Here is a 72,089-nt window from a genome sequence, read left to right as displayed (position 1 = left end):
ATTTCATAATTGTGGTTGCTGATACATGGAAATACCAGGCCAACCCGGCTGCTGATACATGGAAATACCAGGCCAGCATAATAAGGGCTGCTGATATATAGAAATACCAGGCCAGCATAATTGATCATTGTGGTTGCTGATACATGGAAATACCAGGCCAACCACATTTCATCATTGTGGTTGCTGATATATGGAAGTACCAGGCCAACCACATTTTTCCATTTTCGTCGCAAACACCATTAAGTCTCACATTTTGCTGTTTATTCGCTGGATGATCGAATTCACTTGTACTTTCTACAAAAGCACTAAAATAGTATTAGTAACTAAAATATTGTATCATAGCTAATATAAATATGGGTATAAAATGTACATATACATTCTTATCAACACCCCCACACTTATATTTTGCTAGTCCTCGAGCAAAACAAAGAATATATCCGCTAAACAACTGGATAAAGATTGTTGTCCGCTAGACAGTAAGACGGAACCACTAAACAGTGGTGTAGAGAAGTCTGCTAAACATCTAGATGGATCCACTAAACAATGGATAGAGATGTCTGCTAAACAGCTAGACAGAAAGACCCGCTAAACAGTTGATCATATCATGCGATTTTTTTTAATAGACACGCTAAACAGCTGGTCATGACAAATACCGTATAAAAGACCCGCTACACAGCTGGTCATAATTTTTTTTTATTCTAAGAAAAGTGAAAACCTGCAAAAATATGGATAATTACCCACTCCCCCACACTTAAACATTACATTGTCCTCAATGTAATTGAGTCATCCAACGTAGAAATTAAGATGGGAAATACAAAAATAAACAATAAAAATAAGAGATAGAGTAGAGGGAACAAATCTGATGGGTTGACTCCCATGAAGCGAAATGTATTTGTTACTCTACTTTCCAATAGCATGTAGTCTCAAATAAGGTGAGGTTGCTACCCCAAAGTAGACATCCAATCATATATATAGAGTCTAAAAAGTTGAGGATCATCCCAACTAATCCGGTCAGCTGAAGATATGTCCATGTGAACACTAAAAACCTCCAAAACGGTATGTAAATTCATTCTCAATCAAAAACTGTAAGTGATATTCAAATAATGCATAGATGGGATAAGTAAATCATTCCCATACGCAACAAATTCAGATTGTTTGACAGTTTTTATTGGCGGAACACGCTCTAAATCAGGTTCTAAATCAGCTGAAATAATTTCCGCGAAACAAGAGATCAATGGATCAATAATATCATGACTCATAGACCCATTATCATTTAAAACGGTTTCATTATTAATGTCATCAAGACGAAAAAATTCAGAACTTAAATGGCTTAAGAGTCAAGGTCGGATCTTTCTCGACTGATGGAACAAGTCGAGACTCAGACAAAACTAGAGGTTCTAATTTGGGGTTCCATTTATTAGTGTCTAACAACGGTGCGGAGTCTAACAAAGCATTGACTTCACAAATAACACTATCATCATCAAAACCAAACCCAAAATGAGATAAGCAAACCTCTAATGGATCTTCCAAGTGGCTCTTGCAAAAGCTTGCCGAGTACATAGTTGCTTTTCGCCCGCAGCACTTCGGACTAAGGTACCTAACAAAAAATCAACCGAACTGCATAAAAACACTAAAAGAAATTTAAAAGAAAAATAAAATAAATTATGTACAAAAAAATAAAATAAACTATACAATGATATCAACAAAAGAGTATTTTGCAACCACTCCTCGGCAGCGGCGCCAAAAACTTGGTAAGCTCGAAAACCTACAATAATATTACTGCAAGTGCACAACGTCTAACTTGTGAACAATGGCAAGTACAGGTCTTTCCCACGAGGAGTGTGAAATACTCTACCAACTAATACCAAAAATTAAGTAATCAACAAGATAATGTTTTAAGGATTTTTAGAAATTCGGAACAAAATGAAATGATAAATAATTTAAAGATAAACAAAATGAGTGTGGGTTATTAGGGTTTTCGGTTTCCACCAATTAATTATGCAAATTCTACTATTCGTTAAAAATAAATTCCATGCATTTTCAAATATTGTTTCTCCGCTATAGTTTTCTTCACTTCATGTATAGCGATTCTAAAGCATTACCTATCAATCCTAAAGCATATCACGTCAAGAGATTTAACCAAAGCACGCCATATCAATTGAAAAGCATAAATAATCAATGAAATCACATGAACAATAAAATACCAAGCTATATGAAGAAAAACTACTAGTCATTCAAATCATTATTCAACATATAAATATAGAGTTTACACAATTTATTGGTTTCTACCTAAACCCTAACATAACACTAGCTAGAAATGGCTTTCTCAAAAGCCATAAATATTAAAATTAAACTCTAGCTAATGAAAAATGAAGAATCGAAAACAAAACTTCAAAACCATTCCTTCGTTGAGGCACTGTGGCCGGGTGCCCCCACCTCTCAAATATTCGACATCCTTCTTATACACCTTCCCTTTATTTTATTTCATTAAACAAAGTATCAAAATAAATTATTCTATGAAATACTTGCACACAAGTTGTTGTCTTCATCAGTATCTTTCCCCAAATAGTATTGCCACCTCGTTCTTCCAATGAAATAATAAACTCTCCTTATTTCCAAAATCTCCCAAATGAAGAAAGAATTATTTTATTTCCAAAATAATCTCACGTGTAAATATTCCTCAATAAATTCTTCACATGGCAAATAAATTATCTTTCCCGGTGGAATATATTTGTAATAAAGTAAGAAAGATAAAATACTTCTCATTTTCAGTTTGCATGTGCCAACCCCATTTTGATTTCAATTCCTTTGTTGCGTTTGTGCCTCGCCTATGAAACAATTTTATGCTGCTGATATATATGGAGATATCAGGTCAGCTACATTTTGTCATTTTTTCATTGTGGTTGCTGATATATGGAAATACCAGGCCAACCTCATGTCATCATTGTGGTTGCTGATATATTGAAATACCAGGCCAACCCCATTTCATAATTGTGGTTGCTGATACATGGAAATACCAGGCCAACCCGGCTGCTGATACATGGAAATACCAGGCCAGCATAATAAGAGATGCTGATATATAGAAATACCAGGCCAGCATAATTGATCATTGTGGTTGCTGATACATGGAAATACCAGGCCAACCACATTTCATCATTGTGGTTGCTGATATATGGAAGTACCATGCCAACCACATTTTCCCATTTTCGTCGCAAACACCATTAAGTCTCACATTTTGCTGTTTATTCGCTGGATGATCGAATTTACTTGTACTTTCTACAAAAGCACTAAAATAGTATTAGTAACTAAAATATTGTATCATAGCTAATATAAATATGGGTATAAAATGTAGCATATACATGCTTATCACTACGCCAGGCGCCACTTGCACCACCGTGCCACTGGCTTGCACGAGCCTTGCCAGCCATGTCGCAATGCCGCTGGCACACACTAAAGGCGCCACTGCACCATTAGCAGATGCCGGCAGAAGGTATCCATAATCAACGCCTACCCTTCCTCATGAGATGCAATCTCGGCCATCCAAGTTTGCCACCGAACTGACAAACTTGTAGCAACTTTTAGGCGACCAGCCGCCTAAATCTAGTGGCCATGGACACGCCAGGCGCCACTTGCACTACCGTGCCACTGGCATGCACGAGCCATGCCATCCATGATGCAACGCTTCTGGCATGCACCACAGGTGCCATTGTGCCATTATCAGGCGCCAACATAAGGTAGCCATAATCAACGGCTACCCATCCTCCTGAGATGCAACCTCAGCCATCCAAGTTCGCACCAAGCTGGCAGGCTCGTGGCAAGTTTCAGGCGACTATCCAAGACAAGCCTAATAGTATCACATGCTATTTTCCTAAGACGGGGCTCTCTATTTTAACTTTTCACACGTAGCAAAATGCTACATGTTTCTCACGAAAACACTTGAGACATCAAACATGTCACAAACTGGGGGATGCTCATCAGGGTATTGGTATGGCGGTTTACAGGGTGCGGCGTGCAATACGTCCGTTACAAAAAAGTGTCCTAAAGTGGGGCGGTTGTAATGGCAAGGAGTAATGGCGTGAGCGGATCCACCTCCCTCATTTGGAAACATAAATCCCAATATTACACGTTACTCTTCCACCACTCAATCGTTTCTACTTCCTGCGAGACCAGGGTATGTTTTATTGCGACTTGTATAAATAGGTCTCACCTATTTCCACCATACAACAAGTTTTGGTCAGGAGAACAATACAACATCCAGAAATCACCTGGTAGCTTTTCATTCAGCTATCCAGTTCTACTTTCTGATACAAGTCAGAAAACCACCACACTTCCAGAATCAATGATTCTGGTCTCAACACTTTCTTAGCTTCCCTCCCTAAGACCAACCCTTCTCCTTCACTTTGTGACCGAAGCAAGCCTGGAACGACCATTTCTTGGTTTAGGCCAGAATGGTACAGATTGATCTCTCGAATAAAAATTACTCCCGTGCAGTGCATTGTTTAGAGTCTAAACTCGTTTCTCATCCACACACACGAAATTACCAAAACCGGCAGAAACAGTTTTCACCCACAAACAATTGGCGACCACAGTGGGAGAATAATCTCTCGGTTACAATATCAATTTCCAATTCTCAATTTCATTTTTTCAACCCTGATCTCAAGATGGTAGAACTCAGGTCCGGATCAGCGACAAACCATGAGAACGCTAGCGCTGAAATCATCCCATGTATGCACCACCGTGCAAGACAGAAGAGCAAACAAAATAAGAAATACGGGGATACGTACCTGGAATATGATCGCCTGCTTTTTGATACTGCTTTGCCGCTAGCTCCAAGGCGTGGGAATAAAACTGATGATACGGGATAAAGAAGATGGGTAACACCTTTTATAGGAACGGCGCTTTTGGGAGTTCGAATGGAGGAAGGTTTCCTATTTTTGGTTACACACGGAAAGAGGCAACTAGAACTGCGCTGGCAAGGCTCCATGGTGCCAACAGGCCGCCGCCAAGCTAGCGCCAAGAGACCGCTCCTAGCCAGCACCATCTTCTTCGTGTTCCATCTAAATCCTAGCCAACGCCATCTTCTCCGCGTCCCAGCCAATACAAAACCAGCGCCATCTTCTCCGTTCGCCAACAATCCGCTCCATAGCCGGCCAAAGTAACGCCCTCCACTCCATAGCCAGCGTCATCTTCTATGATCCATGGCCGATGCCAACATCCTGCGCCATCTTCTATGCTCCACGACCGATACCAACAGCCTGCGTCGTTCCAGCGCCATCTTCTATGCTCCATGACCGATGCCAACAACCCGCGTCCTTCCAGCGCCATCTTCTCTGCTCCATGGCCGATGCCAACAGTCTGCGTCCTTCCAGCGCCATCTTCTCCGCTCCCCATCCAACACCAAAACAACGCCATCGTCTCCGCTCCTAGCCAGCTAAAGCAGCGCCATTCATCTATCCATAGCCAGCGGCGCCATTGACCTAGCCAGCCAAAGCAGCGTATTCACCTTTCCATGGCCAGCAGCGCCATTGACCTAGTCAGCCAAAGCAACGCCATCCACCTTTCTGTATCTGACCAGCGCTCGTCCCGCGGACCAAGTCGCAGTGCCACCTATGCCAATTAGTAGCCAAAGTTGCAGCGCTGACGCCAACACCCTATGGCTAAGCCGAATTTATGCAAAGCCGCCTATGCAAGAATCACAGATTCTTCATGCCTCCTGACAAAGCGGCGCGGAAAATGTCGCTTCAGACGTTACACCTCCGATCACCAGAGCCAGAGCCGATGCCGCCACCCCGAACGTTTCTTCAAGTGTGACAGCTCCAACCGTCACCAGAGACGCTGCTACTCCACCATCAGGACGAGAGACTGGAGGAGCCAGAAGAAGCCGACTTCCTCTTACCATTATTGATTTGATGTAAAGACAAAAGGTTCTCGTAAGGCTCAGACAGACATGGCTACAACTCAGAAAGGGATACCTATTTTCCTGAAGACACTAATGGAGCGGCCACCACAAGATTCACGTCAACCCCAGATGGAGCTGACAAGGTATACTTTTAACATCCGGCGCATGCACTTCAGCAGGACGCGCGTTTATAGATGAAGAGGCTTGCGTTGCTCTTGAACGCCCAGTAGAAGAAAATCAACAATCCAATTTTATCACACGTGAAGATCAGGAACGACTTCTCCAAAATCAAGGCAAAGGAAATCAGCAACTCTCCTGAGTTCACAAAGACCCTCTTCCCGTCAGGAGCTGCATGATTTCTGGGGACTTCGCCCGCAAAATCGTGCAGTCTATGATGAAACATTTATGTGAGATTCTATTCTCCAAAGTGCAGCTTCAAGACATATTTGCATCCCTCAACCACACTGCATCAGGAAAGCAGCTGTTTCCAGCCAGGGAAGCCGTTATCAAACCCCAACTTCTCCTGAAAAGCAAAATTGATAGATGGAATTGGGGACTCCTAAACACTGTTCACTTGAAGGATATCGGGTTTGACAGCACGCAGATTGACGCGGCCTCCGACTTCAACATTGTAACCATCAAGGCTCTGGGAGTTGCAGGAAAATCAAACAGAAGAAGCGTATTCTTTCCCATGAGAGAAAAACACGACTTGTCGACCAACACTATTTGTGTCGTCTTCCCATATGCCATATCGTATCAAGTCGTTTTTCGAAGTCAAGAGTCAATATCGCCCTCACTGGATTTTTCTGAGCCCCTTTGACGTCTCTCTCCAGGAGCCGCTTCAACGTTCTCTACAGAAGTCGCTCCTCTTCAAAGTTCTCCAGCAGTGGCTCCGCTTTAACGTTCGCTCCAGCAGCCGAAGCTTCATCGTTTTTCTCCATAAGCTTCAACGTCCTCTCCAAGAATCAAATCCGCTTCAACGCCTCCTTCATGCCAAGGATCGTGTCGTAGCCGCCACTTCTTCCTGCCAAAGATCGTGCCGTAGCCGCCACACTCCTTCCTTCCAAGGTTCGTGCCATTAGCCACCACACTCGTCCCTTTCAAGGATCGTGATTGTAGCCAGCCAAGGTTCATAGTCGTGGCCACCTTTTGTTTCATCCCATCAAAGACCTGGGGACTTTTGTCCGTCTTTCGACCCGTCATCATCCTGATGTCATCACTAACACCTGATGCTGCTCACTTATGGGGGAGCCTAAAATACCCAAAGCCCAATCTTGTGCGAAAGACATGCCTGGCGGAGACAGATCTAAGTAACTATCATTAAACTAAATGTTTTATATCCATTAGGCATATTCAATAAATTTTAAAATATCTTAGTGTTGAGACGTGCAAATTCCTCAACACTCACTACTGTGTTGCTAGGCATGCTTCCTCAACACATTCTTCCTCTTAGTGTTGAGACGTGTAAATTCCTCAACACTCACTACTGTGTTGCGAGGCATGCTTCCTCAACACATTCTTCCTCTTAGTGTTGAGATGTGTAAATTCCTCAACACTCACTACTGTGTGGCTAGGAATACTTCCTCAAAACAGTCTTCCTCTTAGTGTTGAGACGTGTAAAATCCTCAACACTCACTACTGTGTTGCTAGGCATGCTTCCTCGACACATCCTTCCTCTTAGTGTTGAGACGTGCAAATTCCTCAACACTGACTACTGTGTTGCTAGGCATGCTTCCTCAACACATTCTTCCTCTTAGTGTTGAGACGTGTAAAATCCTCAACACTCACTACTGTGCTGCTAGGCATGCTTCCTCAACACATCATTCCTCTTAGTGTTGAGACGTGCAAATTCCTCAACACTCACTACTGTGTTTCCAGGCATGATTCCTCAGCACATCCTTCCTCTTAGTGTTGAGACGTGTAAAATCCTCAACACTTACTACTGTGCTGCTAGGCATGCTTCCTCAGCACATCCTTCCTCTTAGTGTTGAGACGTGAAAAATCCTTAACACTCACTACTGTCTTGCTAGGCATGCTTCCTCAACACATCCTTCCTCTTAGTGTTGAGACGTGTAAATTCATAAACACTCACTACTGTGTGGCTAGGCATGCTTCCTCAGCACATCCTTCCTCTTAGTGTTGAGACATGTAAAATCCTCAACACTCACTACTGTCTTGCTAGGCATGCTTCCTCAACACATCCTTCCTCTTAGTGTTGAGACGTGCAAATTCCTTAACACTCACTACTGTGTTGCTAGGCATGCTTCCTCAACACATTCTTCCTCTTAGTGTTGAGACGTGTAAATTCATAAACACTCACTACTGACGTGCAAATTCCTCAACACTCACTACTGTGTTTCCAGGCATGCTTCCTCAACACATTCTTCCTCTTAGTGTTGAGACGTGTAAAATCCTCAACACTCACTACTGTGTTACTAGACATGCTTCCTCAACACATCCTTCCTCTTAGTGTTGAGACGTGCAAATTCCTCAACACTCACTACTGTGTTGCTAGGAATGCTTCCTCAACACATTCTTCCTCTTAGTGTTGAGACGTTAAAATCCTCAACACTCACTACTGTGTTGCTAGTCATGCTTCCTCAACACATCGTTCCTCTTAGTGTTGAGACGTGCAAATTCCTAAACACTCATTACTGTGTTGCTAGGCATGCTTCTTCAACACATTCTTCCTATTAGTGTTGAGACATGTAAAATCCTAAATACTCACTGCTGTGTTGCTAGGCATGCTTACTCAACACATCCTTCCTCTTAGTGTTGAGACGTGCAAATTCCACTACACTTATAAATGTATTGCTAGGCATGCTTCCTCAACACATTCTTCCTCTTAGTGTTGAGACGTGTAAAATCCTCAACACTCACTACTGTGTTGCTAGGCATGCTTCCCCAACACATCATTCCTCTTAGTGTTGAGACGTGCAAATTCCTCAACACTCACTACTGTGTTGCTAGGAATGTTTCCTCAACACATTCTTCCTCTTAGTGTTCAGACGTGTAAAATCCTCAACACTCACTACTGTGATGCTAGGCATGCTTCCTCAACACATCCTTCCTCTTAGTATTAAGACGTGAAAATTCCCCAACGGTCACTACTGTGTGGCTAGGCATGCTTCCTCTATACGTTCTTCCTCTTAGTGTTGAGACATGTAAAATTCTCAACAATCATTATTGTGTTGCTAGGCATGCTTCCTCATCACATCCTTCCTCTTAGTGTGGAGACGTGAAAATTCATCAACACTCACTACTGTGTTGTTAGGCATGCTTACTCAACACATTCTTCCTCTTAGTGTTGAGACGTGTAAAATCCTCAACACTCACTACTGTGTTGCTAGGCATGCTTCCTCAACACATCCTTCCTCTTAGTGTTGATACGTGCAAATTCCTCAACACTCACTATTGTGTTGCCAGGCATGCTTCCTCAACACATTCTTCCTCTTAGTGTTGAGAAGTGTAAAATCCTCAACACTCACTAGTGTGTTTCTAAGCATGCTTCCTGAACACATTCTTCCTATTAGTGTTGAGACGTGTAAAATCCTAAATACTCACTGCTGTGTTTCTAGGCATGCTTCCTCAAAACATCCTTCCTCTTAGTGTTGAGACGTGTAAATTTCTCAACACTCACTACTGTGTGGCTAGGCATGCTTCTTCAACATATTTTTCCTCTTAGTGTTGAGACGTTAAAATCCTCAACACTAACTACTGTGTTTCTAGGCATGCTTCCTCAACACATCGTTCCTCTTAGTGTTGAGACGTGCAAATTCCTAAACTCTCACTACTGTGTTGCTAGGCATGCTTCCTCAACGCATTCTTCCTATTAGTGTTGATACGTGTAACATCCTAAATACTCACTGCTGTGTTGCTAGCCATGCTTCCTCAACACATCCTTCCTCTTAGTGTTGAGACGTGAAAATTCCACTACACTCATAAATGTATTGCTAGGCATGCTTCCTCAACACATTCTTCCTCTTAGTGTTGAGACATGTAAAATCCTCAACACTCACTACTGTGTTGCTAGGCATGCTTCCCCAACACATCATTCCTCTTAGTGTTGAGACATGCAAATTCCTCAACACTCACTACTGTGTTGCTAGGAATGTTTCCTCAACACATTCTTCCTCTTAGTGTTCAGACGTGTAAAATCCTCAACACTCACTACTGTGCTGCTAGGCATGCTTCCTCAACACATCCTTCCTCTTAGTATTGAGACGTGAAAATTCCCCAACGCTCGCTACTGTGTGGCTAGGCATGCTTCCTCAACACGTTCTTCCTCTTAGTGTTGAGACATGTAAAATTATCAACAATCACTATTGTTTTGCTAGGCATGCTTCCTCAACACATCCTTCCTCTTAGTGTGGAGACGTGAAAATTCATCAACACTCACTACTGTATTGCTAGGCATGCTTACTCAACACATTCTTCCTCTTAGTGTTGAGACGTGTAAAATCCTCAACACTCAATATTGTGTTGCTAGGCATGCTTTCTCAACACATCCTTCCTCTTAGTGTTGATACGTGCAAATTCCTCAACACTCACTACTGTGTTGCTAGGCATGCTTCCTCAACACATCGTTCCTCTTAGTGTTGAGACGTGCAAATTCCTAAACACTCATTACTGTGTTGCTAGGCATGCCTCCTTAACACATTCTTCCTATTAGTGTTAAGACGTGTAAAATCCTAAATACTCACTGCTGTGTTGCTAGGCATGCTTCCTCAACACATCCTTCCTCTTAGTGTTGAGACGTGCAAATTCCACTACACTCATAAATGTATTGCTAGGCATGCTTCCTCAACACATTCTTTATCTTAGTGTTGAGACGTGTAAAATTCTCAACACTCACTACTGTGTTGCTAGGCATGCTTCCCCAACACATCATTCCTCTTAGTGTTGAGACGTGCAAATTCCTCAACACTCACTATTGTGTTGCTAGGAATGCTTCCTCAACACATTCTTCCTCTTAGTGTTCAGACGTGTAAAATCCTCAACACTCACTACTGTGCTGCTAGGCATGCTTCCTCAACACATCCTTCCTCTTAGTGTTGATACGTGCAAATTCCTCAACACTCACTATTGTGTTGCCAGGCATGCTTCCTCAACACATTCTTCCTCTTAGTGTTGAGACGTGTAAAATCCTCAACACTCACTAGTGTGTTTCTAGGCATGCTTCCTCAACACATCCTTCCTCTTAGTGTTGAGAAGTGCAAATTCCTCAACACTCACTACTGTGTTGCCAGGCATGCTTCCTCAACACATCCTTCCTCTTAGTGTTGAGACGTGCAAATTCCACTACACTCATAAATGTATTGCTAGACATGCTTCCTCAACACATCCTTCCTATTAGTGTTAATACGTGCAAATTCCTCATCACCCACTATTGTGTTGCTAGGCATGCTTCCTCAACACATTCTTCCTCTTACTATTGAGACGTGTAAATTCCTCAACACTCACTATTGTGTTTCTATGCATGCTTCCTCAACACATTCTTCTTCTTAGTGTTGAGATGTGTAAATTCCTCAACACTCACTATTGTGTTGCTAGACATGCTTCCTCAACACATTCTTCCTCTTAGTGTTGAGACGTGCAAATTCTTCAACACTCACTACTGTGTTGCTAGGCATGATTCCTCAACACATTCTTCCTCTTAGTATCGAGACGTGTGAATTCCTCAACACTCACTATTGTGTTGCTAGGCATGCTTCCTCAATACATCCTTCCTCTTAGTGTTGATACGTGGAAATTCCTCAACACTCACTACTGTGTTTCCATGCATGCTACCTGAAGACACCTTTCATACCAGTGTTGAGACGTGTAAATTCCTCAACACTCACTACTGTGTTGCTAGGCTTGCTTCTTCAACACATCCATCCTCTTAGTGTTGAGACGTGTAAAATCCTCAACACTCACTACTCTGTTGTACATCCTCCTTTTAGTGTTGAGACGTACAAATTCCTCAACACTCACAATTGTGCTGTCATGCATACTTCCTCAAGACATTATAGTGCTAACGTCCCCACCACCTCAAACACTCATCTTTGTATTCGAGGCTTGCCGCACCAACACTACATGGCGTCAGCACCCTGTGGCCAAGCCAGAAGTATGCCAACACAAGGATCATAGACTACTCATGCCTCCCGCCAAAGGTTAGTCGAATTTTTATGGCGATCTCTTAATGTCTTTCCTTTCGATTTTTATCCTCATATGTCACCATTTCATGCTTACCGCGCAGCAATGCCACTGTTACGTGCTAAGCAGGGGACTTAATGTTGATGGTGGTTTTTAGCTTAGGGTTAAAATTTTAAAACCTTGCATCTGATGTGACGTCACTCTGCGAGTAAACAAAGCCATGAGTGTTAACCTCTCCACTGACACATTTATTGAACCATTAAATATATTTACATGAAATTTATCCAGACTGGAGAATGTAGCAACAATCCCAGATTCCCTGTAAATTTCGGTGCCTTGCCTATATTACTTATTAATAGAAGATTCACGGAGTACTTTTCTGTGATATGTTCCCTGACAGAACCCTTAATATCGGTATGGAATGACGGATTTTTGTTCACTCGCAGCAGAGTATCACGGATCTCCAAGTACCAAAGTTAAGGCCATTGCACGAAATACTCAGTCAGAAAGAAAACAGAACCGTGGAGTAGGAGCAAAAACTAGGAAAGCGTGCGCCACTTGGCCACAACCCATGCTACCCAACCGACCCTTATTCCTCGTCGACCAATCAGGTCGCTTTAAAACTGCCACACTCCCAATGAGTTGTGGCTGGGCCCATACTTGCCGGCCCTATTTACCATCGACCAATCAAGTCGCATAAAACCTTCCACACGCACCAAAAGATGGCCACACCCGTTCTTGGCCGGCCCCTCCTTTTATCGACCCATCAGGTTGCTCTAAACCTGCCACAACACTGAAAGAGGTGGAAATTGGGTCAAGTGGTCACCATGCCAAATCGGCTTCCCAAAGATTGTACAAACAACTAAGAACGTTCGGTAAACAATTTTAGTATGAGCTACATGCCAAAAGTTTCGTATGGATGTCTAACATAACATACTAAAGATTCAAATCAATCGGAGCAACGATCTAAAAAAATACAACATAAAAGGCGAGCTAGGTCATGGCTGAAAACTGACAGAATCCCTCCTGAATTCTTCTTGAGTTTTACCGTCGGGCTGTTTTCACCTCCTAAACGAGCTCAAAACCTAGATATTCCCACGTAGGGAGATAAGAAATTCTTTTTCGATCAAAATAGAGGGTCGGACCGTCGAAATCCGAGTTCGTACGAGAATTATACAACACTTTTAGTGAGGGTCCCACATCTGAATTTTCTGATTACGAAATTTCATGAGTTAACACAAAACAGAAAGTAGCCATAATCAACGGCTACCCTTCCTCATGAGATGCGATATCAGCCATCCAAGTTTTCCACCGAACTGACAGACTTGTGGAACTTTTAGGAAACCAGTGGCCATGGCTACGCTAGGCGCCACTCGCACCACTGCGCCACTGGCATGCACGAGCCATGCCAGCCATGCCGCCAAACCCTAATTTTGGCCATGCCGCCAAACCCTAATTTTTGGCCACGACGCCAAATCCTTTGGCCATGCCGCCAAACCCTAATTTTGGCCACGACGCCAAATCCCAGTTTCTCCATGCTGCCAAACCCTAGTTTTGGCCACGACGCCAAAAACTAACTTTGATCATGCCACCATGTCACCGGCATGTGCCAATGCACCACTTTTCTATTGACAGGCGCCAACAGAAGGTAGCCGTAATCAACGGCTACCCTTCCTCCCGAGATGGAATCTCAGCCATCCAAGTTTGCCACCGAACTGACAGACTTGTGGCAAATTTTAGGCGACCAGCCACCTAAATTCAGTGGCCATGGCTACTCCAGGCGCCACCTACACCACCGTGCCACTGGCATGCACAAGCCATGCCGCAACGCCGCTGGCACGCACTAAAGGCGCCACTGCACCATTAGCAGGCGCCGGCAGAAGGTAGCCATAATCAACGGATACCTTTCCTCATGAGATGCAATCTCGGCCATCCAAGTTTTCCACTGAACTGGCAGACTTGTGGCAACTTTTAGGCGACCAGCCGCCTAAATCTAGTGGCCATGGCTACACTAGGCGCCACTTGCACCACCGTGCCACTGGCATGCATGAGCTATGCCAGCCACGCTGCAACGCCGCTGGCACGCACTAAAGGCACCACTGCACCATTAGCAGGCGCCGACAGAAGGTAGCCATAATCAACGGCTACCCTTCCTCATGAGATGCAATCTCGGCCATCCAAATTTGCCACCAAACTGACAGACTTGTGGAAAATTTTAGGAGAACATCCGCCTAAATATAGTGGCATGGCTACGCCAGGCGACACTTGCACTACCGTGCCACTGGCATGCACGAGCCATGCCTGCCATACTGCAATGACGCTGGCATGCACCAAAGGTGCCATTGCGCCATTATCATGCGCCAACATAAGGTATCCATAATCAACGGCTACCCTTCCTCCTGAGATGCAATCTCAGCCATCCAAGTTTGCCACCGAGCTGGTAAGCTCGTGGCAAGTTTCAGGCGACTATCCAAGACAAGCCTAATAGCATCACATGTTATTTTTCTACGACAGACCTCTCGATTTTAACTTGCCACACGTAGAAAAATGCTACATGTTTTCCACGAAAACACTCGAGACATCAAACATGTCACAAACTGGGGGATGCTCATCAGGGTATTGGCCTGGCGGTTTACAACGTGCGGCGTGCAATACGCCCGTTACAAGAAAGTGTCATAAAGTGGGGAGGTTAGTAATGGCAAGGAGTAATGGCGTGAGCGGATACACCTCCCTCATTATGGAAACATAAATCCCAACGTTACATGTTACTATTCCACCGCTCAATCGTTTCCACTTCCTACGAGACCAGGGTACGTTTTATTGCGACTTGTATAAATAGGTCTCACCTATTTCCACCAGACAACAAGTTTTGATCAGGAGAAAAATACAACATCCAGAAATCACCTGGTAGCTTTTCATTCAGCTAGCCAGTTCTACTTTCTGATACAAATCACAAAACCGCCACACTTCCAGAATCAATGATTCTGGTCTCAACACTTTCTTCGCTTCCCTCCTTAAGACCAACCCTTCTCCTTCACTTTGTGACCGAACCAAGCATGGAACGACCATTTCTTGGTTTAGGACAGGATTTTATAGATTGATCTCTTGAATCAAAAGTACTCCCGTGCAGTGCATTGTTTAGAGTCTAAACTCGTTTCTCATCCACACACACGAAATTACCAAAACCGGAAGAAAAATTTTTCACCCACAAACAGATATCTCAATTTTTCGATTCAATACTTACTCAAGTAAATATAAATCTACAAGCCTAATTAATTGAATACAAGAGAAATTAACTTGAACGGTACCAAAGACCAATGTTCAAGGATCAATCAATTTCAATCAACAACTAAAGGTTGGATTTACCAATTGATCGATTCAACGAACAACCTGTGATATTTCAATTATATAACGAAATATAATGCGGAAAAGAAATAACACAGACACCAGAAGTTTTGTTAACAAGGAAACGACAAATGCAGAAAAACCCTGGGACCTATTCCAGATTGAACATACACCGTATTAAGCCGCTACAGACACTAGCCTACTCCAAACTAACTACGGTCTGGACTGTAGTTGAACCCCAACCAATCTCACACTGATCCAAGGTACAGTTATGTTCCTACGTCTCTGATCCCAGCAGGATACTACGTACTTGATTCCCTTAGCTGATCTCACCCACAACTAAGAGTTGCTACGACCCAAAGTCGAAGACTTTAATAGAAAATCTGTATCACACAGAAAAGTCTACAGTAGATAAATTTGTCTCCCACGGAAATACCTACGAGTTTTGTTTCGTCTTTTGATAAATCAAGGTGAACATGAACCAATTTATATACCAGACTTATACTCCCGAGAACAACCAAGAAATATCAATCACCTACCAATAATCTTAATCGACTAGCAAAACAAGATATTGTGGAATCACAAACGATGAGACGAAGATATTTGTGACTACTTTTCTATCTTGCCTATCGGAGAAATTTATCTCCAGCCAATCTTACGATTGCACTCAATCACGATAGAAACAGCAAGATCAGATCACGCAACTACAGAGAAAATAGTTGAGTCTGGATTCACAATCCAATGAAGTCTTCAAGTCGTTAACCTACATGGTCTCGGTAGAAACCTAAGGTTAAAGGAGAATCGACTCTAGCTTACACAACTAGTATCACACATGAGGTGTGGGGATTAGGTTTCCCAGTTGCTAGAGTTCTCCTTTTTGTAGTCTCCAAATCAAGGTTTGCAATCTAACTTACCTTGGTAACAAAGCATTCAATATTCACCGTTAGATGAAAACCTGATTAGATTCGAGCTAATATCTTTCATCTGTTAGATCGAACTTAGCTTGTTATACACAAATGAAATGTAAATTCATTTAGTTTTGAGTAACCGTACCTAAACGTGTACACCTAGTTGGTTCAACAGTAGTTAACCAATGGTTATAGCCATATGAGCACTTTCATATCAACCTTATTCATATTCACCATAACTAGTTTAAATGACTCAAAAGAACTAGTTGGAGAGTTTTTCAATTGCTTAGATATCATAGAAGTATATAAGACACAATCGAAGCAAAAACGATTTTGATTCACTCGAATCGATTCATGAACATTATAGCCACGATTTGCAAAGATTTCATTCCTTAGTTTATATATGTTTTAGATCACAAATAAAAGGTTTTTAGAAAATAACCCACTCAAGTATGCATACCGGTACGCATACTTAAGTACCCGGATTGAGCTTTTTTTCAGTTCACAAACTCCAGCAGAAATTCACGGGATGTGAACTTCCGGCAGTACGCGTACGGGTAAGCAGACTTAGTTTCCGGACATCCTAAACCAGTAAAGTACGCATACTTTGGTTCAAGGATTTTGGACTTACACAAGTATGAGTTCACATACAATGTTTATATCATTCAAGGTTATATATTCTAAACTCTCATTTCAATCATTGAAACATTCTTAGAGGATGTTAAATAGAGGTTATTCACACACTATTTTTCATCAAAGCGATTTTCAATATATTGAAATGATCAACATGACTTTCGTCACTTTATAAAGATGAACTTGGCCAAAGCGAAATCTTCCCAACACATATTTCGAGAAATAGATAAGCGAGATAAACTCGGCTCGAAATAGCAAATGTGTATATTCAAAGTCTATATAGTAATGCGAATTTTGTCTCAATATAGGAGATAGAATAGATAGACTTTTGAGTGATAGATAAGTTCAAGTCTCTACATACCTTTTTGTCGATGAAGATCCACCAGTTCCTTGAGTATTTTTTCGTCTTTGCATGATGAACGTCGTGGAGTCTAAAGCTCAACTACACTTACTATCCTAGTCCGAGACTTAGCTATAAGTAGACTAGAAATCAATATTTATAGTTTTGATCACTAATCTTGACAAACAAGCTTGAGATAGCAACGCTTGAGAGTTCCACGAGCAGTTCTCTAACATTTCCAACTTTACCCTTGTTCTGCAAAGGGTTTAAAGCCATAAAGGCTAATGCCTTTGCATTCATGGATGCATCACTAGCTTATGAGTCTTATCCAAGCACAGAGCATGCCTTGAACTTGCACATAGGCCGTTTCAAGCCTATTCACAACTTTCTTACTTTGCTGCAATTTTCCTAAAATAGCGAAAACGTTTTTTTGAAGACCTAAATGGTGAAATTTGCCTAAATTTTGGAGACAATGTGGATGAATAGATTGACATTTCTTGATCTTTGTGCCATTTCCTATCAAAATGGACACCTCTTGAGATAAATTACGACATTCGAGTCCTTAACTTCCAAATAATCTAGCGCGCATGCTATAACTTGTTCATCTGCATCCGTGCGTCTGTCATGCTCATGCCATACTTGTATTGCATCATCCTTGTGATGCAAGTGGGTTATGCAAGCTTCCCTAACTTCCATACCGATTTAGCTTCCTCTCCTGGCTATGCCCAATTCACAATTGGTGCGTGCTTATATAGAATGACTTGATATGAAGTATGAGCATCCAAAGAATGAACAACAACTTACCTCATCAAGTATGGAAACAATCATCTCTTTCATCGTAATGCCTAGCCAGATGATATAAGTTACCAAAATGCCGCAATCACCTCGCAAAATGTGCTGCACCACAAAGGCTAAGTGCATTGCAGCTGCCTACGTGCCCTTCTTGTACCTTGAAGGGATCAAGCATAGACCGTAGCTCACCAATGTCGGGATAAACAACTAAAGCCAACTCGTGTTGCAAGGACAAACCCAAGCAAAGCCTAATTCATATAGGACAAAAGACTTTCAAAATATATGTACAAGGACATTCTTAACTTGTGATTCCTTGTGGAAAATATTCTTACTTCCTTGAGGAAAGTTCCTCGAGGAAGCTTCCTCGCATAAACTTATCCAACCAACACCTCCTCCTCATACATGTATTATTGACAATTTTACAACTTCAAATTCTGGACCTCTTTGACACTCACTAAGTATCGCTTTCTCGAGGAACATTTACTCGGTTTCCTCGATGAACATTCCCTTTGCATCATTAATGCTCCCACCAATAACTATAAAGATGAAACTTCATCTTGTTCAACGATGCATCTTTGAGCATACATCATGCAAAAAGTGTGGGTGTTACAAAAAACTTAATGATACTATGAAATGGGATACTGAAAATGTACTTCATATGTGCGCCAAAGATATTCCAAAAAACAACACAAGCTAATAAAGCATAACTATAGAGTGTGGTTAGTGTCAGCTAGATCCGTATGGGTTTTTATCACAATCACGTATTTTTGAACACACACTGGTGTTATTTGGCCACTAAGAGACTCGAAGGGAAGCTCCTCACCATATTGCAACAATTCACATGAGAAGGCACAATTGGTATTTGGGTAGTTCAGTTGGAGTTTCTAGTAGGGGCTTGTTTCACTTAGTTCTATATATTTTATTAGTACACCTTTATCACCTGGGTTTTTCATCTTACGAGAGTTCTTCAACTGGTTTCTCTTGAGGAGATAACTACGTCGATGTCTAGCATTGCAGTTCACTTGAAAAGGTTCAGTTGGTTCATGGACTGAGATTTGACGTACATAAAGGCATTAATGGGGTAACCATGGGCTAAATTTTTTCCAAACGGTGATTCAAATTACAAAGGTGTGATGTGTAATGATTACTGAAAATGAGAATTCAGTTTATTTCATATGGGACTAAGGATTGCATGAAGTCTAACGGCTTCTAAGAATTTTTGTTATACAACAAATGTCATCAATATTAGCTTGGAAATTCATGTTTGCCTGGGAAGAGATGATCACAAACAGCTAAGAGTTCATGGTGTGATGATAATGAAAATTACAACAAAGTGTCATCATGTACCTATTACGATAGAGGAGTGCCCCATATCATACATGACATAAAGGCAGCAAGAATCTTCTCCATGTCAACGTAGCAAGCCAATTTTCTAAACCGTCACCCTTGAGGACATGGATTTTATGAAGGGGATGATGGTATTGTCATCTACTTGTTATGAGAGATGAGTGCCCATATCGTGTTCAAGTCAGTAGATAATAGTTAATAGTAATTAGGAAAGTTACTCAACTTAATTAGTTGTTGATGATAGTTGTAAAGGTGCTCGGATGAATCCACCTGGTGTAGTATTGATTGTTAGATGCTAGTGTTTCAAAGCATAGTTTTACAATCTAAGGATATGTAAGGAAAGGTTATCCAAGAAAATATATCAAATTGATCGTTTTGAATGATTAAATCGTGTTTTTTACCCAATGTTGTTGTAGAAACACAACAGATATATATGCAGACTGTGTGTGAAACATGAGATAGTGAGGCTGAGCATCATCCAAGCATAACCGTCCATCATGGATTGTATGGGATAAATTCTCGTTTGTGGGTCCCTTTGATGAGCGTATAAAGCTCTAAGGGGCTTTGTGTGACTTTCTAGATTTCGTAACACTGTTGTATCTTCTACTAATATTTTTTTCCTTTTCGTTGAATTTGTTTCTCTCGGTCTTCCTCTTCTCTTTGTGAGACTACTCAACTTTCGCTATTGGATAATCTAGTATGGCGAAGTTGATTTAATTCAAAAATCTATTTCTTTCCTAAATTTTGATTAACCCTTTTTTTCCAGTTGGACTTGGATTTGTTCGGGAAATTACTTAACTAGTTAAAATATAAATTCTAGGGTTTTAGTTGCTACATTGAAGTTAAATTTGTTTAATTAACTGAAATTAAGTTTTGAAATCGTTTCTTTATCTGTATCTTGAAAGAATGAACATACATTCTCATATTAATTAATGCATCATTTCGGTTTCTTCTTGTTGTACCTTTTCTATTGGTCTAAGATATGATGAGGGCTTTCAAGAATTAAAGCCTTTGAACCTAAGGAACCGTTACTGTTGTAGTTGGTCCATAATTTAATGATTGTTCGCCTCATGTAAAGCCTTTCACTCTTTAACTCTCTATCACATACTACTCTGTTTTGCAGCTAATTAATAACAGATAAATCAAAATGATTGATTACCTAGTTGGTATAGATTAACGTTAAGTGATTTGGATTAATTTGCATACTTCAGTATCAATAGGAAATGGAGATTCTTCAAGCATCTTATACAAATTTGTTTCTTGAAAAAACAAGAGAGAACAAACGGTTTGGTACTGGTGAAATTAAACTACACAGGGAAGATAGACGGGCATGAGAGAGAAAAAAATTCTACGAATATATATTGGAGATTGAAATGACGAGGGTACCCAAGTACACCACAATCTTTTCGTTATCAATATGTAAGTCCGATATCTAGTGTGATCATATATGGACAAAGTCGAGACAATACAACAACAAGGTATACACTTAATAATAGTTACAGTATGAAACCGATATAAAATAAGATCACTATCAAGTGTCTTGGATTAACTAACTAGTGTATTTACTTTTAATTATAATAAAACAATTATAATTGCGGAAAGGAAAAGTAAATCATACAACAAGATTTTTGTTAGAGTATTGCTCGGTCGAACTCACAAGTGTTGATATCTCAAGCTTGTTGTCAAATTTAGTTGATCAAAACTATATCTTGATTTCTAATCTACATTTAGTCTCTGATTAGGATAAAAGTGTGTAGTTGAGTACCAGACATCACTGCGTTCTACCGTTTGAAGGCGAAGATCAACCGAAGCTTTTGGAGAACTTCATCAACAAAACGTAAGTGAAGACAGAACCACCTATTACTCAAGTTTTCACCTTTCTATATATGAGACAATGTCGCATGACTAAATTAGATACTACGTGCATAATATAAATTTCGAGTCAAGTTAATATTGATTAACCGTTCTCGAAATATGCTAAGCTTAAGAACATTTGTTCATACTTGATGAATTTGGTTAAGAAAAATTTATTGTTTATAACATAAAGTATGATTCAAGATTTAATCATTTGAAAGTAGCCTGGAATAGTGATATGTGTCATTGATGTTATTAAGGAATGTTTCAAATCGATTATTAGAGAGATATAGAACTACTGTAAATTTGGAAACAGGACAGTATGCATACCAGTTCGCATACTGGGGGAATTGTTATAAGTCAGGAGTCACAACACATGTACTGGGTACACGTACCGGCATAGCTATAGTTCGGTAGCGACTTTTTCGTATGCATACCCGGTATGTCAATACCATAAAAAGTCTGTTGACTCGTGAACCAGGAAGGTACGCACACCTAGTATGCAAATCGAAAAAGATCTGTGGATTCCTGGATTCGTTTTTGTCTTAATGGTATACATACCCGGTACACGTACCATGAAAAAAATAGTCACGAACATGTATACAATATACGTACCAGGTACACGTACTTACCCTGTCGAATATTTTCATATGCATCCGAATTATTTCTATGAGATAACCGGCATTTGAACAACTCTATAATAATACTATCTAGATATGATTGATCACATTTGTCAATTAAGATTAAAGTCTTAAAGTGTTATTTGAAAATGGTTAAGTTTATCATTCAATTGGCTAGTTTCGGCTAACCTTTTATGAACAAGTTATTGTACACGGTTCGGTTATGGTTTATCCTAACCAGAGTATATATTCTATTACGTCAATCTCAAGTCAAGTTTTTCATATAACGGTGATTATGTATTGCTTGATTCCAAAGCCACCATAGCTTAAATCTAAAGCAACCTTGACCTTGAAAGTCTATATAAGGAGAACCTCAAACAACTGGGATCTCCCTGACACTATTCTTGTGTGTCCTATTTGTATAATAGAGTCGTCATCTCCTTTAAACCTTTTTAAGTTTAGCTACTAAAAAGACTCCACCTAGGGATTCGTGAAGCCAGGTCCAATTATCTTTATCTTGATAGTTCGTGTATCCTGATCTTATTTTGATTGTCGAGCCTTTAGCTCCAAAAAACAAGATAGATAGAAATCACAAAGTTTCTTCGTCTCAGACTTTGTGATTCCACAAGTATTTACTTGTGAGGTGAATAATAATCTAGGATGCTCTTCGAGAGTTATAAGACCGAATTTTGAGGTTTGCTAGACTTTGTCTATTGCAATTGATTTCCTACCGCATCTTGATCTTTGATCAGAACGAAAATCACATATAGGATTATCTGTGGGAGGTAGATTGGTGTAAAGTCTCCAATTGAGGTAAAGCAACTCTTAGGTTGTGAAGGACGTCACCTAAGGGAATCAATTGCATAGAGTCTTGCGGGATTCAAGAGGCGTAAGGAGCGCGATTGTAACTGAATAGTTGTGACGATATATTCGATCTCAACTACATTCCAGTCTAAAGTATTGATAGTAGGCTAGTGTCTGTAGCGGCTTAATACAGCTTGGTGTTCAAATATGGACTAGGTCCCAGGGTGTTTCTACATTTGCAGTTTCTTCGTTAACAAAATTTCTGGTGTCTTTGTTATTTCTTTTTCCACATTATATTGTTTATATTTGTAATTGAAATTTCACAGGTTGTACGTAAATCAATTCAAGTAGATAAGTCCAACGCAATTGTTGGATACGACTTGATTGATCTTGGATATTGATCTTTGGAATCGTGCAAATACTCTCACGAAATAATCAGGTTCACATAATTGTCTCCGTTTACATTTTGATTGTGAGAGAAAGAGATATAAGCTCTTCGTATAATTCCTGATTGAGATTCATTAAGTTGTTGAGTTTAGTCCATACAAGTTGTCTAAGAAAAAGTTTGTGGTGTATTTTGGTACCCTCGCGTTTTCAATTGCCATAAGAGCAGGCAAACACGTGACCTAACAAGTCTGTGTTTGAAGTAATTTGATTATATGGACATGAGTGAAATCTCGATAAACTTACCGCCATCCTTTGATGGGAAAAATTACTTATGGTGGAAAACTGATATCCGTTCCTTTTTACAAGCCCGTAAATTTCAGACATGGAAACTTGTTGCAATAGGATACGATCCTCCGACAGTTGTTAGATATGGAAACACTGTTGTAAAATATTTAGCAGAATATAGTGAAACCGAGATAAGTGTTGCAAAGCATAATTCTGACGAGTTAAATACTATTATTCACGCCATAAGCCAAGATCTCCAGCACCATGTTATTTCGTGTAATAGGTCTAAAGATGCTTGGGATATCTTAGGAACCGTATTCGAAAGAGATACCTCTGGAAAAGAAGCTAGGCTTCAAAACCTAAATTCTGACTCTTTGTATGTTTGATGAAGATTCGTTTGATGAGTTTAATCAAAAAGTGTATGGAATTGTTAATGCATGTTATGCGTTGGGGAAGACTATTCCCCAAAAGGACATTATGATGAAAATTCTCTGATCTTTACCAGGAAGATACGAGTCTAAGAAGCATGCCATCATGGAAGGAAATAACCTTGCAACACTTTCCAGAAACACCCTAGTTAGAAAGTTAAAGATATTTGACCATACATTGCAATCCAAAGTCGGAAAGGATGTTGCGTTCAAGGCACTGAACAACACTGAAAATCTTAAAAGTGAAAGCGTTGACAACTCTGTGAACAATCTTGTTGATCCTGAATTTTCAAATGGAGATCTTGATAACTCAGTTTCATTAATCACATGACAGTTTAGAAAACTTCTTAGGAAGAGAAATAAAAGGTTCACTAGAGAAAACATCCTACGTCAGCTAAGCCAGGAAATAAATTTTGAATTTTTTGAATTTTGTTTAGCAAAAAACTTTCTGAGCCTTAATGTGTCAGTTGTCTAGCATCCTTGATATTCGTAATCGTGATCTAGGAGAAAAATAACTTAATACTCCTATTGTTTTTCAAACTTCTAAAATTCAAACTCATATGGGTATCTTGCAAGCTGTGGATGCTAGAATATCTACATGGTTTCATAGACTTTTATCCCAGGCTTCTAGGACAACTTTGGTTAAACGCATTTGTCAAGCTATCCCTTTATATCAGATGAGAGCTTTTCTTATCCCTAAATACTTTTGTAGGAAGATGCATTCCCGGATCTGCAAATTTTGGTGGGGGGAAATCCTGGATCCTAGATAAGAAATTATACTTGCTTGGTTGAGATATTCTACGCTCTCCAATTCTGGGGGAGGTTTAGGATTTAGGAAAGCCGAGCTGAATAACTTGGCTATATAGGCTAGAAATGCTTGGAAGATTATTGAAAACCCCAATTGTTTGTTGTGTATTGTCCTTAAAGCCAAATATTTTCCTAAAACTGATTTTTTAAATGTTAAATACCATAGTAGCTGCTTTTGGACTTGGAAATGTCTGCACACGATACAAGAACTTCATATACCTTTTATCTCTTGGATTGTGGGGGATGGGATATTCATTAACCCTGGTGTGATATAGTTTTGTAGGCTACACACTTCTAATCCTAGTTCAAAACTTGACTTTAGTAGACTATAAATCAAGATATAGTTTTGTTCATCTAACATTGATAACAAGCTTGAGATAGCAAAACTTGTAGGTTCACCCGAGCATTGCTCTAACAAGTTGTTTCTTTATTTAATTTCCAACCTCGGTTATGTAATTCTATTTCTCATGCGCTACATCAATGGGCTAAAAAAAAATTGTACTATGTATTGATCTGCACCTCTAATTTGGTTTCTACCAATTGTTGAGGCGGATCATTAACCTTTTTGAAGGCCGTTGCTTATATATATAAATAAAAATACTCACTAAAATTCACACGAGCTCACCTAAATCTCGTACAAACACGAGATTCTAGGCAGGAGCCTCATTTTCAACATCATGAGCATGTGTACCATTGATACCATGAATATAGGTACAAGAGAATTACCAGAATCTGGACCGTCTAAAAATCACCATCTAACACCCACAATTGCTTGTCAGATCTAACTGTAAATGGATCCCTCCTCATTCTTATAACATTTATGAGCTTATAAAACTTTCTACGTCGATGAAGAATCTACTAAGTTTTCTGCGAAGAAAACTCTTTTTGCGTTATACTCCCTCCATACTTATTATATTGGCGGAATTTTGAATTTTACTTGTCCCACTCGATAAGCGGAATCCTATTTCCAAAATAATTTTTTTTCCACAAATCCCTTTGTTTATGCTACATTGAAAATTATGTTGGGAATAAGACAAAGGATAAAGCAAGAAAAAACATAAAAAATTATAAATTACAATTAATTTTCTTAATCTAAGAAAATTGTCTCTCCGCCATTATACGTGGTAAGGAGAGAATAATATTTAAATTATTATTTTTAATAGAAGTTGGTTTCTTTGCTTCACAAAAACAAAACACAAGAGAAGGAAAAAGAAAATTACATACGAATCACTTCAAAAAGATCACTACATATTCTACGGTGTCACGAATAAACTCCCACGTACGAAATTGAACAGAGAAGTACGAAAATGTAAGCGTCAAACAAATTGAGCGGATCCGGCGACCATACAAGGACACCCAAGACCCACAGACTTTGCTTTCTAACCTGGTATAATTTTCATTCGCCGGATTGTGACATGTGAGGTAATGGTTCCCAATAGCTCGTTACACCTGTGTGTATAAAATGATCGACCAAACAAAAATAAGTCAGACTTTCTCATCTTCTATCTTTTGTTTTCTTTACATTTTCATCGCGAAATTCTCATTTTAATTACGGTAAAAACGGCCAACCTCAAGCTGACCACCCAGACTATGACCACCAAGTTAATTTCGTTAAAACCTTTGGTAAGGTTACGCTTCCTTCTCCTTCCCCCTCTGCCTCTCCTTCCTATACCTCTTCTGGTCGTCGTCCAAATCTCTCTTGTCAATAAGCATACACTGTTCATCATCACAACCGGTAGTCGTTGTCGCAGCGATAAAATTGGCTATCAACGGCTAAAGCATCCGCAATAGGCTTAATGACCAAAATGCCCTCACCAACAACAGCACACAATAATCCGCTGAGAAATACAACAAATCCTAACCAATCAAATGGTAATTCATGTGATTTCCAAAGCGCTGAGGCAGTAAGAATTAGAATTTGTGCGGAAACTGAAAACAAGACTGTAATCACTAATAGATATATTCTGACCCTCAAGCCTTTATTGATCACGATAGAACAAACTTTCCAACAAGCTGATGTAAACAATATCATGTAAATGATTCCAAATATTGCGAAAACTATAGTACTCATTAATGGGTACGTACATATTACCTTCCCAATGTTCCCATCAACACCGTTTAATTGAAATCCTCTGAATAAGATCTCAGGATAATTAATCAATCGAGTAGAAAAGAAAATAAAGAAAATTTGTAAGGCCAAAAGTGGAATACAAACTGAAAATAAAACCAAAATAGCTCTACAGAAAATATTTTTTTTAATTTTCTTTTTAGCAGAAATATTGACAAGAAAAAGAAGAATAATCAAAAACCCAGGTTGAAAAAACCCTTGAGACAGTACGATATGGGCTTTACAGAGATTAACTTGTTGGCTAAGAGAAGGAAATTTATACAAAAAAGAAAGAAAATAAGGTGGGATTAAATAAGGAAGACGTAATATATCATTGATAGCCCAAAAGGAAATGAAAGAAACGAAAAGGATTCTAACTGTATAGAGAGAATTGAAATCCTTAAGATGCTGAGATTGATGACTTTTTAAACGAAAATGGAGAATGAAAAAGATTGAAAAAAATGAGAGAAGAAGGATCGACGAAATGAAAGTAAGGGTTGTTAAATCTGCTATTGAAAATAGTAATATGATATTGCTTACTAATGATTGCGATAATGTTGATGATGCTAATGGTGATGAAACTGGTATTGATGATTCTTCGACCATGGCACGTCTGATGAGACTGGGTAGACGTTAATGGTGATGATGGTGTAGATGTTTCAGACATTGAGGTTGAGAGAAAGATGGGGAAGATAGGTTAGAGAGAGAAAGAGAGAGATCGGAGAGATAGGGGGTTTGAGGGCGATACGCCCCTTCTCAAGAAGGGGCTGTAACCAGGCTGGTGCTATACGAGTATGACGATAAGAAAAACAAAACAGAGAGGCCGGGGTGGAAGAATTGAGAAAAGGTTCCTACTAACTCGGGTTTGAACGGTTAAAATCTACTCAATAAAAAATTCTGCTGTTTTCGTTTTTGTATTCCCACGTAGTTTACAACTTAACATAGTGCGCGGGACGTTGAAGATTTTGCTGTTCATTTGGGCCAAGTTCAATAATCTGACGGTGCGCACTGTTTAAGGTATATATTTGCTTCAACCGGTCAAAATTTTTGGATTGGCTTCTATGTAAGTGGTACTAAATTGATTGGGAGGCTGCTTAACAGAACCACTTTTTATTTTATTTTATTATTTGCTAGGAAAAATTAGATTTTATTGAACTTTAGGAGATTACGTTGTAAAATTGAGAAAATCAAGGACATTTCCCATTCATTCTTTCGAGTTCTGGACCTCCTGCTGAATAATATGATTTCTACATAAAAATTCAAATTTACGAATTGAATACCAGAGATAATTATTTTATAATCATCTAGGACTAATTTATTGTATCAAAATAGTTGATTACTATTGAAATTAAAATAATCAATCACTGACTTAGCGTTACTAACAAAACACATTTTCTCCAAGCTTTTATCCTTTGCCAATGTTACCGCATCCAATAAGGCCAGACTTTCAGCTTCCTCAGCGTCTCTCACTATCCCAGCTTTGAGTTTGTATTCAATGAAGGAACATGCAGTATTATTCATAACCAATCCAATTCCTGACAGGTTAGTATTCTTGTCAAATGCAGCATCACTGAAAACAAAAACACAATTATTTGGCAAAGAACTTATAACTGTAGAGAGATTTTTCTCTTCAACAGAATCAAGATTATTTGATTCTTGAGAAACAACATTGCACAAATAGGTCTCAATGTCATTGACTAGTTTAATATCTAATCTTGCATTAACATGATGATTTAAAGATTTCCCCTGAAAGACATAGGAGCATCTGTCCTACCATATGCTTCAGGAAATTGAAAAAACAGCACCAGCCTTATCCTTCAAGTTATTATCAGAAATCCATTTGATAACTCAGTCTTGAAGACTGATGGAGAAATCACTATCCTGCTCAATAAGGTCTGCATAAGGGGTTTGGGACTAGACTGACTTAGCAAACAAACAATGAAGAATAATATGCTAAGGGGTTTCAAGAGAACCAGAATTACACATACTGCAGGAGGAATCATTCCCATTAACAAACTTAGAGAGAACTGATTTGGCAGGCGAATGTTCTCATGACACACTTCCATATAAATATCTGAACTTTAGGAAGAATGTGGTCTCTGTAGGGACTTATAGAAAGTCTTACTGGGTATTATTCATGTAATCAATCTGGCCAGAAATGATTTTTTAAGCAGACTTAATAGAGAATAGGCCATTCTTAGAGTGTGTCCTTACAAGTCTGTCATTCTCTGAGAGAGGTATCCTAGTTTCAAGGATATTCTTAGCATTTTGAGGTGTGAAAAAAGATCTAACAAGATCTGGAATCCATGTTTTAGTATCTATTAGAGCATTGATCGGTCGAACTCACAAGTGTTGCTATCTCAAGCTTGTTGCCGAATGTAGTTGTCAAAACTATATCTTGATTTCTAATTTATAATTAGTTAAGTCTCAGACTAGGATAAAAATGTAGTTGAGAAACATTGGGTCACAACAATCATCATTGCGTTCTACCATTTGAATGCGAAGATCAACCAGAGATTTTGGAGAACGTCATCAACAAAAGGTAAGTGAAGACTGAACCACCTATTTCTCAAGTTATATTCACTTTTCTATCATTGAGACGCCGTCGCATAACTAATTAGACTATCATGCATATACAAGAATTTCGAGTCAAGTTTATCTTGGTAATTAGTTCTCGAAATATAATGCCTAAGCTTAATGGATATTTGTTCATACTTGATGAATTTTGGTTAAGGAAAATTTATTGTTCGCAATCAAAATCATGATTCAGGTTTTATCATTAAAAAATAGCATGGAACAGTGACATGTATCATTAATGTTATTCGGGAATATTTCGAATCGATTTAGAGAGAGATATACAGAACTACTATAGATTCATATACAAGACAGTGTTTTTAGTCTTACAAACTGGGAAAACTGTTATAAGTTTGAACCCGTATTACATGTACCCGTACATGTAGCAGATTAGCTATATGTCAACTTGTAGATTTTTTGTATGCATATCCTTATGCACATCCTGTAAAAAATATGTTTAGCTCGTGAACATGATCGGTATGCATACCCGTATGCAAACCGTAAAGGAAATGTTGTCACGAAACCGGTTTGGTATCTATACTGGTAGACGTACCAAAAAAGTTCTGTGTTCCCAAAATCGGTTGTATATCCATACCGATACGCATACCAAAATAGTTTTGTGGGTTCCGGAACCGTTCATAGTCTTAAGGTACACATACCTAAATAGTTATGTGGATTCGAGAACATGGTTTGGCTTAATAGTTTACAAACCGGTACACGTACTATGACTGACCTGACTCACGAACGGCTAAGGTATTTGTACTTTGTACATCTACTAACCATGTCGATTATCTTCAAGTGCAATAAAATTATTTCTACGAGATAATTAACATTTGATTAATTTTTCAAAAACACTAGACTTATTTCATTCACATGATTGTGACTCAAGGTTAATGTCTTAAGTGTTTATGAAAATGAATATTAAGCTTATAAGTTCAAATCGGCTAGTTTCAGCTAACCACCTTGAACATAGTCTTTATATACGGTTCGGTTACGTATTCACCTAACCAGAGTGTATATCTTGTTTATGTAAATCAATTCAAAGATTCATCTAACTGTGGATATTGATTGCCTGGTTCCAAAGCTATCTTGGCTTAAACCTAAAGCAACCTATACTTTGAATGTATATAAAAGGGGAACTTCAAGCAACTGGGATTTTTGAATCCCGACACTACTTTATGGTGTGTCCTAGTTGTAACTAGAGTCGTCCTCTTCCTAACCCTTTTAGGGTTTAGCGACTAAAAAGAATTCATAGGGATTCGTGAAACGAGGTCCAGTTATATTTTCTTGATAACTCGAGTATCCCGATCTTGATCGATTGTTGAGCTACACACTTGATCAAGATAGATAAAAATCATCAAAGTTCTATTCGTTTCAAACTTTGTTGATTCCACAAGTTTTATACTTATGAGGTGGATAATAACCTAGGTTGCGCTTCAGGTTGCATAAGTCCAGATTTTAAGGTTATCTATACTTTGTCTGTTGCTATCGATTTCTGAAAATGCGGAGGTACAACAACCACACCCAACTATTTCGATCGGAAATCTGTATGGACAAAACTCCAATATAATTCAGAGAGCACCAAGTTACTGAGTCTCAATCAGGATATATATTAAGGAGCTTTTATATCTTTCTCAATACGATCAGTAAATCAAAAAGATAAAAATCCGTGAACCTGATTGTTATGAGAATAACTTGGATGGTACGAAAGACCAATGTCCGAGTGTCCAACAAACAATGTTGGATTTATCAATTGTGATTGAACCACGCACAACCTGTGATATTTCAATTATATAACGAAAATATAATACGGAAAAAAAATAACACAGACACCAAAAATTTTGTTAACGTGGAAACGACAAATGCAGAAAAACCCCGGGACCTAGTCCAGATTTAAACACCACAATGTATTAAGCCTCTACAGACTCTAGCATACTACAAGTTAACTTCGGAATCAAATGTAGTTGAGCCCTAACCAAGTCTCACACCGATATTAAGGTATAGTCGCATTCCTTACGCCTCTTGAATCCCAACATGAATCTGCGCACGTGATTTCCTTAGATGATCTCACCCACAGCTAAAAGTTGTTATGACACAAAGTCGAAGACTTATAAACAAATATGTCTCCCACAAATATGTTTATTTTGGTTTTGTTTCCGTCTTTAGATAAATCAAGGTGAACAGTAAAATCAATTAATAATCCGGTCTTATACTCCCGAAGAGCAGCCTAGAAATATTAGTCACCTCATAATAACCTAACTGATTAACAGAAGAAGTTATTGCGGAATCACAAAGGTCTGAGACGAAGAACTGATTAATTTTTATATCTTACCTATCAGAGATGGATCTCGAGCAAATCTTAGAGAAGATAAAACTCAATATGATAGAAAAAGTAAGATCAGAAAATGCAACTACAGAGAAAATAGTTGGATCTGGCTTCACAAATCCCAAATGAAGTCTTCAAGTCGTTAACCTAATAATGATTTTGGAAAACCTAGGTTAAAGGAGAATCGACTCTAGTTTGCAACTAGCACACATAAAAGTGTCGGTATTATGTTTCCCAGATGCTAGAGTTCTCCCTTATATAGTCGTTCAAACCAGGGTTGCTTACAATCAAAGATAAGATAGATTGGTAATAAAGCATTCAATATTCACCTTTAGATGAAATCCTGATATAAGATTCAAGCTAAGTCTGCTTAGAAACTAAGCATTCAATCTCCATCGTTAGATGATATTAGCTTGATACACAAATGAGATATACCTATATTTAGATATGGATGAACCGTACCTAAACGTGTATAACCGTTGGCTCAATAATAGTTAACCGAAGTTAGTCATATGAACACTTATAGTTTAGCCATATTCATCTAACACTTCTAGATCAAATACGATGATCAATCAATCATGATAGATAAAAAAAAATGAATCTAAATTCGCTTCAATAGAGTTGTTCAAATGTTCACTATCTCATACAAATATATCCATGAACAATTTGAAACATATTCGGTTTGGTTTGTAGTTGTACAAAGTACTATACAAGAACCAATTCATGAACATAATGCTATGGTTTTCAAAACAAGTTCACATACATTATTTCATTAAAGTTCCAGGGAATTTAGTTCGCAAACGAACCCGAGTTCATGAATATGAAAAAATACTTACCGATTTTAGAACCTTACCACTGTGTTCGCAAACACATTACACGAACCACAGTTCCGGACTTTGGCTTAGTCGTCTCGTTCGTAAACAGAGTACGCGAACAACTGTTCCGGACTGAGCCTTGTCTAGACGTTCGCAAACAGAGTACGCGAACAACATCTCTATACCTTTTCACAGGTAAACACATTCGCAAACAAAGTTCGTAAACAAGAGTTTCGGACCTAAACTAGAGCTACACGGTTAGCATACAAAGTATACAACCTGTGTTATATCCAGACATTGGTAGTAGTTCCAAACTCTCATTTAATCATTGAAACATCCTTAGAAGACAACAATGGTAATCTTACACATACCACTTGTTTCAAGTAATTTTCAAGTGATTAATCGATCAATACGAAACTTCTCAAGTCAGCATCAAATGATTGTCTCACACAAATCATGTAAGATATTCAAGGTAATTTTCACATGATCATCTTGACTTAATATTTAGTTTCCAACAAATAAATTCCTCCAACTAAACTCCTCAAGTAGATGATGAACTTTAGCTAAAGTTAAAAGCTTTCAACACATATTTCGAGAAATATATAAACGAGATAAACTCGGCTCGAAATTTTAAATTTGTATAATGTAAAAGTCTATATAGATATACGACTTAGTCTCATTTAGAAGATAGAATATAATAGACTTCTGAGTGATAGATAAGTTTTAATCTCCACATACCTTTTGTTGATGAAGTTTCTCCAAGATCTTCAGTAGATCTTGAAAAAGCGGGGGTATAACAACCGCACCCAATAATTCGTTCGGCAATCTGTATGGGATAAACTCCAATATAATTATGAGAGCAGAAACTTAAAAGTGAGACTCAATCAAGAAATATATCAAAGAGCGTTATCTTCATTTCTCAACAAAATCAGCAAATCAAACAGATAGAAATCCGTGAGCCTGATTGATATGAGAAATAACTTGGACGGTACCAAAGACCAATTCCCAAGTGTCAATCAAGTTATATCCTACAAACAAGGTCGGGTTTATCAACTGATTGAACTACGCACAACCTGTGATATTTCAATTATATACACAAATATAATACGGAAAAGAAATAACACAGACACCAGAAATTTTGTTAACGAGGAAACCGCAAATTCAGAATAACCCCGGGACCTAGTACAGCTTTGAACACCACACTGCATTAAGACGCTACATACACTAGCCTACTACAAGTTTAACTTCGGACTGGAATGTAGTTGAGCCCTAACCAAGTCTCACACCGATTAAGGTACAGTCGCATTCCTTACGCCTCTAAAACCATACCAGATTCTGCGCACTTGATTCCCTTAGCTGATCTCACCCACAACTAAGAGTTACTACGACCAAAAGTCAAAGACTTATAAACAAATCTGTCTCCCACAGATATGTATGTTCTTTATTCGGCTTTTGTTCCGTCTTTTGATAAAAATAAAGGATAACATGAACCAATTGATAACACAGTCTAATACTCCTTAAGAGCAGCCTAGAAATATCAATCACCTCGCGATAACCCAACTGATTAACAGAAAAGTTATTGCGGAATCACAAGAGTCTGAGACGAAGAACTGTTGTGATTACTTTTTATATATTACCTATCGGAGATAAATCTCGAGTGAATCTTAGAGAAGATAAAACTCAATACAATAGAACAAATAAGATCAGAATACACAACTACAGAGAAAATAGTCGGATCTGGCTTCACGAATCCCAAATGAAGTCTTCAAGTCGTTAACCTAATATGGTTTTGGAAAAACCTAGGTTAAAGGAGAATCGACTCTAGTTTGCAACTAGGAAACAGGAAAGTGTCGGGATTAGGTTTTCTAGTTGCTAGAGTTCTCCCTTATATAGTCTTTCAAATCAAGGTTGCTTACAATCAAAGCTAAGATAGCTTAGTAACAAAGCATTTAGTATTCACCATTAGATGAAATCCTGATTTAAGATTCAAGCTAAGTCTGCTTAGAAATTAAGCAATTACTCTCCACCGTTAGATGGTATTAGCTTGTTACACACAAATGAAATATACTTATATTAAGATATGGGTAACCGTACCTAAACGTATATATTGGGTTGGCTCAATAAAAGTTAACTGAAGTTAGCCATATGGACACTTTTTGTCTTAACCATATTCATCTAACACTTCTAGATCAAATATGATGATCAATCGATCATGAAAGATAATCAAATGATTCTAATTGTGTTTCAAATAGAGTTGTTCAATTTTTCACTATCTCATAGAAATATATATGAATAAATTGAAACAAAATCGGATTGATTCATAACCGTACAAGTACTTATACAAGAATCAACTCATGAACATTAAGCCACGGTTTGCAAAGTTAATTTGCATTCCTTAAATCATAAATGTTTTAGTTCATGAGTATGAGAATCATACATAACCGATTTTAGAACTTAACCACTGAGTTCGCAAACTGGGTACGCGAATAGCAACTCCGTACCTTAGCCTAGTCAATCCTTTCACAAACCCGGTTCGCGAACAACTGTCCCAGACCAAAATCAGGTAGTTACCATACTAGGTACGCAAACAATAGTTCCAGACCTTCTCAGGTAAATCCGTTCGTATACTAGGTACACAAACAAGAGTTCCGGACCTGAATCATTACAAAACAGTCCGCATACTAGGTATGCATACCGTGTTGCATCCATACATGGGTAATTGTTCTAAACTCTCATTTCAATGATTGAAACATCCTTATAAGACGACAATGGTAATCTCACACATACCATTAGCTTCAAATAATTTTCAAGTGATCGAATGATCAATACGAAACTTCTCAAGCCAACATCAAATGACTGTCTCACAAAAATCATATAAGATGTTCAAGGTAATTTTCACATAATAATCTTTTGACTGAACATTTATTTTACAACAAATAAATTGTTTCCAACTAAGCTCGTCAAGAATATGATGAACATAGTTAAAACAAAAAGCTTCCAACACATATTTTGAGAAATAGATAAGCAAGATAAACTCAGCTCGAAATATCAAATGTGTATAATGTAAAAGTCTATATAGTTATACGACTTAGTCTCATTAGAAGATATAATATAATATACTTATGAGTGATAGATAAGTTTTAGTCTCCACAAACCTTTTGTTGATGAAGTTTCTCCAAGCTCCTCAGAAGAGCTTCGTCTTGAACACCGCGAAGTCTAAAGCTCAACTACACATTCTATACTAATCCGAGACATAGCTATAAGTAGACTAGAAATCAAGTATATAGTTTTGATAAGCTAAACTTGAAAAACAAGCTTGAGATAGCAACGGTTGCGAGTTCGACCGAGCAGTGCTCTACATATGGATTACAAAATAAATAAACTTTGCAGCTTCTCATCCATCATGCTTGATTTCCTTGGCTCTTCAACATTCCTTGAATTCCTCGTTATCCAAGTACTCCAGCGATTCTGAACGTGTTCAACTCATCATCATTGTGGTTGAAGATACCTAGCCATAACAATAAGAAAACATATGTTCTGAATCATTGTTATATAGTGTCGTAGTATTATTATACAGAATCAAAGTCCAATTGCATCATAACTTTGAAATAATACTATGGTGATATGTAGCACTCCCCCTTAGTCAATACTTCAGTCTTACAATGAAAACCACTCTCCCTTACATAATGATCCGTAAACCATATGTATGTAGTGTGAACTACCAAATAATTCTCCCCCTTTTTGTCAATATAAATTGGCAAAGGTACAAAAACTACGAGATCATAATGAAATTCTCAAAGAGATAATTCATGAATAAAAGAGAGCATATAAACTTTGTTTCGATGATTTGACATAGTCAAAACTTAGTGTATTCATCAAGGAGTTTATAAAGATACAAGATAACTCTTACAATATTCCACAACCGCACTTCTTACAAAGATATGGAAATTAAGCACAAGTTTAATTTATAACTCTTCCCCATGTGATGTCATTCCCAAGAGAACAATATGAGTAACCTTACTTTTACAAGAAAAGAAGGATTTATTTGGACATTAACAAATCACATGGATTTGTATCCAGTAAACTCGAATAAATTAACCACAAGAAGACCTTATAGATTTCATGTGCTGCAGATACCTAAACTCGTTGTACTACTTGTTTTCCACGAGATTGGAGCGTGCTAACTACCAACAGACGCGTGAAGGAGTAAAATTAGGGAATTATTTCCTATGACCTGCAGAAAAAGGAAAGGTGAGTAATTACGAGAGATTTTGGAGATTTCTTGGTCTTGTGAGTGTATAAAGGTGTTACGGAGTTTGTAGAAAGATTATCGAGTGATTGGGGAGGCCACAATGTTAAGAAAAAAAAGTTGCAGAAACTTCTCTGCTGCTGCAGAGAAGATGAACTCGAAGAACAAAACCTGTTGAAGAACGTCGTTAATAAACCGTCGCCTTTTCTCGGTATAAACATTGTTGTTCCAGCGGTAGTCTAACAGTGTTTGAGACAATTGGTTTTTATCGTTCATTGTGACACAGAGTTAAGCGTTGCAGTTTATCCGTTCTAATTATTTTCTCTCTTTTTCTTCTTTGTCAACACCATTTGAGCTATGAATAAATCTTTGAGAGTGTTTCCAACATGAGGAGCTAAGCCCCACTGGGATGATGGAGGAAGCTAAAATTCATACTTCTAGTAAATTCAATTAATTCTTTTATGACCTTTTGCGTTAATTTTAAATGATTTTTGTTTTTTTTTTAATTAATTGTGAAAAGACTAGGGTACCCAAATATACCTCAATCTAAAACTTTTCCACCTATGAGTCCTTTCTCCGAAAGTGATTGACTATGGACTGAGTCGAGACAATACAACAAATCGGTTCACATTTCATGTGATCGTCTATGGATACGAGATCGAGACAATACGACAACAAGATAACTTATGTGATTGATTATGGATACAAGATCGAGACAATGCGACAACGAAGTATGTTTACTTGATAAAAAGGTTCGGACTTATCCAAACACAATAGGATTACTTATCAAGTAAATAGGAATTAAAGTTTGTGTAATTTACTTTAAATTATAATAACAACAATTATAATTGCGGAAAATAAAAGTAAATGACACAGCAAGATTTTTTTAACGAGGAAACCGCAAATGCAGAAAAACCCCGGGACTTTGTCCAGAATTGAATGCTCTGAGGATTAAGCCGCTATACAAAATCAAACCAACTTTGTATAGTTGAGACCAAGCAACTGAACCTATAGTTCACCTAGTTCCATCTGTATTCCCACGCCTCCGACCTATAATAAGTCACGTACTTGGAACAATTCCTTTGGTTCGTATTCCAAACAGTAAAAGAACAACAAATCTATTGGGTATCAACTCTTTTCAACCAAGTGGCATGAGTTCGACAGAAAGGTCTTCTGTTTATCTCAATAAACTCCTTTGTCAGGTTCTTAGATCCATCTTATTATCAACTACCAAAGTAATTGTTAAGATTTTGCAATCAATACTCATAATAACAAAGAACTGTATTGGTACCGATCTACACAACTAATCAATCTAATCTACCACAAGGATAAATCGATTATAGTTGGATCCTCTTTTACCGAAACAAGTATTGTGCACACCAAATATTATGAACCCAAATCAGAAATCTTCAAAGTCTTCTTTGTCTTCAAATATTCTTAGATCTTCAATAAACACCTGCACACAATCAACTTGAATCTCTTGTGATCAATCATGCACGGAACGGACTCTATTAACAATGGATTATCATAAGATGTATTTAGATCTATAAACAGTCTAAAGGTCCCTGTCGAAACTTCGATCTAGTTTGAGTGAGTCTTATATCAGAAGAGAAGATTCTCAAGCATAAACAAACTAGGTGCAATCAAAGTTCAACCACCGTTAGTCAATCAAATCAATCGAAAACAAAAGATAAACCACAATTATCTAGTTTCCCACCAACGGTACTAATAGAGCTTCTCAATCCCAAAGAAGTCTTTAAACTGAGCGGCCGTAAGAGATTTCGCCTAATTAGGTTACTCTCCTCTCCGAATAGGCGGCTTCACCACTAGCAGCACAACTGAGATAGTTTTGCTGTCTCTAAGGATTAGTTTGCTCGAAATGCAAACTTTGATATTTATAGACCAAGGAAGTTTGGACACCAAGGAATTTTCAAAACCGAAAATATTCCCAAGATATGCAATATATTCCAGATTCGGTTTCCATAATTCCTGGAAATGCTTTGTCCAAAATAATGACCGAAAATCTCTTATAAAATCTCCAACTAGCAAATGCACATTACTAATTTTAATTTTCCAAAAATAAATTGAGAATCAAAATTAAAAACCTTAAATAAAAGATTCTCAATTTATTTTATTCGATCCGGGATTTTCTTCCTTTAGCTATTAAGGAATAACTTTGAACAATTATTAAAGATAAGCGTTACTGCACATGTTCAAAGTACGTCGACATCTTTACTTTGTAAGTCCTCTTTCATACTTATAATATTGAAACCGATTTGCCACACTTCCAAACAAGTTTAGAATTGGTTCATCAGACTTTCAAGAACTACATGATTGATCAAGAACACTCAATCACCAAACATGGGTTTCACGATTCTACCAAAACAAGTTTCGGTTCTACCTCCATGTGAGTACTTTGCATAGTCACGCTAGTTACCAAAATTCGGTTGACTAGGTACTAGGATCCGTTCCTCACATATATATGGTATCTAACTTGTACTTGATGCACATGTCCATAGGATCTGTTCCTCTTTGCCTAAAAATGTGTTGCACATGTCCATAGGATCGGTTCCCCTTTCTACTAAAAAATTGTTGCACCTCATACAAGGATCGATTCCCCTTTGTGATAGATCGCACCTCTTATTAGGATCAGTTCCCCTTTACCCAGAGTAGGTCATAAAAATAACACCAAATCGATCATACCATCTCAAGTGATTACTTAAGATCGGTTTCACTAATAAAAGTCATACCAATACAATAGTCAAGCCTTTGTGAATAGTTTTACCAAGAACATAAACAAGTCATGAGAGGTTATACTAATCACACATATTGGTAGTTCAAAAGATATGCAATGAATAACAATACCAATAATGCCTGGCGATTTCTCTTTCGATTCACAAAACAAGTTCATGAATTTATTTCCTTAAAACAAATGTAAAACATTGTTTCCTAGGATGAAATCTTCACCTTATACCTATACCTAATCATAACAGCATTCAAACGATTATGTCGATGTCTTATCTACAAATTTTAATGGTTAAGCAATAAACCTCGTATTATATTCCTTAATACTATGTCTAACTAGAGTATAATCATTCATGCTTCGCAGTTTTGTTTTCAATATGCACGACTTGAAAGATACGTTAGGGAATGAAACAGTTCAAGTCAAATATCACTAACCTCAAGCGGAAGGATGATGTTGTCGTTGTAGCTCCTTACTTCTTCACTTCTTCAAGTCTTCGCAATACTTGTAATGTCTCATATCCTAATATTTTCAAGCTAACCGATACGAAGTTGACTCTAGTACATAATCAAGCGACTCTTAAATGAGTTTTGGCTCACTAAAATATGACAACAAAACTTGACATACCAACGCTTGGTGGGTTCAACGGAGCTATGCTCTAACAATCTCCCCCTTTGTAAATTTTAGTGAAAAAATCTTACATCATATGGATAAACAAATTACAAGAATTCATTACACATACGCTTGATTCCCGAATTCAACAACACAATAACCTGTATATATTCAATCCTTAAATGCCGACGTTGACATTATAATAACAAAGCTAATACTCCCCCTAAAGGTAATATAGGTAGATCTTATCAATCCGCACGTCTTTGTTATTCCTTTGTAGTCCATATATCTACAAGTATCATATGATATGCTACTCCCCCTTAGTCTATGCTTTTACTCTTCCGTTAAATAAACGTTTAAGCACCAATGTCCTTTCCCTTAGTGATACCAATCAATATAAATCAATACCAGTATCATTTGTTTACTCCATATATTTCTCCCCTTTTTGTCACAAAATGACAAAGAAAAGAAAAAATGAAGGACAAACCAAAAGGATCTTACAAATCTTAATAGACTTGCAACCTATAGAGTTAAGCACGAGGGTTCCACACACCATTTTTGATAACCAATATCAAAACCGAAACTACAAAGTAATTTTATTTTGATATGTTACCGAGAAAAAAATTGCCCGAAGCATTTTTCCCTAATAGTTTAGCAAACCAAAAATCGACCAAGCACCTTAGTTCCTTTGCTAAACTGATGTACAAATACAATCGCTTGTTCGATAAGACCAAAATAAAGACAAATCTATTTTTATCATCAGGTTCTAATTATCCATATAACTTATACCTTTAAATTTTAAACAAGACAAGTACTAGGTTAGTTAACTAGCATTTTTTGTTAAGGCATTCGATTAGACTTGAATAACCGAAACCTCCACTTTGATAAGTCTAACTAAGATAACTTAGTTTCTCTTATCCGGAATAGAATTGGACTAAACAATTCATCCCGTAAACCTTTTCTTTCATTAAGCCATAAAAAATTCATACAAACCAATAAATCAACTTGCATAATTACTCACCTCAACCGGAAGCAATTGAAACAACATAGACATTAAAGCACCGCAATTGCACCGAAATTTTATAAGCCTAAACAATTGATACCACACAATAAAGCAAGATAACAATAGTTTTTATTAACCGGAACCAATTGAATCACACACACATCCATACACAAATAATGGAATAAAACATCAATTTACCGAAATTTTGTTAAGCAAAAGCAATAAATATATGAAATAAAATCAGGCTTTTCTTAAACAGGAAAACATTTAACTAACAAGATTGTTACCTCAAATTTCGCATCCTCTTCTCCAATATGTTTGCATCTTCTTCCATGGAGAATTGATATCGAAATATCATTATGTTGTCATCCTTATGCAAAAAAAAAATAACAACAACCAACCTTTACCAGAGAAAGGTTGAAAACCGGTTTTTAACTATTGCAAGCAAAATTTGAAAACCCCGAAACACATATGCCTTTATGCTAAACCAAACGATTCAACATATTGTGAATTTTTCACATATTGTTTCTATCATAACCCTTCATGATCCTTTGATAAAACCTACCAACATGGGCTAGAAGTTAATCCTGCTAAACCAAAAAGTCACCCAAACCATAAGGGTTCACAACATTATGAGATCGAATATCAAGGTTAGAAAACCGAAATCAAACATCCCATAAACATACATATCAATAACATAAAGCGTTCAAGCACAGGCTATGTAAATCAAAAACTATCACAAGAAAAATTATAAATCAAATAATTTTATTCATAATAGACCTAATACAATCATTGAAAGAAATCAAAAATTGATGTCTATTATTCTCTTCTCAGTTCTTCTGAAGATTGCTTTCAAAAACTGGATTCAAATTCTTCTGAGCACTTCCTTTTTCAGTAGATAATTTGTTCATCTCAAACAGTTGAGAATGAAGATTAGCTAGTACTTCTTTTGAATCCTTTATCATCGGCTCATGATATCTAATGCAACCTTTAACAATAAGAATATGTTTCCCTAGAGAATCTTGAGAGTTATCATGAAGAGAGACATCATGAGTTTCAGTCATAACTGATGCACACAGTGCTAAATCATCAAGAAATGATCCTTCTTTTACCGATTTCTCCATTGAAATAAAATAGTATTCTTTTGGACATGAAAAAGGTATATAAGAAAATCAAGGAATAATTTGGTTTATATAAACCGAAAATATCTTTCAGAAAAATAAAAGATTTTTATTATTTTTTCACTAAAGAAACACTCATTAACAACTTGCCCTGATTTTATGCTTCCTCACAATCAGAATTTTGGGCAACAAGTGAGATTGCATACTTCAACACAATCAGTGTGTATTGAGGTGAGAATTATTCTCACCGTAGTTAACAAATACATCCTTAAGGTGGCTTATAAACATGTACAATAGGATGTGTTTCCTTTTGTTCTTTCTTTCTCTTGTAATTGCAAGAGTTTGCAATATCCCTTTTTGATCTCATAAACTTACCAGTCTTCTTTATCCCCTTGCGAAGTGCTTTAATAAGTTTATTTCCAAGGAAGATTGTGGTTTGATTATTTCTTTCACATGAAGAATTTATCAAGTTGTCATAAAAACTAGTTTTTGATTCTCTTGGTTTTTCACCCAATTTTCTTGTTCAGATTTTACCATACGGGTTTTATCTGAAAGGAATTTCAAAAGGTTTTCAAGAACCATGCTTAAACTTTTATTTTCTTTAATTTCCAACTCAAGCTTCTCTAGGAGTTGATTAGACTCACGGGATTCATCATTGTTATAGTTGGCAAGAAGTGCATTACAATCAGATATTTCTTCATTGGATTATTCCTCAGGAATACCATCAAGAATGGAGACATACGCCTTGTTGCACTTCTGAGTTCTTCTGATGGGACAATGTTTTGCCATATGTCTGAATCTACGACACTTGAAGCATTTTACTTCATCATTACCCTTTTTATGGCAAAGCGATAATGTATCATGAACATGTTTATCAAAAGATAAGATGTCCTTAATTCGTTGCGCTAGAAGCACAATAGTTGAGTCAATCTCTTTTTCAACAGGTACCTTGTCCTCTTGGAAACGTTTCTCAGTTTGATTCTTCAGTAGAATTTCTCTATCAAAGATCTTTAACTTCCCTACAAGAGAGCTTCGGGAAAGTATAGAAAGATCATTTCCTTCTATTATGGCATGTTTCTTAGACTCGTATCTTGATGGTAACGATCTGAGAATTTCGCATATTATTTCCTTTTGAAGTAAGAAAGATGCATTAACAGTCTCAGTAAGTTTAGAGTTAAACTTCTCGAAAGTATCCTTATCATCCATTTTGAGGTGTTCTCATTCAGATGAAAGGGAAAGAAGTCTAGCTTCTTTTTCAGAATCATTTCCCTCGAATACAGTCTCAAGAATATCCCATGATTCTTTAGAAGTCCTACAATTCAGTACATGGTGTAAAAGATCATGACTAACTGCATGTATAATGGCATTCAAACCATCATAATTCTGCTCTGCAAGAATCCTTTCTTCATGAGTATAACACGCTAAACGTTTCAACTCTGTTTCCGAATAATCCATCTGTTGTTGATATCCGTCTTTTATTAATAGACAAGTATTAAAATCTAGGGATTGAAGAAAATATTTCATAGCAGAATTCCATAATGGGTAATTTGTCCCATTAAATCTTGGCGGTACGTTAACTGAAGTCGATTCCTAAGAACTCGAGTTCATTCTTATAGGATGGATCGCACCAAACATAAACTGTTAGATATTTTCGTGTTTTCTTGCTCTGATACCAATTGAAAATACGAGGGTACCCAAATATACCTCAATCTAAAACTTTTCAACCTATAAGTCCTTTCTACGAAAGTGATTGTCTAGGGACTGAGTCGAGACAATACAACAAATCGGTTCACACTTCGTGTGATCTTCTACGGATACGAGATCGAGACAACACGACAACAAGATAACTTGTATGATTGACTATGGATACAAGATCGATACAATGCAACAACGAAGTATGTTTACTTGATAAAAAGGTTCGAACTTAACCAAACACAATAGGATTACTTATCAAGTAAATTGCAACTAACGTTTGTGTAATTTACTTTAAATTATAATAACAACAATTATCATTGCGGAAAACAAAAGTAAATGACACAACAATATTTTGTTAACGAGGAAACCACAAATGCAGAAAAACCCCGGGACCTTGCCCATAATTGAATACTCTTAGGATACAAACCAACTTCGTATAGTTGAGACCAAGCAACTAAACCTATAGTTCACTTAGTTCCGTCTGTATTCCCACGCCTCCGACCTGTAATAAGTCACGTACTTGGAACAATTCCTTTGGTTCGTATTCCAAACAGTAAAGGAACAACAAAATCTGTTTGGTATCAACTCTTTTCAACCAAGTGATGTGAGTTCGACAAAAGGCTCTTCTATTTATCTCAATAAACTCCTTTGTCAGGTTCTTAGATCTATCTTATTATCAACTACCAAAGCAATTGTTAAGATTTTGCAATCAATACTTTTAATCACAAAAAGTTGTATTGATGTCGATCTACACAACTATTCAATCTAATCTACCACAAGGATAAACCGATTATAGTTGGATCCTCTTTTACCGAAACAAGTATTGTGCACACCAAATATTATGAACCCAAATCAGAAATCTTCAAAGTTTTCTTTGTCTTCAAATCTTCTTAGATCTTCAATAAACACCTGCACACAATCAACTTGAATCTCTTGTGATCAATCACGCGCAGAACAGAGTCTGTGAACAATGGATTCTCACAAGATCATCTTTAGCACTAACAACAGTCTAAAGATACATGTCGAAACTTTGATCTAGTTTGAGTGAATCTTATATCAGAAGAAAAGATTCTCAAGCATAAACAAACTAGGTACAATCAAAGTTCGACCACCGTTAGTCAATAAAATCAAGCATAAACAAACTAGGTGCAATATAAATCCTTTAGCTACCAACCTAGCTTTGTGTTTGTCTACTGAACCATCAGGATTCAACTTCCTTTTAAGTACCCATTTATAACCTATTGCTTTGAAACCAGGGGGTAAATCTGCTAGATGCCAAGTTCCATTAAGATTATGGGAGTCCATTTCATTATCTATGGCTTCTTGCCAAAAACCGTATTCAGGAGAATTAAGTGCCTCTTGAAGACTAGAAGGGTCTTCCTCTAGGGTATAAACTTCAAAGTCAGAACCATAGTCTGTCGCAATCCTATCCCTTTTACTACGTCTGGGTTCAATTTCAGCGTCTCTAGTCTCTGCAGTTCTAGGTTCTTCTATTCTAAGTTCAGAACTTGTACTAGGTAGAGAACCCCCACTATTTCTAGATTTAAAAGGAAATCTATATTCAAAGAAATCAGCATCAATAGATTCAATAATAACTTTATTATTTAAATCAACAAATATATAAGCTTTACGGTTTTGAGCATACCTAACAAAAGCACATTCATAAGCTTTACTAGCTAGCTTTGATCTTTTATGATCAGGAAGACGAACATAATCCAAACAATCCCATACTTTAAAATAAGATACATTTGGTTTTCTGTTTTTCCAAAGTTCATAGGGTGAAATTTTAGTTTTTGAATTTGTCACACGATTCAAAACATAGCAAACAGTCAGCAAAATTTCTCCCCACCAATGAGGGGCAGCACCAGAACTCAGCAAACATGCAGTCACAAGAGTAGTAAATGTACGATTCTTTCTTTCAGCTTTTCCATTCATTTCAGGGTTATACGGAGCAGTTTTTTCATGTATAATTCCAGAAGATTCATAAATTTCAGTGAATGGTTCAGAATCATATTCAGTTCCTCTATCACTACGAGATCTTTTAATTTTCCTACCAAATTGATTTTCAACTTCAGCAATAAAAACCTTAAATTTTTCAATAGCTTCATTCTTATGACTTAGCAAGTAGACATAGGTATAAATAGAATAATCATCAATAAAAGTCATGACATATCTCTTTCCATTTCTAGTTAATATACCTTCATATTCACACAGATCGGAATGCACTAACTCCAATGGTTCAGATTCTCTAATAACAGATTTATGGGAACTCTTGGTTATCTTAGCTTGACTACAAGATTCACATTTTTCAAAATCATGCATGGATAATTTTGGAATAAGACCTTGCTTGCTCATGGTATCTACTGATCTACTGTTCACATGACAAAGTCTAGCATGCCAAACATTAAAAGTACACACCATATAAGAAGAAGATGCAATTTTATTCATTTCAACATTAAGCTTAAACATTCCATCAGCAGCATAACCTTTTCCTACAAACACTCTGTTTTTAGTAATTGTGTAAACATCAGATCCAATAGTTTGATACAGACCAGCCTTGTTGAGAAGATAGCCGGAAACAAGATTCTTTCTCATTTATGGAGTGTGGAGGACATCTTTCAGCATAATTGTCTTCCCAGAGGTAAACTTCAGTTCTACCGTACCAGAACCTTTCCCAATAGTGGTATGGGAGTCTCCCAACAACACTTTCTTATCCTTGATTTCTGCATAGCTCTTAAATATGGACTTATCAAAACAACAATGGCGCGAAGCACCACTGTCTATCCACCACCCACCGGTTCCACCAACCATGTGAATCTCTGGATCAGAAACCATGGCAATTATAACGCATTCAGCAGCATTAGCTTGTGCGTTATTCTTTCCTTTGTTATTCCTGCAGTCCCTAGCCATGTGGTTTGGTTTACCGCAGGTATAACAAAGGAACTCAAAATCTAAATTCTGAAATTTCCTTGAAGGGTGTGGGTTCTTGTTTTATTAGGTCTTCCTTTCATTTGGTTTTGGTCAGGTTTCATCGTTTTTTTTCTTAGGTTTCAAACTCGGTTGAGTATGATTCTTATTATTGGAAACGATAAGAATCTCTTCCTTTCTGTCTTGTTTCCGTGCTTCCTCTTCAACCCTGAGCTTAACAATCAAACTTTCAAGAGAAAATTCCTTAGTTTTATGATGCAAAGCATTACGAAAACCTTTCCAAGATGGGGGTAATTTATCAATCAATACAGATACTTGAAATTGTTCATCAGTTTTCATATATTCCGTCATAATTTCATGAGCTATTTTCTGAAGTTCATGAGCCTGAGAAACGAATGATTTTTCATCCATCATTTGATATCTCAGGTAGCGACTTACAGCATATTTCTTCGATCCGGCTTCTTCAGTATCATATTTCTTCTGTAAGGCATCCCACACATTTTTAGCAGTATCAAATGTGGAGTAATATTCTTATAGATCGTCAGACAAAGCATTCAAAATATAGTTTTTACAATCAAAGTCACTATCAATCCATTTTTCATAGGCTTTTTGTTTTTCTTCAGCAATTTGGGTCACAACAAGTTCTTCAGTTGGTTGAGGAGTTGCACTTGTTGCGGCCGGAGATGCTTTTTCTGCAGCTTCTGCATCTTGTGGATCACCTGGTTTGATGGAGGTCACCATCATGTGCAACTTCATTAGTTTGAGGTAGAAAAACAACTTTAGCTTCCATCTTCTGAAGTGAAGTCCTTCAAACTTGAACGGCTTGTTGATATCAGCAACTGTTTTCTTTTCAGATTCCATGGCAGAAAGATACGTCCTAAAATTGTTGGAACAATTGCCGATTTCACACTTGCAAAACAGAGATTAAGACACGAAACAAAGTGACGGCTGAGTCACGAACATGTCGCTCTCTTTAGGACGTTTCGTGGCTCTGCCTTGAATTTTGTGCAAGCAGTTCTTTTCCGTCACAACGCCCCCAGGATAAAACAACCGAGAAAAACTCTCTTTCGATCTCTCACGCACACAATGAGAAATCGATCACTTTTACTCTCTCTATTCTTGCTCAGTATTTTTTGGTCTCTTGATTCTCAGAAAAACAATAGTGTAAAAACTTGTATTTTCTTTCTGTTCTCAAAACTGTTTTTACAACCAGGTAGTCAATGCAGATTAATGGAGAATAAATTGGATTAATTGCTGCAATTAAAATTCCATTAGAAACAGTCAAAAAACGGGAAAATAAATCATTCCATAATTAACGCAATTAAAACATAATTAAGTGCAGTAAAAACGGTTTGAAAAATCTTTTAAAAACAACAAAAATACTTTCCAAATTCAAGAGACCTCCCAAGTTCCCTAAGGCCCGGCTCCGGGACTAATGTTATATATATAATAATATATATGCACAATCAGTAGGGGGAGGGATTCGATCCTGAGACCTAACCCTACAGGCCCAAAATGCTTAACCACTGGGCCAAGCTCGAATTGTTGATATAAATGTACAAAAGAATTATTTTAAAACATATATCCCAACAATCCCCCACTTATATTTTAAAAATCATTGTGCAAGATTCGTATAGTTATGTGCATAAGCAAAGGTATCTTTCGATTTTGAACCTTTACATAGTATTAAATTCTCTGAACTCTGTCACAGAGTGAACACATGTCTTTGAACTCTATGGAGAGAACAAATTACTTAACACACACACAACTATACTAAGAGTAAAGTCTTAAATGCCAGCACATTACGACCCTATACTTATCCCAGTTTCAATGAATGTTCTATAGAACTTCTCATGTTCTCATAGAAAGCGGCCACACTTTCTCATTCACATAGGTGAGTCTATCAAAGGAACTCCTGTAGCTTGGTACCCCTCTATGCAGAGCTATAGACTTCATTAAGAGTTAAAAAAACTCAACCTTAACCCGCTTCAGGATATCATGCCATGGGAAAGGTGCATGATTCTATCTCCATATCATTTGTGAATCGTTATTCCCTTTGAACCTATTTCTAGGTGGGTATCCAACACAAAATGACTCAACTTCTATTGGGCGAAAGTCCCATGTCTTTAGAGGTATATAATACCTTTTCCCTAGCTAATCCTTTCGTCAAAGAATCAGCTAAGTTCTCTTCCGACCTAACATGATCCACACGTACAACACTAGTTGTGAGAAACTCTCTAACTGTGCTGTGCTTTCGACGCATTTGTCGATTCTTCCCGTTATAAAAACAGTTCTGTACTTTTGCAATACCCGCGGTACTATTACAATGGATCATAATAGCTGGTATCGGTCTATCCCATACAGGAATTTGACAAAGCAAGTTTCTCAACCATCCTGCTTCTTCACTAGCTGCTGCTAGTGCTATCAATTCAGACTCCATCGTAGATTGAGCCAGAATTTTATGTTTCTTTGACTTCCAAGACACAGCGCCACCAGCAATATTAAACAAATATCCACCGGTGGCTTTGGAGTCATCTGAAAGAGAGTTCCAATCAGCATCGCAGTATCCTTCAAGGACTGCAGGAAATCTCTTATAGTGTAATCCTAGGTTAACGGTCTTTTTAAGATACCGCATAACCCTCTCAACTGCATTCCAGTGTTCCAAACCAGGACAACTGGTAAACCTGCATAAAACCCTCACTGCATATGCAATGTCTGGTCTGGTACAATCAGTTGCATAACGAAGACTACCAATTATACCAGCATATTCAGATTGTCTAATGCTATCACCAGTATTCTTAAACAGTTTAACACTAGCATCAAAAGGAGTACTCACAGGTTTACAATCAAAATGGTTGTACTTCTTTAAAATCTTTTCAATATAATGAGACTGATCCAAAGAAATACTATCATTAGTTCTAGTAATCTTAATTCCCAGAATTACACTAGCTTCACCCAAATCTTTCATTTCAAAGTTAGACTTAAGCATATTCTTAGTTTCTTCAACCACAGACGAGTTTGAACCAAAAATCAACAAATCATCCACATATAAACAAATCATGATGCATGTATTGTTTTCAAACTTATAGTATATGCATTTGTCACTTTCATTAATTCTGAAACCATGTGAAATCATCATATTATCAAATTTTTATGCCATTGCTTAGGAGCTTGTTTCAAACCATACAATGGCTTATCCAACTTACACACTTTATGTTCTTGACCAGGAACAACAAAACCTTCAATTTGTTCCATGTAAATTTCTTCTTCTATTTCACCATTTAAAAAAGTTGTTTTAACATCCATTTGGTGAACAACAATATTATACACAGCAGCAACAGCAATAAAAACACGAATAGAAGTCAATCTTGTAACGGGAGAGTAAGTATCAAAGAAATCTACATCTTCTATTTGTCTAAATCCTTTAGCTACCAACCTAGCTTTGTGTTTGTCTACTGAACCATCAGGATTCAACTTCCTTTTAAGTACCCATTTACAACCTATTTCTTTGCAACCAGGGGGTAAATTTGCTAGGTGCCAAGTTCCATTAAGATTATGGGAGTCCATTTCATTATCTATGGCTTCTTGCCAAAAACCGGATTCAGGAGAATTAAGTGCCTCTTGAAGACTAGAAGGGTCTTCCTCTAGGGTATAAACTTCAAAGTCAGAACCATAGTCTGTCGCAATCCTAGCCCTTTTACTACGTTTGGGTTCAATTTCAGCGTCTCTAGTCTCTGCAGTTCTAGGTTCTTCTATTCTAAGTTCAGAACTTGTACTAGGTAGAGAACCCCCACTATTTCTAGATTTAAAAGTAAATCTATATTCAAAGAAATCAGCATCAATAGATTCAATAATAACTTTATTATTTAGATCAAAAAATCTATAAGCTTTACTGTTTTGAGCATACCCAACAAAAACACATTCATAAGCTTTACTTAGCTAGCTTTGATTTTTTAGGATCACGAATACGAACATAAACCAAACAACCCCATACTTTAAAATAAGATACATTTGGTTTTCTGTTTTTCCAAAGTTCATAGGGTGAAATTTTAGTTTTTGAATTTGTCATACGATTCAAAACATAACAAACAGTCAGCAAAATTTCTCCCCACCAATGAGGGGCAGCACCAGAACTCAGAAAACATGCAGTCACAAGAGTAGTAAATGTACGATTCTTTCTTTTAGCTTTTCCATTCATTTCAGGGTTATACGGAGCAGTTTTTTCATGTATAATTCCAGAAGATTCATAAATTTCAGTGAATGGTTTAGAATCATATTCAGTTCCTCTATCACTACGAAATCTTTTAATTTTCCTACCAAATTGATTTTCAACTTCAGCAATAAAAACCTTAAATTTTTCAATAGCTTCATTCTTATGACTTAGCAAGTAGACATAGGTATAATTAGAATAATCATCAATAAAAGTCATGACATATCTCTTTCCATTTCTAGTTAATATACCTTCATATTCACATAGATCGGAATGCACTAACTCCAATGGTTCAGATTCTCTAATAACAGATTTATGGGAACTCTTGGTTATCTTAGCTTGACTACAAGATTCACATTTTTCAAAATCATGCATGGATAGTTTTGGAATAAGACCTTGCTTTCTCATGGTATCTACTGATCTGTTGTTCACATGACAAAGTCTAGCATGCCAAACATTAAAAGTACACACCATATAAGAAGAAGATGCAATTTTATTCATTTCAACATTAAGCTTAAACATTCCATCAGCAGCATAACCTTTTCCTACAAACACTATGTTTTTAGTAATTGTGTAAACATCAAATCCAATAGTTTGATACAGCCCAGCCTTGTTGAGAAGATAGCCGGAAACAAGATTCTTTCTCATTTCTGGAGTGTGGAGGACATCTTTCAGCATAATTGTCTTCCCAGAGGTAAACTTCAGTTCTACCGTACCAGAACCTTTCACAATAGTGGTATGGGAGTCTCCCAACAACACTTTCTTATCCTTGATTTCTGCATAGCTCTTAAATAGGGACTTATCAAAACAACAATGGCGCGAAGCACCACTGTCTATCCACCACCCACCGGTTCCACCAACCATGTGAATCTCTGGATCAGAAACCATGGCAATTATAACGCTTTCAGCAGCATTAGCTTGTGCGTTATTATTTCCTTTGTTATTCCTGCAGTCCCTAGCCATGTGGTTTGGTTTACCGCAGGTATAACAAAGGAACTCAGAATCAGAATTCTGAAATTTCCTTGATGGGTGGGTTCTTGTTTTGATTAGGTCTTCCTTTCCTTTGGTTCTGGTCAGGTTTCATTGGTTTTTTCTTAGGTTTCAAACTCGGTTGAGTATGATTCTTATTATTGGAAACGATAAGAATCTCTTCCTTTCTATCTTGTTTCCGTGCTTCCTCTTCAACCCTGAGCTTAACAATCAAACTTTCAAGAAAAAATTCCTTAGTTTTATGATGCAAAGCATTACGAAAACCTTTCCAAGATGGGGGTAATCTATCAATCAATACAGATACTTGAAATTGTTCATCAGTTTTCATACCTTCTGTCATAGTTTTCCTTGTAATGTTCATAATTCATATTTAAATAATATGGTCTCTGAAGTTTACCAAATAGGCAAATACTTGTTTATCCTTTTGCTTTTTCTCATTCACTCATTATCTTCTCATGAAAAGGAAATAGATGAAGTCACGAAACACACATTTGGCCAATTCTTTGATAACTGTTGTTAATGTTTGTCTGTTTAATTGTTTCCCTCGTTACTTTACAAAGTAGATTAGCTTATGCTCATGAATGAAGAAAGGACTTGAACTTGATACTCCAGAATTTTGCAAGTTATACTCACCGACGTACTTTCACCGACATCATTTCTCTATTTTATTCATAAAAATTGAATTCCAAATTCCTTTTTACCCACTTTTTGTACAAAATGTTATGAGGTCATTATCAGTTGCAGCAGTACATGCTGCTGGCCAGGAATCATACATTTGGTTTGAAATTTTTTTTGTAATAATCTGGACAATGTACCTCTCTTCTCTAGTTAATATATGCGACTTTTCATTACCAAAAAAAAAAAAGTTGTAGTACACACAGATTAGATAATACAGTGGCACCGTGGTCCCTTAAATCCATGCATGCATATGAAGCAAAGTAGCAAAAAAAAAACTCCAATTTCAAAAGAAAAAAAAACTCATTAAAGTAGTTTTCTGGAGCTTTTATACTTTGAGAATAGTATATTGTCACCGCCCCTAAGTATTATTCCACTCGACGTGCATGCTTATAACTTTTCATGTGGTCTTTCGATACCTGTCTGTCTGGATATATGCTTAAAGAGGACAATAGTAGAAGAATCGATAGGGCAGCCTAACGCTGACCGGTTATCTTTGAGTTGGGTTTCTATTTTGCTTAACTGAATATTGTCGAGGTTAGCCAATCACCAAGCGGTCTTGTGATTGGCATGCTCTCTTTCACTATGAAGGTAGGGATTCGAACCATGTAATTGCTGAAATCCACTCTAATATAAGGAGTTTGGATGTAGTCTAGGGACCACTAGTATAGGACATCAAAAAAAAAAAAATGCCACAAAAAATGCTCAGATTTTGTGAAAAATAATAGAATTTCATTTGTTTTACCTTGTGAATTAAGTTTCAGTCATCAATTATTTTATACCGAACAAATCATATGTTTTGAAAATCCTCTTTCTCACTCCTTTTTCTTCTCCAGCAAAACCGTCAAAAACAACCCTTCTCTGCTCAGATCTAGTCCCAGATTTCTTCATTATTCCTTGCTTTCTAAGTTTGTTAATAGATTAGTTTAGTTTTTGTTATGTTTTCTACTTATCTACACCGTTTTGGTGGTTTTATCTACTCTTTTGAGGTTTATCTTCGCTTTAATAACGATTTTTGGTTATTGGGTTGGGTTCTAAGATCAATAGTGATGCTCTCCAACGACGAAATCTCCATCTTTGTTGTCGCCGACGACGAACTCTTCATCGGAATCTTCATCATCAACTTATCCGGCGACGAAATTTTAATCGGTGGCCTTTTTGATGACGGAAACTTCATCACTATTTACAAGAGATTTGAGCAAATCATTCCTACTTTAGGAGCATTTCTTTCTAAAGAAAGAAAACAAACTACATGGTTGGAATTTAATTCTGAGAAAAACCATTCTTCTTCCGATTTAATTGGACCTTATTCATACTTGTATTTGTCTTACTCCGTAATCCTTCTCTTTCTCTTGTCGTATTTCTCGGTATTCTACTCTTACGGTATGTTCTTGTTACTTTGTACTCTCTTATTTTCGATCTTAAACTCATTGTAACCTTAAAATCCCATTAATGAAAAGGTTCCTTGTTTATCAAAAAGAATAAAAAAATAAAAAAATATTTTATACTGAAAACATTTAGCCCATACGGACCGACCATTTACTACCTTAATACCAGAAAAAGCCATTGTGGGATAATTGTAAAGGTGTGGAACTATTTTATGGGCAGTTTTTTTTAATAAGAAAACAGATGAAGCGCCCAAAGAGAGCAACTAACTCTTAGTTACAAAAAAGTGTTCAGGTGGGCAAGGACTAGCACCATTCTGGAACACCATTCTCGAATGAGAATTAACATTTTCAGCAGTCGAAACATGAACTAACTGAAGAGTATCAAAAAACTGTTGGAGGTTAGGAGAAATTTAAATAATGCAATAAGTTTGACTAAGTAGAAATTTTTGCTAGTCTAATTGTTGTGAGGTTCTGATGAGGGGCTATTTTGATTAAGTTGCGTAGGACAAAATCAATAGCTTCGAAGTTGCCTCCATGAGACTGGTTAAATCCTACTTGAAATCTTTCTTGAACTTCCATCTGGTAACCCTTCTTTATGGATTGTAAAGTTTCATCATCTTCTGCTGCAAAGTCTATGTTGGATTTTTGCATTTCTTAGCCCCACTCCAAGGCTAGTTGAGCTCCTCTATCTGTCTTTGCTGCTCTGTTGGATCCAATTGTTGAGTCTTTGAAGTTCCTTGCTTCCACACATTGGCCTGAAAAAGACAAAGCAATTAAAGAAAAGTTAGTAAAAGGCTGTAATCTCCATTAACATTGTTAGTATTTACCTCCAGAATACTAATGCTAATGGTGATTCCAAATTTTTCCTTATGCTGGTTGATAAGCCTAGCATTTCTAGCAGTGTGATCATTGGTATTATCCTGGTAGAACGTGTTGTTCGGGATATGTCTTGGATTATGTATCACTCTATTAAAATAGCAAATATCTGAGTAATTTTCAAGGCGGTACTATTAACAGAAGGGGAGATATTCCTGAAAACCATATCACATCTAGCTTTCCAAATGAATCAACAAATAGTAGCAAAATATGCACTCCAACTAGCAGAGGATGTGTGGTTGTTGAGCCAGCTATTCGGCCAATCATGGAAAGAGCAGAAGTTACTGAAAAACTTATGAGAGTTCCCAAATAATTTTTCCCAGACATTAGAAGCAGCAGGGAAGGAGAGGAGAACATGAGTAATATCTTCATAGCACTTTCGCAAATATTGCATATTGGATCAGTATATGATAGAATATTGGCATTCTTAGCATTTATTGGAAGGATGCCCTGAGCACATTTATTTGAGGGGATTTAAGGGAAATTTGTGGAAAATGTGAGGAACTCTTAGCATTTGAGAAGAATAGAAACAAGGGAAAGTCTACGAAGGGGAAGTTATGGGGTATGCTTCCTTTTAACAGTTGGGTGGTCTATTTGTAGAGAAAGTAACCATCATTGTTTCATGGGCAAATGTTAGGCAAATTAAGCTCATTTTTGATGATATAAAGCGCCTTATGTCATCGGGCTACTGCCGTAGTACTTTGAAGGCATTGAGCTCAACACTTTGCTCACGAATGGGGAGGCAGTATTTGTGCACTCGATATGGTGTTAGCTTGTTGCGCAGGACCAAAGTCGCTACTCAACCGGAATAACCAATTGATTTAGCATTGAGGAGCCATCACGGACTGACATCTCTTATATGGGGGACAAACTTTACAAATTTTAAAAGTATCTAAAGACATAAAGTCCTAGACAAATAAAGCTCCCATGTTGAAAGGTGAGGAAACCCTCGTTTCTTATTGGCCGAAATAGACTTTTTTTTAGTTCTGTGAAACGAGCGTTTTAGTGAGGACACTTGGTAACATATGATTCGTTTAAAAAGAATAGGGAAAATTTTAAAAAAAGGAAACCAAATTCAATTTGGAACTCACAAAGTGACCATATTTAGGTGAGCACACTTGGCAACGTATGATTGGTTTAAAAATTACAAGCTTAAAAGGAAAACCTAACTTGTCGTGTTTGGAATTTTATGGAAGTCCAAATTCAATTTGGAAATCGAGTAATTATTATATTAGGACTATTTTTTCCAAATTAATATATAAAGGGGAAAAAATCCACATATTTTCTGCGAAATTAAAAGAATAAAAGAAATAAAATTTGCACATATTTTCCACCTATTTAATGTATTTTTCCCGTCACACTAAATCAAAAATACATCTTCACGGGGCAAAGCCCCGCACACACCAAATCAAAAATGCATTTCCACGAGGCGGGGCGAAGCCCAGCGCACACCAAGTTAAAAGGAAATAAATAAATAAAATCTGCACATATTTTCCACCTATTTAATGTATTTGTCATGCCACACCAAGTCAAAAATACATCTTCGCAGGACGGGGCGAAGTCCCGCGCACACCAAATCAAAAATGCATCACCACGGGGCCGAGCGAAGCCCTGCGGATACCAAAAAAAAATACATCACCAAGGGACAGGGCGAAGCCCTGCGACACCAAGTCAATGTTGAGATTTTTTGTTCCGTGAAGATTCCGGAACTAACCGGAACGTAACTTGGGTGTTTCCCAAGTTATGTGGTTTCCTAGTTTAGGATTTCCTAATTAAGGTGTGAGTCTATTTTTAGGAGTTCTAAGACTTGGGGAGCAAGAATTTGTCTACTATATAAGAGGACTTATATTGTGAGTAGAAATCCATTCTCTTGTAGAATCCTCTCTCAATAATGAGAGTGATTGGGTCACAACCGTTGTGTTCTACGATGGTTGGTGATGGGGCAAAATCTATGTGAGAAGAGAGACTTGTACTAAGAGCGGGTATGGGAGAAATCTAGAGTTTCTAGGGTTCATATGGAAGAAGCTACAATTCATGATGTTCTTCGTGTTCTTGTCTAAAGTCGGAGCAACCATTGTGGTAGAAGTTTATGGAAGAAGAAGAACAAAGGAAGAGGTAAACTCTTCGTAATATGTCTTGTTGTTTCTAACGTTTAGCGCTAGTGGGTTATATAACTAGTTGATTATATGAAGTGGATCGATGTAATTACTTGTTATGATAATGAAGCTCCTCGGGGTGGTTTTGGCCGTGGATGTAGCCTACAAAGGTGAACCACGTAATCTTTGTGTCGTGTGTGATTGTCTATATATCGTATTGATCATATATTCGTGCTAGTATTATCCGGTCATGCTAATCTAAAGATGTAAGAGACGGATTCGAACTAAGTTATCTAAAATAGGATGTTTCATGGAATTGACTTCTATGGAAACATGCCGGTTCGAGATTAACGTAACCTCGGTTTCCCGACAATCAAAAGGAAAAATATGCCCGATACGTAGCACGGGCACAATTCTAGTATACATTTAAAAGGCATATATAAACTTAAATTGATTTAATGATTATAAATAAATTTCCTACAACTTTTTGTAAGAAATAAATGCTCAAATGTTCCAATTGATATTTATATATATATATAAATTTATCTTCACTGAACACGATTAACTGATATGAATCCATTTACCGCTGCTTGGAATCCCATGATGTACCACAAAAAGAAGATAATAACCTGGTGGGGCAATATAAGGAGTGGCCGGAGCAAAACAGTCAATGACATAACTTGTACCAGAGACTTGATATACTTGATTAATTTCCAAAACCATCATCCTTTGATTCATGGAGAAGGAATGTGTGTTGAATGATGGTGCAACCATGGTCACATAAGCGTTCTCTAACTCTCCGTTCTCAGTCGAATCAAAACCAATGGAAAATGGTTGTTTATAAGATAATTCAGCTTCAGGTTCCGCCCAACTAATTTGCGGTCGAGAACTGCTAGTTGCATATGGGGGCGAAAAAACCTCAACGCTCAATTCAGTAGGGAAAAGCTCGGTGAAGTTGTAATTCGAATTAGGATTACTTCCCCCGACTAATACGCTACCATCAGTAATCAAAATAGCAGTTGAGTGATACATTCGAGCAATCTTCGATGGTTTCATTACCTCAAACTTGCTTGAATCAGGGTGGTAAAGAACAGGGTTCAGAGCTGGCTCCCTAGCTAAATACCATCCAGCTGAGCCTTTTTTCGCACCATTTATGATTAAGACATCACCTGTTGGTAACAAGATCATATCACCCATGACTCTTTCTATAGGCATTTCTTCCATTTTCCATTCTGGCTGCTCCGCCGTGATCATTAAACGGCCACATGATTTAGTAGCTGATAAAAATCTTCCGTTACTAGCACTAGTAAATGAATTTGGTGGTGACCCTCCACAGATGAAGACTTCAGCATCTGGTGCGCCAATATTACTGTTTATGAAACCAAGTTTCAGCGGGAGAAGTACCGATGAACCTGTGCTTGGATAATTGCGTGAAACTTCACCTGGCATGACTGGATAATCATCCCTAACCACTCGATTGTTTATATAATCAAACAATATCGACCTGTTGTTAGCAAAGATGAAGAGATTCCCATCGGTTGAGAGATGGAGAAATGGGTATAGATTGTTCTCCACATCATCCGTGGTGTCTTTAAGAAATGGAAGCTCGTGTGTTTTAAAATCTGATTTGGATGAGCTCTTAGGGATGAACTCGTAACTAAACTGAGCTCTACCGCCTACGACAATGATTTTCCCATCTGGCAAAATCTGATTAGACGCGTACCATCGAGGAACAACAAGTCCATTTTGATCCTCCATCCAATCACAATTAGCACACAGCCTAAAATATCGAACAACACGGTCACCATCGTTGAATCCACCACTTTGAATTAGCACACCATCAGGTGCTAGTGCACCAGAAGAGCACCAAGTATCGGTAAGAACAGTAAGTGAACGAACATCTCCATTCAAAAGGTTTAACTCGATCGAGTGAGCAGAACAATCGATTTGATCATCAGCAAGTTTTCTACATCTTTCTTGAGGCAGCGAAATATTTGATTGACCTAAATCTGTTCTGTCGAACGTAATAACTCGATCATTTGGCAACAATACAGTATGCATTGCTGAAATTCCAATACTTTTCTTCAATAGCTTCCATTTACCAGTAGAAGTTTCGCCCAGAATGAAGAGAGAAAAGATTATAGCCGAGAAAACTATAACAGATTTTGCTTCCATGGTTGATCAACTCTCTCTGAGGGGTGTGTAATATATATATACCTGTGTGCGTGAGAGTGTTTGAGTATATATGTAGGCAGTAATTACGGGAAGTATTTTAGTTAACGGCAACGAATTACGCCTTTAATCCAACTTAGTTCTAGCTATGTGGAGGTAATTTTGTTTAACTTACAGTTTGTGTCGTTGGTTTATGTATTGATTAAATTATCAACTTAAATTTTTTTTCAAGTCTGTACAGCAATAGATATGCTCTCAACTAACTTTTTAGTTGTATTCTTCTGCATTTCTAGCTTTTCCAAGTTAAGAGAAGCATTTACAGCTATGTTTGTAGGTCTAAATTAAAGCAGTTGATTTGGTACATATTTTGTCTACTAAAATTTGTGGTGAATCTGGTGATTAATATACAAGTACATTTCTAATGCACTGATTGACCCAGAACAGACAAGGCCGGCGCCGGACTTGATGCCCTGATTCACCAAAAATAAGACCCGCCGAGATTCGTATTGCCATGAACTATGTCAAATGTGTACTGATAGCAACTTAGCGTTTAATTTTGTTTTCGTTATATTTTCCTTGTGGTTCATCTTCGGTTGTGGCCCATGTCTATGGCGTAAGCAGAATAGAGGCACAAGTTGAATCGATGATTATTTGCATATCATTGACTTCCCTGTATTATTAATCAATGTGTTTGTGTTTGGAGTTGATCGAATCAACCAAAAAAATTAAAATTAAAATCGACTTATTCGTGCGCTCCTACATTTTTATTCCATCTTTTTCATGACTCAAGAACAGGACATCGTCGAATCGAATATTGTGTGGCTTTTGCACGCCATATGTCAGAGAACGGTTGTATTGCTGTCATTAAGATACGAATTCTTGGGATATTTTGGTTAGTCAGTTTATCTTCTTTTTTATTTCTCTAGCTCGACCAAGAAAAAAGCTTCATATTAAAAATCTATTAAAAAAAAAAAAAAAAACTTAGCTGATTCCAGATTTACTCAAATTATTGGTGGTTTACCACTAAAAGACAAAACAAGGTTATTTTGAAGTGATAGAAAATAGGAACATTTGCTATTTGGTCCTAAGCCCATATATTAGGGTCCAACCAGAATTTGCTATTTGGTCCTAAGCCCATATATTTGCTATTTTGAAGTTATCGTAGGGTCCAACCAGAATTTTCTTTTATCTGGAGGTCCAAAATTAATTAAAATATAGAAATGACCGGAATATTTGTCGTTCCCAAACGTGTGTACTTACACGCCTCTAATATCATTTGATATTCTTCTCTCTCTCATAAAAAAAACCCAACCTCTGTGTTCTTCCCCTCTCTTCGTTTTTCCTTTCTCTTCTTTGTTCTTAGAGAAATTCTTGTGATTCAATAAGAGAATCACAAACCAAAAACGTAGATTTCGATCTAAGAGAAACCAATACTCGGAAATCCAAACCTAGATTTCGATTTTCTAAATTGAATCAATATTTTTCTCTAAATCTACGAAGATAGTACTGCTCCCATATAATAAGAAGATGATTATGAAGAATCATCAACACCAAAAACCAAATCAGCGAGCAAAAAACAAAACAAAAAAAAAGTACTGAAATCAGTTGCAGAAAAATGTATGAATCAGTGGTACATATATGTTGTACTGAAAAAACCTAGTTTATTTTAACCAATATGATACATCACTGCGTATAAGATGGTTTTTTAGATTTTGAATGTTCAAATCACCAGTACATAACTCAAAAACTGATGAAAATCATCATAAGTGACATGCGGTTTGTAGTTTGTGTTTCTGGCACATAGATTTGAGAGTACATGACTCAAAAACTATTGAATAACAATCCAAAGTGACATGCGGTGTGTTTTTATTGGTTTCTGATGCATAAATCCACCAATACATATATACAATACTGAGGTAAAAAAATCATTATGTTGTTTATGTACACAAAAAATCACTATGTTGTTTATTTTTGGTTGATGAGATAATGATCCACCAGTACATATCTCTAGTACTTGTGAAATAGGTTTTTTATGCTTTCATTGGATTTAAGCACTATGAACATCAAGTACATAACTCACATACTGAATAGTAATCATTATTATGCTTTCACATGTGATTTTGGGTGTTTTAGGCATATGAGTATGCAATACATAAGGACAGTACTGATTACGCAACATTGGTAATGCTTCCATATAAGATTGTTTGTGTTTCTTGCACATAGATTTGCAAGTACATAACTCAAAAATTGTTGAAATAATAATCAAAAGTGACATGAGGTTTTTTTTCCCCCTTTCACTGCATATAATACATATATGCTATACTGAGGTATAACAATACTTTTGTACTCTAAAATCATTATGTTGGTTTACAAGATAATGATCTTGGGTATGTAGTACATAAGACTAATACCGATGAATGGGTTTATGCTTTCCTATATGATTGTGTTTAAGTAACATTTTTATGCTTCCATATATGATTGTGTTTCAGACATACTTCCATACTGAAACAAAACTAATTAAAATTTTGTAGGGAAGTGAAAATACGAGGGTATAACAACCACACCCAACAATTCGTTTAGCAATCCGAGAGGACTTACTCGAATATACTTTCTAGAGAATCAACTAGACAGTCAGAATCAATCTAGAGAAAAGTATATACAAGAGTTTATATCTCTATCTCTCAATTCAATCTGCAATCATCAAATACAAATTTGCGAGCCCAATTGAATATAAGAGAAGTAACTTGAATACCAAAGACCAATGTTCAAGGATCAATCAATTTCAATCAACAACCAAAGGTTGGATTTCCTAATTGATCGATACAACGCACAACCTGTGATATTTAGATTATATAACAAAATATAATGCGGAAAAGAAATAACACAGACACCATAATTTTGTTAACGAGAAAAACCGCAAATGCAGAAAAACCCCGGGACCTAGTACAACTTTGAACACCACACTGTATTAAGCCGCTACAGACACTATCCTACTACCAATGAACTTCTGACTGGACTGTAGTTAAACCCTAATCAATATCACACCGATTCAAGGTACAGTTGCGTTCCTTACGTCTCTGATCCCAGCAGGATACTACGCACTTGATTTCCTTAGTTGATCTCACCCACAACCAAAAGTTGCTACGACCCAAAGTCGAAGAATTGATAAACAAATTTGTCTCACACAGAAAAGTCTGTTGGAATAGATAAATATGTCTCCCACAGAAATACCTATGAGTTTTGTTCCGTCTTTTGATAAATCAAGGTGAACAGGAACCAATTGATAAACCGGTCTTATATTCCCGAATAACAACCTAGTATTATCAATCACCTCACAATAATATTAATTGATTAACGAAACAAGATATTGTGGAATCACAAACGGTGAGACGAAGGTGTTTGTGATTAGTTTTTATCTTGCCCTATCGGCGATATAAATCTCAAGCCAATCTTACGATTGCACTCAAACGATAGAATCGGGCACGATCAGATCACGCAACTACAGAGAAAATAGTTAGGTCTGGCTTCACAATCCCAATGAAGTATTTAAGTCGTTAACCTACAAAGTCTCGTGAGAAACCTAAGGTTAAAGGAGAATCGTCTCTAGCTATGCAACTAGTAACTCACAGAAGTGTGGGGATTAGGTTTCCCAGTTCCTAGAGTTCTCCTTTATATAGTTTTCAAATCAGGGTTTACAATCTAAGTTACCTTGGTGATAAAGCATTCAATATTCACCGTTAGATGAAAAACCTTATTCAACCAAGCTAATATCTTTCAAATGTTAGATCGAACTTAGCTTGTTACACACAAATGAAATGTACCCCCATTTAGGTTTATGCAACCGTACCTAAATGTGTACACCATGTTGGCTCAACTACAGTTAACCGAAGTTAGCCATATGATTACTCCCATATCAACCTTGTTCATCTTAACCATAACTAGTTCAAATGAATCAAGTGAAACTATCTAAAGAGTTGTTCAATTGCTATATTCTCATAGAAGTATACAAGAACACAATTGAAGCAAAATCGGTTTGATTCACTCGAATCAATTCACGAACATTATAGCCACGGTTTGCAAAGATTGCATTCCTTATTATATAAATGTTTAGGTTCATGTACACAACCGATTTTAGAACTTTAACCTTCAAGTATGCAAACGGGGACGCATACTTAAAATACCCATATCAAGATTGGGTTTCGCCAGTACGAAAACGGGTACGCGTACTTACAATCCCAGCAGAAATATTCGGATATGAACCTTACGCCAGGACGCGAATGGGTGCGCATACTTAGGTTCCCGGACTTCTCAAGCCAACAGGTACGCGTACGGGTACGCATACTATGGTTCCTAGACAATGATTACATATGTGAAAGAGTACACAACATGTCATATCCAATAATGGTTAAGTGTTCCAAACTCTTATTTCAATCATTGAAACTTTCTTAGAGGATGACAATAGCCTTTTTCACACACTATTAGTATCAAAGCTTTTTCAAGTTATTGAAATAATCATAACGAAACATTCCAAGTCTACACCAAATGATTGTATCACACAAACCATGTAAGATGTTGCTCGGTAATTTTCACATGATCATCTTTTGACTTGCTTCAAGAATATAAGATGAACTTGGTCGAAGCGAAAGCTTGCCAACATATATTCCGAGAAATATGTAAGCGAGTTAACCTCAGCTCGAAATCTCAAATGTGTATAATAGAAACTATATTGTAACACGACTTATGTCTCAATATAGGATATAGAGTAGAAATAGACTTTCGAAGTGATATATGAGTTTCAGTCTCTACATACCTTTTGTTGATGAAGTTCCACAAGCTCTCCTTAGTAGTTTTTCGTCTTCAAATGATGAACGCCGTGAAGTCCAAGGCTCAACTACACAATATATGTCCTAGTCCGAGACATCTATAAGTAGACTAGAAATCAAGACTTATAGTTTTGATCACCAACATTGACAAGCATGCTTGAGATAGCTACCCATGCGAGTTCGACCGAGCAGTGCTCTAACAATCTCACCCTTTGTCAATTTTAGTGGCAAAATTATCAATACATATGGATTATAAAATAGATAAAACTTTGTAGCTTCTCATCCAAATGCTTGATCTCCTTGGCATCTTCAATATGAATCGAAATCTTCGTCACTTCCAAGTACTCCATGATTCTAAACGTGTCCAACTCAGCATCATAGTTGTTGAAGATCTGTAGCGATAACAATGAGAAAACAAAATCTCCCAATCATTGTTATACAGTGTCATAGTATCATTTCACGACATCAAAGTTCAAATGTATCACAACTTTGACAACAATACTATGGTGATATGTATCACTCCCCTTTAGTCAATATTTCATCTCGACATGAAAACCACTCCCCCTTACATAATGATTCGTAAACCATATTGTTAGAGGATTGCTCAGTCGAACTCGCATGCGTTTCTATCTCAAGCATGTTTGTCAATGTTAGTGATCAAAACTATAAGTCTTGATTTCTAGTCTATTATAGCTAAGTCTCGGACTAGGATATAAAGTGTAGTTGAGCTCAAGGACTTCTGGAGATTCATCATACAAGTAGAAGAACTACTCAAGGAACTGGTGGAACTTCTCGACAAAAAGTTATGTGAAGACTTGAACTTATCTATCACTCAAAAGTCTATCTACTCTATCTCCTACTCTTTGAGACAAGAAGTCGTATGCTATATATATAGACTTTGATTATACACATTTGGTATTTCGATCCCAGTATACCTCGCCTATCTATATCTCGAAATATGAGTTGGTATGCTTTTCGCTTTAACCAAGTTTATCTTTACCATGTGACGAAAATCATGATATGTTTCAATCATCTTGAAAATTGCTTTGACGAGAAATGGTGTAACAACTATATAACGTCCTCTAAGAATGTTTCAATGACTGAAATGAGAGTTTATATTACATAACCAATGGTGGACATAAGAATTATTGTGGAAACACATTTATGTATAAGTCCTATTCCTTGAACCAAAGTTTTTGAACTTTGTTGATCAAGAGAACCGGAAGAATGGCGTGAGCCAAGTCCGTGAACTCAGTCCGCGAACTGCCGAAGTTATCAAACCCGAGAATTTCTGCTAGAGTTGACAAACTACTTGCGTGAAACTAAGTCCGCGAACTCAGTCCGTGAACCGGCGAAGTTCTCATTCCCGAGAATTTCTGCTGGAGTTTGTAAACTCTGCCCGGTAACTTAAGTCCGCGAACCTAGTCTGCGAACTTGAGAAGGTTATATATCTGAAGATGATTTTTGAACTTAAACTTAAAAAGACTAAGGAATAAATTTTGCAAACCGTGCCTATAAAATTTCATGAACCGATTCAAGTGAATCAAATCATCTTTTCTTCAATTGTGTCTTGTGTAGTACATGAGATTTCCTAGCAATTGAACAACTCTCTAACTAGTTCATTTGAAATCATTTGATCTAGTTATGGTGAAGAAGAACGTGGTTAATATGGAATGCTCATATGGCTAACCTTTTGGTTAACTATTGTTGAACCAACAAGTGCATACGTTTGGGTACGGTTAACAAACCTAGAAGCGTGCATTTTCAAGTGTGTGTAACAAGCTAAGTTTTCGATCTAACGGTTGAGAAATATTAGCTTGAATCTAAATCAAGTTTTCATCTAACGGTTGATATTGATTGCTTTGTTACCAAGGTAACTTAATTGCAAACCCTGATTTGAAAGACAATATAAGGGGAACTCTAGTATCTGTGCAAAACTAATCCCCACACCTCATGTGTGATACTAGTTTTCATACTAGAGTCGGTTATCCTTTAACCTTTGGTTTTCTTCTTTTAAAAATAGGTTAACGACTTAAATACTTCATTGGGATTGTGAAGCCAGACCGATACTACTTTTATCGTAGTTGTGTGATCCGATCTTGCATCTTCTATCGTACGAGTACAATCAGATTGATTGGCTTGATATTGATATCTCCGATAGGCAAGATATAAAAAGTAATCACAAACATCTTCGTCTCATTGTTTGTGATTCTGCAACATCTTGTTTCGCTACCATACGATTAAGATTGTTATGAGGTGATTGATAACTCTAGGTTGTTCTTCGGGAATATAAGACCGGATTATCAATTGGTTCCTGTTCACCTTGATTATTATCAAAAGAAGGAACAAAACCTTTTAGGGTTTATCTGTGGGAGACAGATTGGATATACTTGTCTGTGTGAGACAGATTTTTTTATTGTCAAGTCTTCGATTTTGGGTCGTAGCAACTCTTAGTTGTGGGTGAGATCAGCTAAGGGAATCAAGTGTGCAGTATCCTGCTGGGATCAGAGGCGTAGGGAGTACAATTGTACCTTGGATCAGTGGGAGACTGATTGGGGTTCAACTACAGTCCAGTCTGAAGTTGGCTTGGAGTAGGATAGTGTCTGTAGCGGCTTAGTACAGTGTGTGTTCAATCTGGACTAGGTCCCGGGTTTTTCTGCATTTGCGGTTTCCTCGTTAACAAAATTTCTAGTGTCTATGTTATTTCAATTTCTGCATTATATTGTTTTATCTTTATAATTGAAATAATACAGGTTGTGCGTTAGATCATCAATTAGAGTAATCCAACCTTAGGTTGTTGATTGTCATTGATTGATCCTTGGATATTGGTCTTTGGTACCATCCAAGTTATTCCTTGCATTTGATTAGAACTCGCAGTTCCTTCTTGAGTAAATCAAATCAAGAAGAGAGATATAAACTCGTTGATATACTTTTAATTGATTGAGTCTTGTTGATTCTCTTAAAAGTATATTCGAGTTTGTCCATACAGATTTCTAATAGAAATATTGGGTGGTGTTGTTAGACCCCCGATTTTTCAATTGGTATCAGAGCGGGCAAACATATTTAAGACCTTACAAGTCTGTGTTTGTAGCGATCTGACTCTATGGACAGAGGTGCTATCTTTATTAACGTACCACCAGTCTTCGATGGCTTTAATTACTTATGGTGGGAAATTTCTATGCGAGCTTTTCTTCAAGAACGTGATTTTCAATCATGGGTATATGTTGTTAATGGCTATGATGCTCCCGTTATGGAAGTTGGAGATGTAAATATTCCCAAGAATATTGGTGAATACAGTCCTGTCGAGATACTTGCTGCAAAGCAAAATTCCGACGGTTTGAATGCCATCATACATGCCATTATCCCAAATCTTCATCACCATGTGTCTAATTGCACTAGGTCTAAAGATGCTTGGGATATCTTAGAAACCATATTTGAAGGTAACTCCAGTGAAAAGGAAGCTAGGCTTCAAAACCTTAATTCTGATTGGGAGAACCTTCGTATGGCATATGAAGATACATTTGATGAGTTTAATCACAGAGTGTCTGAAATTGTTAATGCATCTTTTGCATTGGGTAAGACTATTCCTGAAAAGGACATTGCGATGAAAATTCTCATATCGATGCTATATAGATACGAGTCTAAGAAGCATGCCATCGTTGAGGGAAATAACCTTTATAATCTTTCCAAAAATACATTGGTTGGAAAGCTAAAGATCTTTGATCATGAGCACACATCCAAAATCGGAAAGGATGTTGCCTTTAAAGCACAAAAGAACACTAAATTACTTGATAAAAGTAAAAGTGTTTGTCTTTGAGGATGATCATTCTGAGGATGATTTTTCGGATGAAGATCTTGACAAATCAGTATCCTTGATCACAAGACAGTTTAGGGATCTTCTATTGAAGAGAAGTAAACGGTTTTCAAGAGACAAATCTAGGTCGTCAGATAAACTCACAATCGCGTTCCTCCTAAAAACAGGGATGCTAACGAGGCTGATGACGAGGATATGCCACAGTGCTTTAAGTGTAAAGGTTTTGGTGATTTTGCAAACGAGTGCCCAAATCGTAGAAAATACACTGGGAACAAAGGTCTTGCTGTAACACTTGATGAGATGTCTGAGATCTATGATTCTGATGAAGATAGGAAATCAAGTGTCGGTCTTCTACGTGAAAACATTGATTTTGATAATTGTTGCAATACATATATCAACCTTGATGGTTTCGGTGAAGAAGAGAATCCAATCAATCTGGAAGAATCAATTGACCCATCCTTTGGAAACTTTGTTTGTATTTCAGGATCCACTATGTGTCTAGTTGCGTGCACATCTCAGATACCTGAATATTATCCAAGATTAACGTGATCGTCTTGTTCTCAGAAGGTTCATGAACTATCAAGATGTTACAAGTACAAACATCAAGTTGGGAACGCCAACAAACTTCAACGAAGAGCAAATCGATTGGCAAGGAAGCTTAAACTTGCCCAGAAGACTGCTGAGGTATGTAGGATTTTATCTTCGTCTAAGAAGTTGGTTTCCAAAGACAAAATAAGACCATTAGAGAAAAAGATATGGTCAAATCTCTTTGATAGACAGAAGTCAGAGGATTCCTCTCTCAAGAGGAAAATGGTGGACGAATTCTCGTTCACCACAGCACAAATTAATTGTGTTGTTTGGTAAATCTTGTCTCATGTACCTGATCAAACGAGATAAGATTGTGTACTATTCAGGCTTTAGGGAAAAAAAAAATTTCTTAAGTTTGTTTTTCCTGTCTATCAAATAAAGGTTTAGAGTTGGACGTCCACGAACCTGTTTAAAGGTTGCGAACCTTACATTCTACTCTTCATAGGGTTTAGATTTGGACGTCCACGAACCTGTATAAAGGTTACGAACCCTACATTTCTTTTTCCTCTCCGATAACCTTTATATCTTAAGACTGCTTGATGATATTGTGAATTCCACTCACAAAAAACCAATTGTTTATAACTGTTCTCTAAGTATCATGTCTTTGGATGGAAAAGATGTCAACATGATTGTTAAGTCATCAATCAAGAAAAAAGAGAAATCTCCAGTAACTCCGTCCTTGAAAAGAAATAGGAGGAATACAAGAAAGCCAAGGGCTGTCCCTTCTAACTCTCAGAAGTTTTCTGATGTTCTTGATGAGTTGAAGGAAGTAAGAAAGGAGATTCGTGAAATAAAGGCTTGTGTTTTAAGATTTTTGGAAATTCAGAAAGCGTGGTTCGACATCATCAGCCAAGACGGTTTGTTGATATTAACTCCTATCTCCACGAACCTTATGTTCCAATGGTTGTTGACGACAATGAGTTCGGGAATGATAAAGAACATCTAAAAGACATTGTTTATGTCTTTTTTTTGGTTTAGTTGGAAGAATAACTAGTGCTTTGAATAGCAATGATTGTGACTACACATAACTATTATTTTTCATCTTCTTTTTTTTACGTTTATTGGTTTAAATTCTAAAAACTATTTGGAAGATGATGTTTTTGCAGTATTAATATTTATGATTTGTTATATTGCAACTTGTTATGGGATATTGGGGTTTACGACCGTGAACTATGTTTGTCCCATACTTTGTCAAAAATAAAGTCGTTCATGATCAGTATTCACGTATTGATAAAAGAATGAATGCACTTTTGACAAATACAAAAGTTAAGCCTATATTGTCAACTATTTGTTTTCAAGGATTATGTCTATTATTATTGTTACGCAAATAGTGGTGGAAAATAGAATGAATCCTTGTGTATTCCGCAGTATTGATCATCCCTAATCCATATTTTATGTATAACTGTGAGGCTCCGCAATGTATCTTATGTTGATCACTACACAACCAAGTTGATTTTTTAGCTTAGTTGTTGTTCCGTGAGATATGTTATGTCGAGCATATTGAACTAAATTAATTATCTTGTTTGGTTATTTAGTTATTGCTCCGTAAGTTCTCTTATGTCGAGCAAAACAAATGACAATTAAATTGATTCCTTTTGTGATTAGTTTGGTTGTATATTCCAATTAGATTAATTATGGGTTCACTTGTAATTAATCTAGTTGAGTATTTTCGTGTCTCCATAAGTTCTCTTACGTTGAGCATAATCAATTGAATTGATCACTTTTTGTGGTTAATTTGATTGCGTATTCCGATTAAATTAGTCATGGGTTTAATTGTGATTAATTTGATTAAGTTTTTGGATATAGAAAATCATTCTTATGATTTTTGGTGCCCAATAAAAATCCTTCTTTTCTTTCGAAATTAAGGTCGCTCTTGTTGTTCCTTCGGGAATGACATCAAATGGGGGAGAGTTCTTTTGAACTTGTGCTAAATGGTCATATCTTGAGGAGTGTGCGGCTGTGGAATTTTTGAGGGGTTATCTTGTATCTTTAAACTCCTTGATGAATGCATTTAGCTTCGGCTTTATGATTGCATCTAAATTAGTTGGTATGAAGTTTTTTTCCTTTTGTCATGAAATGTCTCTCTCGGAAATTTCATTATGATCCCGTTCTTGTACCTTTGCCAATTTTATTGACAAAAAGGGGGAGAATTAATATGTAGTTCACACTACAAATACATATGGTTTTCGGATCATTGTATAAGGGGGAGTGGTTTCCATGTGAGATGGAGTATTGACTAAGGGGGAGTGGTACATATCACCGTAGTATTATTGTTGAAGTTGTGATACAATTGAACTTTGACGTTGTGTAATAATACTATGAAACTGTATAACAATAATCGAGAACTATGTTTTCTCATTCTTATAGCTACGGATCTTCAACAACGGTGATTCTAAACTTACAACCTTTGGGATCATTGGAGTACTTGGAAGTGACGAAGATTTCGAGGAATGTTGAACATTAGACATGTGGAATAGGAGCTACTAAAGTTTCTTTATCTTTTTTGTATTCCATATGTTTTGATAGTTTTGTCACTAAAATTGACAAAGGGGGAGATTGTTAGAGCATTGCTCGGTCGAACTCGCATGCGTTGCTATCTGAAGCATGTTTGTCAATGTTAGTGATCAAAACTATAAGTCCTGATTTCTAGTCTATAATAGCTAAGTCTCGAATTAGGATAGAAAGTGTAGTTGAGCTCAAGGAATTTATGTCGATTCATCATACAAGTAGAAGAACTACTCAAGGAACCGGTGGAACTTTTTGACAAAAAGGTATGTGAAGACTTGAACTTAACTATCACTCAAAAGTCTATCTACTCTATCTCCTACTCTTTTATACAAGAAGTCGTATGTTATATATATAGACTTTGATTATACACATTTGGTATTTTGAGCCGAGTATACCTCGCCTATCTATATCTCGAAATATGAGTTGGTAAGCTTTTCGCTTTAACCAAGTTTATCTTTATCGTGTGACGAAAGTCATGATATGTTTCAATCATCTTGAAAATTGCTTTGACGAGAAATGGTGTAACAACTATATAACATCCTCTAAGAATGTTTCAATGATTGAAATGAGAGTTTAGATTACATCACCAATGGTGGACATAAGCATTGTTCTGGAAACACATTTATGTATAAGTCTTATTCCTTGAACCAAAGTTTGCGAACTTTGTTGATCAAGAGAACCAAAAGAATGGTGTGAGCTCAGCCCGCGAACTGCCGAAGTTCTCAAACCCGAGAATTTCTGCTGGAGTTGACAAACTACTTGCGTGAAACTAAGTCCGCGAACTCAGTCCGCGAACCTAGTTCGCGAACCGGCGAAGTTCTCATTCCCTAGAATTTTTGCTGGAGTTTGTAAACTCTGCCCGATAACTTAAGTCTGCGAACTTGAGAAGGTTATATATCTGAAGATGATTTCTGAACTTAAACTTTAAAAGACTAAGGAATGCAGTTTGCAAACCGTGGCTATAAAAGTTCATGAACCAATTCAAGTGAATCAAATCATCTTTTCTTCAATTGTATCTTGTGTATTACATGAGATTTTCTTGCAATTGAATAAATCTCTAACTAGTTCATTTGAAATCATTTGAACTAGTTATGGTGAAGAAGAACGTGGTTAATATGGAATGCTCATATGGCTAACCTTTTGGTTAACTATTGTTGAACCAACAAGTGCATACGTTTGGGTACGGTTA

General features: G+C 37.2%; 2 protein-coding genes across 2 annotated transcripts; both read right to left on the bottom strand.

Moving 5' to 3' along the window:
• Positions 1-25,674: 25,674 nt before the first annotated feature.
• On the bottom strand, positions 25,675-27,509 carry LOC113302182. The gene is made up of 2 exons (XM_026551034.1): positions 26,157-27,509; positions 25,675-26,036 (listed from the first exon to the last, which is right to left on the bottom strand). The coding sequence occupies exon 1, from the start codon at positions 27,298-27,300 to the stop codon at positions 26,314-26,316; it is 987 nt and encodes a 328-aa protein (XP_026406819.1). The 5' UTR covers positions 27,301-27,509; the 3' UTR covers positions 25,675-26,036; positions 26,157-26,313.
• Positions 27,510-57,405: 29,896 nt separating this feature from the next.
• LOC113302810 (aldehyde oxidase GLOX1-like) lies at positions 57,406-59,299 on the bottom strand. Its single transcript, XM_026551766.1, has one exon. The coding sequence runs from the start codon at positions 59,168-59,170 to the stop codon at positions 57,557-57,559; it is 1,614 nt and encodes a 537-aa protein (XP_026407551.1). The 5' UTR covers positions 59,171-59,299; the 3' UTR covers positions 57,406-57,556.
• Between the last annotated feature and the right edge of the window lie 12,790 nt (positions 59,300-72,089).

Source organism: Papaver somniferum, chromosome 8 (genome assembly GCF_003573695.1).
Source record: "Papaver somniferum cultivar HN1 chromosome 8, ASM357369v1, whole genome shotgun sequence".
NCBI classification, from domain to species: domain Eukaryota; kingdom Viridiplantae; phylum Streptophyta; class Magnoliopsida; order Ranunculales; family Papaveraceae; genus Papaver; species Papaver somniferum.
This window is presented reverse-complemented; position numbering and strand designations above follow the sequence as displayed.

Coding starts and splice junctions, on each gene's coding strand:
- LOC113302182 (XM_026551034.1), bottom strand. CDS start 27,300: ATGGTCGAAGAATCATCAATACCAGTTTCATCACCATTAGCATCATCA.
- LOC113302810 (XM_026551766.1), bottom strand. CDS start 59,170: ATGGAAGCAAAATCTGTTATAGTTTTCTCGGCTATAATCTTTTCTCTC.